The 72,089-nt window shown below is 36.4% G+C and overlaps 3 protein-coding genes and 2 pseudogenes across 3 annotated transcripts; 2 read left to right on the forward strand and 3 right to left on the reverse strand.

Annotated features, from left to right (window-relative positions):
• Nucleotides 1–15,843: 15,843 nt before the first annotated feature.
• LOC109676601 (olfactory receptor 5D18-like) lies at nucleotides 15,844–19,467 on the forward strand (annotated as a pseudogene).
• Nucleotides 19,468–21,031: 1,564 nt separating this feature from the next.
• LOC109676594 (olfactory receptor 5D18-like) lies at nucleotides 21,032–21,958 on the reverse strand. Its single transcript, XM_020152934.2, has one exon. The coding sequence runs from the start codon at nucleotides 21,956–21,958 to the stop codon at nucleotides 21,032–21,034; it is 927 nt and encodes a 308-aa protein (XP_020008523.1).
• Nucleotides 21,959–31,048: 9,090 nt separating this feature from the next.
• LOC109676600 (olfactory receptor 5D13-like) lies at nucleotides 31,049–32,002 on the reverse strand. Its single transcript, XM_020152938.2, is given in 1 exon segment — nucleotides 31,049–32,002. A coding segment is annotated over 1 exon segment (954 nt).
• An 11,465-nt stretch (nucleotides 32,003–43,467) lies between these two features.
• On the reverse strand, nucleotides 43,468–55,768 carry LOC109676598 (olfactory receptor 1165-like). Its single transcript, XM_074052445.1, has 3 exons — nucleotides 54,819–55,768; nucleotides 45,332–45,361; nucleotides 43,468–43,564 (listed from the first exon to the last, which is right to left on the reverse strand). Exons 1-3 carry the CDS (start codon nucleotides 55,766–55,768, stop codon nucleotides 43,468–43,470), a joined length of 1,077 nt encoding a protein of 358 aa, XP_073908546.1.
• Nucleotides 45,941–46,536, forward strand: LOC109676599 (lipopolysaccharide-induced tumor necrosis factor-alpha factor homolog pseudogene; annotated as a pseudogene).
• Nucleotides 55,769–72,089: the final 16,321 nt, after the last annotated feature.

A 72,089-nucleotide genomic window follows, 5' to 3' on the forward strand; every position in this document is an offset into this window, starting at 1 on the left:
CACTCTGGAAAAAAATTTGGAGGCTACTTAAAAAGCTGGACATCGATCTACCATTTGATCCAGCAAAACCACTCTTGGGGATATACCCAAAAGACTGTTACTCCAGAGGCACCTGCACATCCATGTTTATTGCGGCACTATTCACAATAGCCAAGTTATGGAAACAGCCAAGATGCCCCAGCACTGATGAATGGATTAAGAAAATGTGGTATCTATACACAATGGAATTTTATGCAGCCATGAAGAAGAATGAAATGTTATCATTCGCTGGTAAATGGATGGAATTGGAGAACATCATTCTGAGTGAGGTTAGCCTGGCTCAAAAAACCAAAAATCGTATGTTCTCCCTCATATGTGGACATTAGATCAAGGGCAAACACAACAAGGGGATTGGACTATGAGCACATGATAAAAGCGAGAGCACACAAGGAAGGGATGAAGATAGGTAAGACACCTAAAAAACTAGCTAGCATTTGTTGCCCTTAAAGCAGAGAAACTAAAGCAGATACCTTAAAGCAACTGAGTCCAATAGGAAAAGGGGACCAGGTACTAGAGGAAAGGTTAGATCAAAAAGAATTAACCTAGAAGGTAACACACATGCAGAGGAAATCAATGTGAGTCAATGCCCTGTATAGCTATCCTTCTCTCAACCAGCAAAAACCCTTGTTCCTTCCTATTATTGCTTATACTCTCTCTACAACAAAATTAGAAATAAGGGCAAAATAGTTTCTGCTGGGTATTGGGGGATGGGGAGAGGGAGGGGGCGGAGTGGGTGGTAAGGGAGGGGGTGGGGGCAGGGGGGAGAAATGAACCAAGCCTTGTATGCACATATGAATAATAAAAGAAAAATGAAAAAAAAAAGAGACCATTTGTTTTGTTGTTGCAGAAGCTTTTTAATTTTATGAAGTCCCATTTGTCCATCCTTTCTCTTAGTTGCAGACCTGCTGGGGTTCTATTGATGAAGTCCTTGCCTATACCTATTACTTCCAGAGCATTCCCTGCTCTTTCTTCTACTAACTTCACAGTTTTGTGTCTGATATTAAGGTCCTTGATCCATTTTGAGTTGATACTAGTACAGGGTGATAAACATGGTACTAGTTTCAGTTTTCTGCAGGCAGATAACCTCTTTTCCAAGCAACATTTGCTTAAGAGGCTGTCTTTTCTCCATTGTATGCTTTTGGTACCTTTGTCAAAAATAAGATGGGTAGAGCTGTGTGGAGTCATATCCAAGTCTCTTTATTATTCTACTGGTCTTCATACCTGGTTTTTTGCCAGTACTATGCTGTTTTTATTGCTATGGCTCTCTTGTATAGTTTGACATTGGGTATTGTGATGCATCCAGTTTTGCTCTTTTTGCTGAATATTCATGGTCTTTTATGTTTCCAAATGAATTTTATGGCAGATTTTTCAATCTCTGTGATGAATGTCATTGGAATTTTGATGGGTATTGCATTGAACATGTAGATTGCTCTTGGTACTGTAGTCATGTATACTATGTTGGTTCTGCCAATCCAGGAGCATGGGAGATCTATTCATTTTCTGAATTCTTCCTCCATCTCTTTCTTCAGTGGTTTGTAGTTCTCCATATAGAGGTCATTTATATCCTTCATTAAATTTACTCAGAGGTATTTGATTTTTTTTTTTGAAGTTTTGTAAATGAAATTGTTTTTGTATATTTTTTCTCAATTTGTTCATTTTTGTTGTATGGAAAAACTACTAATTTTTGTTAGTTTATTTTTTATCCTGCTATATTGCTGAAGCTGTTTATGTTGTCTAGAAGTTTTTGGGTGGAGTTTTTTTGGGTCTTTGAGGCATAGGATCATGTTGTCTGCAAATAAGGATATTTTGGCTGTTTCTTTACCTATTTGTATTCCTTTTATTTCTTTCTCTTACCTTATTGCTCTGGCTAGTAATTCCAGGACTATGTTGAATAGGAGTGGGAAGAGTGGACACCATTCTCTCATTTCTGAGTTTATGGAGAATGGTTTTAATTTTTATTCATTAAGTATGATGTTGGCTATAGGTTTGTCATATATAGACTTTTAAATGTTGAGGTACATTCCATCTATTCCTAGTTTTCTTAGAGCTTTTATCATGAAGTGGTGTTTTGTCTTATCAAAGGCTTTTTCTACATCTGCTGAGATGGTCATATAATTTTTGTCTTTGCTTATATTAATGTGCTGTATTACATTTAATGATTTGTATATGTGGAACCATCCCTACATCTCTGGGATGATGTTGTCTTGTTCATGGTGAATGATCTTTCTGATATGTTGTTGGAATTGATTTGACATTATTTTATTGAGCATTTTTCCATCAATAATCATTAATCATATTGATCTGGAATTCTGCTTTTTGGATATGTTCTTGTCTAGTTTTGGGAGGAGAGTAATACTGGCTGCGTAGAATGAGTTAAGCAGTGTTCCTTCAGGTTTCTGTTTGCTAAAAACATTTAGGAATTGTTTGTATTACTTCTTCTTTGAAGATCTGGTAGAATTCAGCTGAGAACCCATTAGGTCCTGGACTTTTCTTTTGGGGAGTGTCTTTATGACTGCTTCAATTTCATTATACATTATAGATCTGGTTAGTTGGTTAATATCTTCTTGGCTCAGTTTTGGAATATCATAAATATCTAGAAATTTGTTCATTTCTTCAAGATTTTCTAATTTATCAGAATATAGGTTTTCAAGGTAACCTCTGATGATTCCCTGGATTTCTGTGGTGTTTGTTGTTATATCCCCTTTTATGTTTCCAATTTTACTAATTTGGGTCTTTTCCCTCCTCATTCTAATCAGATTTGTCAGGAGCTTTTCAATCTTGCATATTTTTTTCAAAGAACCAGCTTTTTGTTTCATTGATTCTTTGTTTTGTTTTGTTTTTTTCTTTTGGTGTCTAGTTCATTAATTTTGGACCTCATTTTTTATTATTTCTCTCCTTCTGCTTGTTTTGGGTTCTGCTTGTTCTTGGTTTTCTAGGAGTTTAAGATGTAGCATTAGGTTGTTTATATGAGATCTTTCTGTCCTTTTAATATAAGCACTCATGATTATAAACTTTCCTCTTAGGACTGCCTTTGCTTTGTCCCATAGACTCTGGTTGGTTATGTTTTCATTTGCATTAGTTTCCAGGAGGCTTGATTCTCTCTCTCTTATTTCTACTATTACCTACTGACTATTGAGCAATGCATTATTCAGCCTCCAATTGTTTGCGTGTTTTCTGTTGTTGTTTTGTTATTGAGTTCTAGTTTCAGTGCATTGTGGTCAGATAGAATATAGTGGGTTATTTCTATTTTCTTATATTTGATGAGGTTTGCTTTGTGTCCTAAGATATGATCTATTTTAGAGAAAGTTCCATGGGCTGCTGAGAAGAATGTATATTGTGTTATTGTTGGATGAAATATTCTGTAGACATCAGTTAGGTCCATTTGATTTATGGTGTCATTTAGTTCTAGGAATTCTTTGTTGATGCTGTGTTTGGATGATCTACCTATTAGTGATTGAAGAGTATTAAGTCTCCCACTATCACTGTTTTAGAGTCAACATGTGCTTTTAATTCCTTTAGTGTATGTTTGATGAAGTTGGGTGCACTAACATTGGATGCATATAAGGGGACAATTGTCATTTCCTTTCAATGTATTGCCCACTTTATTAATATGAAGTTAGCTTCATTGTCTCATTTGACCAATGTACAGTTGAAGCCTATTTGTCTGATGTAAGTATTGCTATTTTGCCTATTTCTGGGGGTCATTGTCATAGTAAATCTTCTTCTAGCCTTTCACTCTAAGCCAGTGCTTATTTCTGTCAATAAGATGGGTCTCTTGTAAACAACAGATTGTCAGATCTTCCTTTTTAATCCAGTGTGCCAAATGGTGTCTTTTGATCGAGGAGTTGAGTCCATTGACATTTAGTGCTGATATTAATAGTTTTGTGGTGATTTGTGACATTTAGTTGTTTTTGCTGTTTAAGTATTTGATTGTGTGCAGTTGAATCAATGCTACTTTCTGATTAGTTTTCTTCTCCTGTAGTTTGATGCTTCCCATCCTCTCATGGTTTTGTTTGTGTTTATCTTCTGAGTGCAGAATTCTTTGTAGAGTCTTCTGTAATGGTGGTTTTGTGGTTATATACTGTTTTACTTTCATTTATCATGGAAGATTTTTATTGTTCTATCAATTTTGAGTAATGTGTTGCTGAGTAGAATATCTTAGGGTTGAAGTTATTTTCATTCAGTGCCTGAAATACCTCTCTCCATGCCTTTCTTGATTTTAAGGTTTCTGTTGAGAAACCTGCTGTTATTTTAATGGGTTTACACTTATATGTTATTTACTTTTTTTTTTCTTTTTTACAGTCTGTGACATTCTTTCTCTGATTTCTGTGCTTGTTTTAATGATAATATTCCACGGGGAGGGTCTATTTTGATCAAGTCTATTTGGTGTCCTAGAGGCTTCTTGTACCTGAATGGGCAAACTTTTGTGAGATTTGGGAAGTTTTCTGTAATTGTTTTATTGAATATATTACGTATACTTTTGGCTTGCACCTCTTGCCCTTCAAAGACCATGATTCTCAGGTTTGATCTTTTGATGGAGTTGTTGAGTTCTTGCATATTCCTTTCACAGCTCTTGAATTGTTTGACTAGATTTGTTCTTTTCTTTCTTTAATTTCTATTTTATCTTTGAGCTCTGAGAGTCTGTCTTCCACTTGTTCTAGTCTGCTTGAAGGGTCTTCCATTGTGTTTTTTTATTTGACTAAAGGAACTTTTTATTTCCAGGATTTCTACATGATTCTTCCTTTTGAGGTTTTCCATATCTTTGTTGAACTCCTCTTTTATAATTTGTTCAACTCCTCTTTAATTCATTTATCTCTGTTTTTATAATGTCCTTTCATATTGGTTGAGATCCTCTCTGAGTTCCTTTATTTGTTTCTGTATCACTTCATGTCCTTCGTTTTTGGTGTCTTGAAATTTCTTGAGTCCATCATGTACATTCTGGTTAAACATGTGTAATATCTTCTCCATGAATTTCTCAGAGATTTCTTCTTTGAGGGTTTTTTTGTGGGCATAATTTGGTTCCTTAGTTACATTTATCATTGGTTTGTTGAGATCAGAAACTGGGTATCCATTTTCTTCATTACTTAATGAATTCTGTATTGAATGATTTTTTTTTTTTGAGGAGTGTGGTTTCCATCCCTTTTCCTTTTTCTCATTGTTCTACTTGGTGCTGTGTAACACTATGTATGGTAGGATAGTGGGATTTGATTGCCTAATTTCTTCCCAGATTTTATTTTTGTGTTGTGACTGACTTTGTTATTAGCTAGATTAATGTCCTTTATCTGACCCTGGTCTGGAGGTGCAATTGAGCATAACAATTTCACAGGTTTAATGCCAGACCAGTTGCTAATGTATTATATAGAAAATCTCTTGATGAAATTATCTGTAAACTGTTGGTGTTGGGGGGATAATGGTTGTTAGGCTAGTTATAGAATTTGGGAAATTGGTAAATGTGACATTAAAAAGGGGGGGCAGGAAAAGGAGTGGATGGGTGAACTAAGAGGTGTTGTGACTGCTGGATTTTGTGGCTCTTGTGTATATTTGGGTGTATTTCTGTTGTTGAAGTAGAGGGAGTTTTTGTCAGGGATTGCAGGGGACTGTGGTTATACACCATTGGTACAGTAGGCTTGTCAGCAAGTGGTAAGTGTATAGTAAGGAGGATTTGTGTGGTTACAGGTTGGGGGAGAATGGAAGGGGGAGTTAAAGATGGGAAAGAGTGTATGTGAAGGGATAGAAAATGTATTTGGGAGAAAGAACAATGGATTGTAGTACAGGAGAAGGAGGGAGAGTGAAGAGGGTGAGAATAGAGATAAGAGAATAGTGATGACAGAGTTAATTTATACCAGAATAAAAAAAGAAAAAGAAACACAATTAAAAACACCAGGTTCAGGAACCACATAAAGTTCAATCTATTAATACAAGTTCTAGACTTATTCCTTGGGTGTCCAGTCCTGGTATTGTTTCTCAAGCAGAAGCTCTGATGTGGTCTCAACAGGTGACAGGCTTGTGAGTGGTATTTGGACCTTCTGTACACGAGATTATTTGAAATTGTGAGGTTAGGTAAGACTGTGAGATCATGTAGGGTGGTCAGAGCTGTTATTATCAGTGGGTAGCAGCTGTTTTGTTCTTCAGCTGCAGCTATGTTTTGTCAAGTCATCCTCCAGCAACAACTTGGGGCAATTCAGTTTTGAATGCTGCCTTCTGTCCCAAAGATCAACTTTTGTATCACCCTTTTGCCCTGCTTTGGGAGATTGGCCTGTTATGCCACCCCTACTCTCAGTCTTTGTGCTTTTTCTGATCTCTGCTGAGTGCTGTCTGCTCCTCTGGGAGGTTGCTTTCTTTTCTGCTCTCTCTCTTTCAGCCTTTATGCCTCTCCTGATCTCTTCTGGGTGCTGGCATCTCCTCTAGGTGGTTGGCTTGTTGCCCCATCCTGCTCTCAGCCTTTGATGCTTTATGGTGTGTCACTGAGAGTTCAGTGCTGAGAACTTGACTCCTTGCCCTACCCCTGAGAGTTCAGCAGTGAGATTGGTTCTTTGCCCCACCCCAGTTCTCCAGGGTAAATTCAGTGTTACATCCCCACTTCCAATGTTGGTGTTAGAGTACACTTTGCTGTTAATTGTTTTCAGTTTTGCTGCGGGATGGTTCAGTTTGCCCATGGTTGCACTGGGTTATTTTCCCCCTGGTGGGGGAGGGTGGGTGGGGAGCCACATTTGTTGTGTCATGCTTACCTATTTCTTCTGATGTTTCATGCAGGCAGCTTTGTAGCCAGCTGGTGGGGAGAAATGGAGCTATTGTTTTCAGTGCATTGTGGCATAAGGGGGCTTTCCATGAGATAGGGGTCCAGAAAGTTGCATGGTTTGATTCTGATAGATGGTCTGTTTTCTGCTTGTTTGGAGAAGAAAGAAAAAAAAAAAAAAGAGAGAAGGGGCTGGGGCTTTTTTTCCCTAAGGCCAGAGCAGACTTGCTTTGCTGGCTGTACCAGGCAGGATTTTCACAGCTGTTAGGTGCAATTAAAGGCCAATTTAAGAGTCAGTCTTTGGGGCTGGTGGAGTGGCTCATGTGTCAGAGCAGCTGCCTTGCAAGCATAAGGCCCTGAATTCAATCCTAGTAGTGAAAAAAAAAGGGACAGTCTTTGAATTTTATCTCCACCTAGTGTGATGAAAGTTATTATTCTGGCTAGGAGCAATCAGAATTACCCGAGTGTGGCTACAGCAACTCAAGAAGCTTTCTGGAGTTATGGAGCTTAGGTGTTCTGATTCCCTACCTGAGCCACCATTTTGCAGTATATTGCTTTTATATGTAATTATAATGTTATCACTTTAATTCTTCTAAATAATTGACACGGATAAAATTTACTGCTATTCATTTATACACATACAGATTTTACATACCATATGATATAAAAATTTATCATACGTTAAGAATGCATTGCACATAATGAATTCATATATATATATATATATATATATATATAGTGAATGAAAACAAAGCATGAGGCTAACAGATTGAAAACAAGATTCCTTTTCTGCATCCAAAAGCTCCTATAATTATTGAGCAGAATGGAAGGAAAATGGTGAATGCTACATATACATTCTATTGTTCATAAGTGTGTGTTTTTTTTGTTAAATTTATAAAATTAACAGTTCTGCAAAATCTAGCAGAGAAAATGAGTGAGAAGAAATGTTCAATATTTATTACTTATTCATAGAGGAACTCCGTGTCTTAAAATCCTTGTGGATTTAACACCAAGTAATAAATGTGCTTTCCTACCTATTTTAACACAAATCAGTGAATTTTCTTCCAAGGATTAGGATATGGGTATATCTAGGTGATCCTTACCTCCTCTGTTGCAATAGATCAATAAAACATAATGACTATTTTTTTCTAGTCTTCCTTTGACTGGATTTGTAACTTACACAAAATTTTCACTGTTGCTCACTGGAATTTTAGATACCATGGTGCACTTTATAAGTCACTTAGGATTCAAAGTGCAGTGTTCAAGTTAATTCATGGGTTTTGCATATTAATTTCTAAGAACATCTTACCATGAGAAAAGAACACTTTTGAAACAGTAAACTAGTTTCACTAGAGCTCTAGCTTTTCAAAGCTGTGACAAAAATAATTCAGAGAAACAATATAAAAGAAAATGATTGACTCATAGTTTCAGACATTTCAGTTTATTGTCAGCTATCATTACTGCATTTAGGAATGTGGTGAGGCAGAACCGCATGTAGTAGGAATATGTGGCAGAAGAGGCTACATAAGTCATGACTGCCAGAAAAGAGGAAGTAAAAGAGAATGAATGAAAGAAATGCACTCAGATTCCAATATCCCCTTCATGGGCACACTCACAATAACTTACTTCCTCAAGATAAATTCCACCTTCTAAAGGTTGCACCACTTCCCCATAGGGACACAGGCTGCTCACCAACTGTTTATCACATGGCCTTGGGGGCGCTTTAAATTGAAACCATAACAATTAGTAAAAGGGTAAATAATTTTGATGTGCAAGCATGTAGGTTTCCTTGCTGTCAGGTAGCTGTCATTGTGGACTGTCTCTTCCCTAAAAAATAGTATTGATGCATTTCACAATGAATTTAAACATAAAATATAAGAGAGCTAATACTACATATCAGAACTGTGTCTAAACACAGTTTACACTTCAGATTTTTCCTAAATAATGCTTTTCCAAATGTCTCTTTTTTTTATCCTAGGTAGATATTGGCATTTATAAGAATCCTATGAGTTAATAAGAAAGAGTACTACAATTTTGCTGAGTACAAATGTTACAGGAAAATTAGTCAAATATCATTTACCCTCTCAATTTGTTACCTGAGAGTACAGTAAAATTCAGTTATCTGAACTCCTGGGAAAGCACTATACTCATGAAAATTTGATTCGTGCTTCATAAAATTTCATATTTTATGAAAATGTCACTACAACAAGCATTTCTACCAAAATCAGGATGTATACTACTAAACATATCATTATCTTTTTCATACACCACATTCCAAATTCCTGAAACAAGTCACTAAATGGTAAAAGGTATATATAGTCACAAATAAAACACACAAATATATATGTATAAATAAATAAGTATAGTGCACCATGTTAGATGGTAGAAGAAGCAAATGAGTTAATGAAGGAGAAATGAAATAATGCACAAAACTGGAGCTAACATTGCTTGGGTGCAAAGCTGAGAAAGAATGGGACTGAGAATGAACTTTATTCAAGGCTATCTTTTGTGGAATATAGGTTGGCAACCTTGGGACTTAGACTGCTAAACTTCCTGCAAGGAGTCTGGCTGGACAGAAATACTCTCAGGCTGACAGTGACTGAATCTAAGTTCCAAAACTATTTCATAGCATTGTATGTCATCAATGTTGGAAAGCCAGACATGATGGTACTGGCAGGTAAGAAACTCTGCAGTTCCCTATGTAGGCAAGATTGTTCCCAGACCACAGCATGAAATGTTTCATCAATTTTAACAATTTTCATTTTTCCTTAACTGGCTAAGAAGATACCAAAAGTTGTATCTTCAAAAGCTACCAGAAATACATTGGTAAATTAGCTATTTACTGAGGTCCACCTGACTTTAACGAATCCTTCCCAAGAAAAAGCTAAGAAAAAAGTTAAATTATCCTGGCACTTCAACAGGAAGAGACTTAGGGTTATCTCCGTGATTCCTATTCTTGTTAGCCACTCTGTTATTTAAGCTCCCTGAATCAAAGTTTAATGGGAACAAGAATATGTGTATTTCGGGCAGAGTTATGACTATCATCTCTTATACAACATGCTCAACTGTTAGGAGTCTGCTGAAAATCAAGTGAGATAATTCATACATAACTTATATAAAACGTTTGATGCACTATAAATGTAAATGCAAATTCTATTTCTTAAAGCACAATGGGAAGCTCAATCTGTCTTTGACAGAAATTTAGGTTACCATCATGTAAGTGGGAAAGTTTGAGAGACTCACATGTGCAAAGAGTTTTTAACCACAAAAGCACAATAACTTGAGTCCCATATGCCAACCCAAAAATAAATTGTCTCTGCCACCCTCTACTACGTGTTTTCTAGCAAGCAGAAGTGACAATCCCTTTCTCCTTCAGACACATAACCCCAGAAACACCATAGTATAGCACTTAGCTGAGTCTGTACTGGCAAACCCTCCCATAACAGACTCTTTGAAAATATGGTTTGGTGATCAACTTTGGGAAATGCTATCAAGTGTATCATCTCTGATACTTGTACTGGTCAATTGTCAACTTTATTGGATTGAGAAATGCCTAAGAGGTTAGTAAAATACACCACTGTGGTTGTCTGTGATGACATTTCCAGAGATGATTAGATCATGGGGATTCTGACCAAATGAATGGATTCATAACTTGATGTATTGATAACATGATGGCGTTACTGGGTGATGATGGAAGGTAGGAGATGAGGTCTGGTTGGAGAAAGTAGGTCACTGGAGGTGAGTCCTTAGGATATATTTTTCCCTGACCCCTTCTTATATTTTTCTCCTCTCTGCTTCCTGCTTGTCAGGATGTTAATTTCTGCTTTGCCATGATGGACTGAAAAACTGAGCAAAAATAAACCTTCCTCCCTTAAAAAAAAATAAATAAATAAAGACATGAATATTTTTAAGTAAACCATTTTGCAAGGATATGAGCCATCTTTCATCCAATATTATAGACAGTAAGGTCCACATAAAAGAGCTCTTGGAAAACTTAATCTTGCCAACAATCATCTGAGCATGATGGTGGGTGTTTCCCCCATCAAGCTTTAAAATGATATCCAGAGAAAAGGAAACATTGTTCCCTGGGTGAGTTCTTCTCCCCCAGGATACTAGAGTTTATGTAACCTCTATTCACAAGGGACCAGATGTGTGAAACACTTCATGAAAGCACTTACATATCCACAGTCAATTGCTGTACTTCAGAAACAGTATTACCTGAACCAGGTTCCCTTCCTAAATGACATATTGATTTATTGCTTTCTTTCATCCCTATTTCTATTTTTTACTACTGAAATCTGCCGGTTTTTGGTTAAAAAAAGAGTTGGTGGGCTTTTTATTTACAACTTTAATTCTAAGCCATAGTTATATTTAAACAAATAATTTATATCATGTGCAATATCATACCTATACCTCTGTTCTGTGATAATGTAGGTAAAATGAAGTTGAAGCTAGAGAAAGGACAAAATAGTAGTGACATCTGAATATTAGTATGCTGTTCACTATACAGGTCCTTAAAACATTGGAATAAACTCATTTATATATTTGATCCTTAGAGACATTTTTAAAAATAATATTTCCTGATGTAAATATAGAATATTTACAAAATGCTAAAAAATAATTTAAGATGATGAATCTCAACGTGATTATCCTCGAAATTTTATTATATATCCTGTTTTCTGTGAAAGATATATACAGTTAAAATGAAAGTCTACATAAAATTTGACATCACTTATTAAAATAGTCAAAAAGATAGAGGAAAATTGCTAAGGAAATGTAAAACATGTATTAAAACAACAAAAAACTAGCACCTGAAAGTAAACTCATGATTTTTTCTTGAATGCTGCTTATTCACAGGGATTTCCCGTATTCTTATCTGGATTATTGACATGACATAACTGACTTTTTTCTAGTTTATGTTTTTTACTTCATTTTTTAGCATGTATTAATTATCCAAAGTAAGGGATTTGACTGGAGTATTTCCAAATGTGCATAAAATGTAATTTGATCATGTTCACACCTTAGCTCTCTTTCTCATCTGCTCCTATTCCTTTACCCTTCCACTGCCTCATTTTTACTTTCACGTTCTTTCATTGTTCCTTTTTGTTTGTTTTTTATTGTTGTGCTGAGTGGGAGTACATTGCAGAATTTTCAAAAGTTCTTCAATGTATCAAATATATCGTACTTGATATTACCTCCTCAATGGTTCTCCTATATTGCCCTCTATCCCTATTCCTGGAATAGTTTCAGCAGGTATCAATTTTCGATGTACATATGTACACAATATTTGCACCATATTCGCTCCCGTATCCTCTTTCCTGCACCCTACCTAGCCCATTGGTACACCACCATCCCCACGAGGATCTGTTCTGTGCTCCTGTTCTCTGAGAAAAAGGAAAAAAAATAACATTTTTGCTTATTTAAAATAGCTACAGAGTTTTCTTCTGACATTTCCATGTATATATGTATTATAACCTGTACTGCTTCATCTCCTCCATTTTTCTTCATTCTACCTTAGCTTCTTTTTTATGATGCTTTCAGCTGGTTTAAAAATTCTATATTCATTCATGTGTAGAGAACACATCAACCATATTCAATTTCAAAATTTCCTTCTTTTACCCTACCCCTCTCATAAGTGACCTCTACTTAGTGTGACCTATTTTTCCTAATATTGCTGTATTTGTATTAGGTCTATATTACACACATGAGAGAAAACATGAGGCTTTTGACCTTCTGAACCTGACTAACTTCTCTTTAGATGATGTTCTCCAGTTCCATTTATTTACCTGAAAATGACATTTCATTCTTCTTTGTAGCTGAATAAAATTCCATTGTGTATAAATTACACATTTTCTTAACCTATTCATCAATAATGGGGCATCTTGGCTGTTTCCATAGCTTAACTAATGTGGATAATGCTGCAAAAAACATGGGTGTGCAGGTGCCTTTCTCATAACCTGACTTAAATTCCTTCAGATTTATTCCTAAGTGTGGTAGTGCTAGATTATATGGCAGGTCTATTTTTAATTTTTTTTAAAGAAACCTCCATACTGTTTTCCATATTGGTTTTACTAATTTACATTCCTACCAGCAGCGTATGATAACCTCACTCCTGTTTGTTTTCCCTAGCTCCAACAATGAGAGAAAAGGTGCTATTTTTCTTGCTTATTTCACTTCACATGATAATCTCCACTTCCATCAATTTTCCATCAAATAACATAGTATCTTTCTTCTTCATGGCTGAGTAAAACTCGGCTTCTTAAGATTTCTTTAAATCATGAAAGAATATGAAATGTTATCAAAATCTTTTTATACATCTATTGAGATTATTATAATTTTCATTCTTTATCCTGTTGATGTGTGGTATTACATTTATTGATTTGTGTAATATAGTAAAGCGTCACTGCATCATAGGATAAAATTTGTTCATGGGTATGTAATCTCTTTCACATACTATTGAATCATATTTGCTATATCAATGATTTTGAAATTTTTGACACTTGTTTTGTGGCCTGATTTATGATCTGTCTTTATTGATTGCTTTGTGTGTAGATGAGAAAGATGTGCAGTTCTCAAATGTTAAATGAAATGTTCTACAAATTCCTGTTAAATCCATTTGTTCTGTGGCTTCATTTAGTCAGAGAGGGATGCTCTCATACACTGTTACAGTGAATGTAAATTAATATCACCATTAAATATAACAGCATAGAATTCTTCACAAAATTATAAATAAAACTTATCATTACAGTGCATGTCTTTAATCAGAGGGATTGTGTATGATCACAAGCTCAAGAACAGCCAGGACAGAACACTAAAGCCCTCTCTCATATTAAAATAAAAAACATAAAAGTACTAAGTGAGGAGCTGTCCCACTCCTGAAGATTTAAATATATATACAGACACACATATATGTATTTTATTATTCCCTGGGGCAGAGTGGAAAGACTGAGAATTAGAAATCCCAGAGTTTAAGAGCATGACTAATTTTGTATTTAGATTTGCAGGGTTAAGGCAGAGAAACATATTAAAGTGCAATATGGAATTAACTATATAGGCAAAAAATTTAATATTATCATTGTTGATGCTTAATATCATTGAGTGAATATGTTATAAATATTAATTTGTTTAGAAATTTGGGGGTTTTATTACTGATATAGGGCTGTCATAATCAGTTATCAAGTTAGTATTATGTTTTCTGAACTTAGAAAATTAGATCTTAAAGTCTATCTGAACATTGATTTAAAAGAAACATAAATTTTATAATCTTTTCATATATTTCATAGGTTTGTATTTTACATTTATATTTAGATCTATATGTATATGAACATAAATCTGTTTTTGGAAGAGACATCAGTACTATTCACCACATTTGTAATATGAAATCAAAATTCATGCTCATTGATAGATGAGTGGATAAAGAAAATGTGGTAATACATAATAATTATTATTTAGCCCCCAAAAATGAAATTCTAAAATTCTGTCATTAGCAACAACAAAGACAGCACAGTATATTAAGTGTCATAAGACAGGCACAGAAAGAAAAATCCAGCAGTTTCTCATCTATATGTGGAAGACAAAATTAATCCTGAGTAGTCTAGAATGGTTCTCAGAACCTGGGGATGTATAAGGAAACATTGTAGGGAGTACAGAAGTGTAGTTGGAAAGGATAAATAATAGCTGATATTCTCTATGAGAACTAGGTTGACAATAATTAATGAATATTTTTCACTATCTAATGGAAAAGATTTTGCATATTCCAAGCAAGAAAAAATAATAAATTTCTGAGGTAATATGTATACCAGTTACCCTAATCTGATCATTACATATCCTATAAGTGTGTTGAAATGTTAAAAAGTGTTCCATAGTAATACTGAGTTAATATGTTAATTAAAATGTATACCTTTGTAATTTTAAAAACATTACATCAGATAAAGGTGATTAATTTTAATTATTTGTTTTGATACCTCTAGAGAATGGGGCAGTAGATACTCTCCAGGGATCCTGTCCCAGGGTTGTAAATATAGACATAAGATTGCATGTGTCACTCACAACCAGGAGAGATCATAACTTTGCCATCAGCAGTTTTATTTTCATATATAAGAGAAAGAGTGGCACTAATTTCAATCCTGAAATCATCTCAGGAAGAAGGAACCCTACTTCATTAGAACTAGACTGCTACTGAGTATCATGAGAATGTTTATATGTCAGTCTTTGCTACAGTCAGTTATTGTTGAGTGGAAATTTCACTAGAAACATTTCACATTTGTTTTATCTTCATGTTGTGTTCTAGTATATCTCTGTGACATTTACACTGTCATTGGAATATTTCATAGAGGTCTGCAATCTCTAGTTTTCTCACTAATTGAAAATGTAATAATTAATAATGGAAATGTTAATATCTGAATATAGAGAGTCTGGAGTTAGAAATGGATACATTGTTAGGAGTCTGACAATCAGAGCTCTAGACATAGATGCGTACATTGGTCTGCATAACAGGTCATTGAAAACTTCAAGACTTCTCTGGCTACTAATTTTCATCTCTAAAATGAGGAAATAAACTATAATACCTATATAACCTCTCCTAATTTTATTATTACCTGTGGCAGGGTGGAAAGACTGATAATTAGTAATCCCAGAGGTAAAGAACATGCTATGTGAAAAAAAAAGAATTATTTTGAATTTAGATTTACTGGGTAAGACAAAGAAACAGAGTAAAGTGCAATATGAAATTAACTATATAGGCAAAAAAATAGTTTTTATCATTGTTGGTGCTTAGTCTTATTGAGTAAATATGTTATAAATATTAATTTGTTTAGAAATTTGGGGTTTTATTACTAATAGAGGGCTGTCATAATTATTGTGTTAATATTATGTTTTCTGAACTTATAAAATTAGACTTTACAGTCTATGTGAAAATCAATTCAAAATAAACATAGAGGTTGTAATTTAACTTTCATATATTTGCAAGTCCCACGCTTCTTTATTTTTCTGGCCATCTACAGAGTCACTGTGGTATGGAATGTTGGGATGATCCTCATAAATAATATTAATGGCAAACTGCACACCCCATGTACTTCTTCCTCAGCCACCTCTCATTTGTGGATTTCTTCTATTCCTGCACCGTTGCTCCTGAGATGCTGGAGAACATAGTTGCTGAAGACAGAGCTGTTTCATTTACAGAATGTGTGCTACAATACTATTTCTTTGCTACCTTTGTGGTAACTGAAGCCTTTTTGTTAATAGCAATGTCTTATGACTGTTTGGTGGCCATCTGCAACCCTCTGCTCTACACAGTTGTCCTGTCCTAGAAGCTCTGTGCCATGCTGATGCTGGGGTCCTCTGCATGAGGAAAGGTCTGATCCTTGATTTTTACATGCTGTGCTCTACAGTTATCTTTCATTGGTTTCAGCACCATTGATTGCTTTTCTTGTGAGTTCTCATCATTGCTTCCCCTCTGCTGCTCTGACACTTTTGTCAATCAGCTACTGATGCTCATTTTTTTCTGCATTTAATGTTGTCATCACACTGCTTGCCATTCTCCTATCTTATTTGCTCATTATTGCTACCATCCTGAAGATGTGTTCCTCCAGTGAGTGCTGCAAAGCCTTCTCCACCTGTGCTTCACAGCTGATGCCATCACCATCTTCCACAACACCACCTTGTTCCTGTACTGTGTGCCCAATTCCCAAAGCTCCAGACTCACAGTGAAAGTGGCCTCTGTGGTTTACACAGTAGTGATCCCAGGTAAAGAAACAGTCAAAGTATCCCTATTTTCAGCCAACATGATCCTATACCTCAAAGACCCAAAAAGCTCCACCTTAACACAACTAAACACTATAGACAGCTTCAGCAATATAGAATTATACAAAATCAACTTACAAAAATCAGTAGTCTTTCTATACACCAAAAACTAAGAAGTTGAGAAAAAATATAAGTAAACAATTCTTATTGTTTACTTATTCTTACAATAGCCTCAAAAAAAATCAAATACCTAGGAATAAACTTAACAAAGGATGTAAATGACCTCTACAAGGAGTACTATAAATCACTGAAGAAAGAGATCAAAGAAGATTACAGAAGGTAGAAAGATCTTCCATTTTCATGGATTGACAGAAACAACATAGTAAAAATAGCTATACTACCAAAAGCAATCTACATGTGCAATGCAATTCCCATGAAAATACCAATGAAATTCTCATAAAGATTGAAAAATCTATCCTAAAGTTCATTTGGAAGCACCAAAGACTATGAATAATCAAGGCAATACTGAGCACAAAGAGCAAAGGTGGAGGTATCACAATACCACAGAGCCATAACAATAAAAATAGCAGGGTACTAGCACAATAACAGATACAATGACCAGGGGACCAGAATAGAGGACCCAGATAAGAATCCACTCAGCTATGCCCACCTTATTTTCACTAAGCTGCCAAAAACATCTGATGGAAAAAACCAGAGCCTTTTTAACAAATATTGCTGGGAAAATTGGGTATCTGCTTGCAGAAAACTGAGCCTAGACCCATGCTTATCACTCCATACTAGTATCAAGTCATAGTGGATTAAGGACCTTAAGGTATCAGACCTGAAACTCTGAGGTTAGTACACAAAAGAGCTGGAAATACTCTGGAAGCAATAGGTATAGTCAAGGACTTCCTTAGTAGAACTCAGCAGCCCAGAAACTAAGAGGAAGGATGAAAAAATGGGACTACATGAAATTAAAAAGCTTCTGCACAACAAAAGAAATTGTCTGTAAATTGAAGATACTACCCACAGAGTGGAATAAAATCTTTCCTTCTATACATCAGACAAAGGACTTATAATCAGAATATACAAGGAGCTCAAAAAACTAAACCTCCCAAAAGTCAGTGAACCAATATAGAAGTGGGCAACTGAAATAAACAGAACTTTTTCAAAGGAGGAAATCCAAATAACCAAAAATACACACGAAAAATGCTCCCCATCCCTGGCCCTTAAGGAAATGCAAATCAAAACCACACTAAGATTCCACCTCACTCCTGTTAGGATAGTATCAAGAACACCACTAAGAACAAATGGTGAGAATGCTGGGAAAAAAGAATCTTCATACACTGCTTGTGGGAATGTAAGCTAGGACAACCACTTTAGAAAACAATATGGAGGCTTCTTAAAAAAATAAACATAGATTTGCCACGTGATCCAGCAATACCACTCCTAGAGATATAGCTAAAGAATGCCACTCAAGTTATTACAAAGACTCCTGTGCACCCATATTTATTGCAGTACTATTCACAATAGCCATGCAATGGAAACAGCCAAGATGACCCACTACTAATGAATAGATTAAGAAAATGTGGTATTTATATACAATGTAATTTTATTCAGTCACAAAGAAGAATGAAATTATGTCATTTGCAAGTAAATGGATGGAACTGGAGAACATCATCTTAAGCAAAGCTAGCCAGGCTCAGAAGACCAAAAATCGCACATTCTCCCTCATGTGTGGTTATATTCCTAAAACAAATAGAGTAATATTATTGGACATGGGTCACATACCAAGGGGAGAATGCGCATAGGAGGAATAGGGAAAGGGAAGGAAACCTAAGACTTGAATGTGGTTGATGTGCTCACTATAGAGGAGTGAATATAGTAATGTTAAATTGGCAGAGGCCACTATGAGAAGGGGACTAGGAAGTAGTGACGATGTCTGGTAGAAATGAATCAATATGGGTTGTAATATACATATGCATGAAAGCAATGCTAGGAATCTATCCATATAGCTACTTTATCTTAAAGTAGCAAAATGCTATGTCTTTCTTATTATCTTTTATATTTTCTCTTCAACAAAACCAGAGAACAAGAGGGTGGAACAGGTTCTGCATGGGGGGGGTGGCGGGAGGCAAACAATGCAAACACATGTTAGTAAATGTAAAAATGATAAAATAAAATAAAAATAAAAATAAAGTGTGAATTGGTCTTATAAAATTAGTCACACACTCAACAGCTCTTTTATGTAGGATGTAGGATCAGAAGCCAAATCAGAGATCCTCAAATACCAGAAAAAGGTGGGCCTTGCACTTTCTAGGGAAGTGCTCTACCACTTGAGACAAACACCTAGCCCTTTAACACAGAATTTTTGCCTTGGCTGACTCAGTCCAGGATATTCCTACCTCCACCTCTCACATAGCTGGGATGTAGGCATGCATCATCACTCTCAGCTTGTTGAGATAAAGTTTTGCCAGTTTTTAAACTGGCTGGTCTTGAATCATCATCTTTCTATGTCTACCATTCAAGTACTTGTAATTACTTTGTGGGGCACCATGCCTGACCCAATATTAAAACATTCATGCGAATATTTTCATAGTCACTATACATAAATTGAATCATATATTAACATAAAAACTTAAAATTTTTAATCATATTTCATTTTTTCATTTACAAAACATATTTGTAGATATTTATAAGTACAGTATATTTTGATTCATATGTATTTTGATGAAAGATAAACATAGATTAATTTTCATATCCATCATCGTAAACTTTTAGGATTTCCTTAGAAGAGAGTGCATTCAAAATTCTCTCTTCTAGCCATTTTCAGATATATAATACTTTACTTTCAATCATACTGAAACTGTTGTGCCACAGAATACAAAAACTTCTTCCTCCTACTTAACTGTGACTTGGAAGATCTGTGCAGTAACTTTCCCAGAAGTTGAGAAAGTCAATGACTGTAATGATTGCATACTAAACCACTTCAAGTGTACCTTGTATACACCACACAACAGATAGGCACATATACACAGAAAACATGCATCATTTTAGCTCAAGAAAATAGTAGTTATAATTTTGATTCAGTATTATATTCTGACCTCCTTGATTTTATTAATTCTGTTTTTTCTGTAATAAAACTTTTTTCTCAAAAATATACTTCCCAAAATTTTTTTCCATTCTCATTTTTCAAGGTAAGTTCAAATTATACCAAGTTTAGAAAAGCATTTCTCATTTACCTAATGGATTTCTCTTCTGTCAAACTCTCTGCAATACTTTTATTTCCTTCCATATAAAATGGTCACTTCCATTTTTTTTATTTATTAAGAGCTTACTTTATTCCAGGAGTAATATAAGGAAGAGGGATGGGAATAATATTACTTTACTTATGTAAATTATCTGTTATGATACATATGTTATCCTTTATGCTTCATAATCAGTCTATGAGTTATCTCATATTTCAAAATTATACATGTAATATTACAGATGAAAGATTGCTGGTATTTTCCAACAACAAAACACAGAGCCACATTTATTCATTTGATATCAAAATCTATCTCCATTCTATTGTTCAATATTTTTTATTGTTGTGCTGAGTGAGGGTACAATGTAGCACTTAAAAAGGTTCTTACAATATATCAAATACATCATACTTTAATTCACCCCCTCCACTGTTCTCTTTCATTTCCCATCCCCTGATGTCCAGAATAGTTTCAACAGTTATCATTTTTGCATTTATATACATGTGTATATAGATTATTTGCATTTTATTCTTCCTCCTACCCATTTCCCTGCCACCTTATCCCCAACTCTGGTGCCTTACTATCCCTTCTCCCAGGCAGAACCTGTTCCACCCTCCTGTTCTCCAATTTTATAGAATAAAAAACATAAAAAGATAAAAAGAGAAACATGGCATTTTTGTTAGTTTGAGATAAAGATAGCTGCACAGGGAGTTTCCTTGTGTTGTTTCCATGCATATCTGTAGTACAACCCAATTAATTCATCTCTTCAGTACTCCTCACTCCACACTTGTTTACTTTCCATGGTGGCCCTGGCCAGTTTAAAATTTCTAAATTCATTACTGTACAGTGTCCACATCAACCACTTTCAAGTTTTTAGTTTCCTTCCCTTGTCCTATCCCTTCCATGCAAGGCCTTCTCTTAGTATGACCTGTGTCCCATGATTTTGCTGCATTTGTTTTAGGTCTACAATCGACATATGAGGGAGAACATGCAGCTGTTGGTCTTCTAAGGCTGACTAACTTAACTTCAGATGATGTTCTCCAGTTTCATCCGTTTACCTGAGAATAACAAAATTTCATTCTTCTTTGTGGATGAGTAAAATCCCATTGTGTGTAAATGCCACATTTTCTTAATCCATTCATCAGTACCGGAACATCTTGGCTGTTTCTATAGCTTAGTTACTATTTAATTCTACTAATGTTAATAATATCTTTGAAATAAAATTTTATGGACAAAATTTATATAAAGTAAATAAACTAAAATATCATTCTTAATAAGAAATAACTTTAGTGTCCAATATTTTTCCAACTGTATCCTTGACATCCTTGTTTCTCAGACTATAGATCAGGGGATTCAACATAGGAATCACCACTGTGTAAAACACAGAGGCCACTTTCACAGTGTCCCGAGAGTTTTTAGAGTTGGGCACACAGTATAGGAATAAGATGGTTCCATGGAAGATGGTGATGGCCGTCAGGTGTGCAGCACAGGTGGAGAAGGCTTTGCGGCGCCCACTGGCCAAATGCATCTTGAGAATGGTTATAAAAATGACCACATAGAAGAGTAGGATGATAAGCAATGTGGTCACTTCATTAAACGTGGCAAGAATGGAAAGCAGCAAAAGGTTGATGTAAGTATCAGAGCACGAAAGGGAAAGCAATGAGGAGAATTCACAGAAAAAGTGATTGATAGTGCTGAAACCATGAAAAGATAATTTTAAGGCAGAGCATGTCAGTATCAGGGAGCATGAGACACCCCATGCGTATGACCCCAGCAGTTGCATGGCACAGAGCTCCTGGGACATGGAGACTGTGTAGAGTAGAGGGTTGCAAATGGCCATAAAGCGGTCATAGGCCATCACTGCTAATAAAAAGGATTCAGTTACCACAAATGTGCAAAAGAAAAAGTATTGTATCATGCATCCTGAAAGTGAACTACTTGTGTATTTTGCAAGTAGGTTCACCAACATCTTGGGAGCAACAATGGGGGAATAGCAGAAATCCACAAAGGAGAGATGGCTGAGGAAGAAGTACATGGGGGTATGCAGTTTGGGGTTAATTTTGATTATGACAATCATTCCAATATTCCCTACCACAGTGATAATGTAAATGGCCAGGAAAATCAAGAAGAGTGGGATTTCCAGATCTGGATAATCTGAAAAGCCCAATAGGGTGAACGTTCTATCTGAGAGTAGCATGGTTTCTGTTTGTCACAAACTGAAAGTCCTGAAAACAAAAGTAATGAGAGTAAAAAAAGGAAGCTTGGTTCATTCTCCTTACAGGCCTTTCAGAATCTAGGTCTGTATTGTACAAGAAAGACTACATGTCTAAATTTTTTAACAGGCATAACCATTTTTTTTCATTTATTCATACGTTCATATAATGTTTGGGTCATTTCTCCCACTACCCCCTGCACTCTGCATAACCATTTTTGAAAGCTTGTGAAGAAGAAAGAAAATATTGAATCAAATTATGATTTCTCAAATATAATATGAAAAAATAATAATGTGACACATTAAAATTGTCTTAAAATCGAATGGGGATTTGAAAGAGTAATACACTGGGTGAACTTGATCATTATATTCCTATAGTGGAAATATCAAAATTAAACAACTACTTTATACTTTTAATGTACACTGATATAAATTAAAAATTTACATATATATAATAGTCATGAAACACTAGAAATTGGTATCAAGATATTCATACATATTTTACATCAAAGATTTATATTAAAGTTTCACATTGAACATAGAAATTTCATAGAATATTGGCCTAACATAATATCATGACTACTAACCTCAGTCCTATAATCAGTAATAATGAGAAATTTCAAAACAAATTAATTATTAATTATATAATAATTAATTGTAGTTCATTATGTATAATTAAATAAAATCATACATTATATATTCACACTCTATCTTTTTTTTGAAAGGTCAAACTTCTTTTTTATTTTATTTATTTATTCACATATGCATAGATTGGGCTGTTTGCCCCCCTGCCCCCCATCCCTCTCCCCTCCCTTCCAGGCAGAACCTGTTCTGCCCTTATCTCTCATTTTGTTCAAGAGAAAACATAAGCAATAGTAAGAAAGACAAAGCATTTTTGCTAGTTGAGATAAGGATAGCTCTACAAAGAGATTTCTAGCAATGATTTCATGTAAAAATGTGTTACAACTCAAGTTGATTCATCTTTAATTGATCTTTACACTGGTTCCTGATCCCCTTCCCATACTGACCTCTGTTGCTTTAAAGTTTCTGTATTGGTTCCTCTGCAGTGGGGACATCAAGCACTTTCATGTTTTGGGTTTCTTATCTATCCCCATACCTCCCGCATGTGCTCTCCCCTTATCATGTCACCCAAGACAAACAACATTGCTGTATTTGCCCTAGATCTAAAGTCCGCATATGAGGGAGAACATATGATTTTTGGTCTTCTGAGCCTGGCTAACCTCACTCAGAATGATGTTCTCCAGTTCCATCCATTTACTTGCGAATGCTAAGATTTCATTCTTCTTCATGGCTGAGTAAAATTCCATTGTGTACAAATATCATATTTTCTTAATCCATTCATCAGTAGTGGGGCATCTTGGCTATTTCCATAACTTGGTTATTGTGAATAGCGCTGCAATAAACATGGGTGTGCAAGTGCTCTGGAGTAACCTGTGTTGCATTCCTTTGGGTATATCCCCAGGGCACACTATATCTTTTACTATTAACAATCCTGTATTATTTTTGTGGTGCTGGGGTGTGCCTTTATTTTTAATTCCATAAAACACTTAAATCCATTTGACTATCTGAACCAATAATAGTAATAAAAAAAAAAAACATTTTTTTTCAGAGTAAGTTCTATAAGTTTGAAATAAACATTAAAAATGTTAAAAATTAAAAAATTTTAAAAATTAACAATTTAAAATTTTCCTTATTGTCTGAGTAATAATAAAATAACAACAGATTATAAAAAGTATTCTCATTTACTTCATTATTCTAGAACAGAGAAACTTTGACTTCCTATTACATGCAAATAAAGGCCAACCTCCAATTCTGTGACTGAACTCTGACACCCTGACAACTAATGATATATTCTTTTCTCGACTACAAGACTCTGTTTCTTATTCTAGGTCTAGATATTAGCATTTTATGTTATTAATAGTTATATTTTCAATTAGTGAGCAAACTAGAGATTCTTATCCTAGGGTAAATAATCCAGTGAGAGAATATATTGTGCAAATACGTACGAGAAACCAGCATCTAGATGAAACACATATGAAAGGGACTTGAGGAATTTTCTCAATCAGGAATTAGTAACTGTAACAAGTACTCTGACAGAAACTTCCCTTCTTCCTCTCTCTCTCTCTCTCTCCTTCTCTCTCCTTTGTCTCACTTGTTTTGCTGTCTCTTATCTCTATCTTTACTAGTATCTCTATCTTTTATCTCTTTATACACCTAGTATATTGGTTCTGTCCCAATGCTACCTTTGAAAGAGGAGTAGCCATTTTAGGAAGTACTGCAGTATGAAGATGTTACTTTAAAAAAGAGGATCTAAAAACTTAAATTTTGCTCATTATTGCCCAATACCATTTACATGCTACCATGCCAGGAATTTCTTTTCCTATTTTTTCTGTAAAAAAGTACTTTTCTGATAGCCCATGATTATATATGTCATATGACAGGCAAGACTGAAAAATTGAGTGGCCCTGTTTTTTCCAGAACTCATGTTTTCCCATTAAAGGAACTTCAAAAATCCATCACAAAGTCAGACAAAACTGTCATGCTTTTTTTAGCATCACACTTCATGTATCTAAGGTTTTTCAGTTTTTATTTTTACTATGTTACATTTTGTAACATAGTAACTGCTATGTAACATTTTGTAACTGCTCCTAAATGCTAACATTAAATTTTTAGTGAATGTTTCTATGTCTTTTGAGTACAGGGTTAAAAAAAGAAAAAAAAGATAAGTGAGGTATTCTCCCAGAGAGCTTTTTTCTCTCAATGATATATATATATATATATATTTGCTATTAAGGGTCACATGTATGTCCTGTTTCTATAATCTTAATTAAAGCTGTCCCCCAGTTTTTACTAGTCTATTCAGTCTCTGTTTATTTTTCTTAAACATTTGTCAATTCTATTTTTATTTCTCCCCTGAAAGTATATAAAATTCAGATAATATAAAGCCCAAATCCTGAGAGATCTTCTGCTCCCTCACACTGGTATTTGCTTTTCATGGAACACTTAGCTGAGCCAAGCCCCAAGTACAAAGTTTAACTGAAAGAGTGCACTTCCTAATCCTTGCTCATTCACAATCCTTTACAAGAAACATCAGGTTCTAAATGGTGAGTTTTCTTCCTCTAAAGATGTTTTTCAGATTAAAGCTGATACCCATCTGTCTATGATTTTAAAACAAACCTGATGATGGCAAAGGCAGGATCTCTCCTGGTTGGGAGAAGAACATTTTATCTGTAACTACAACATTGGAGACACGGACCCTAGAGACTATCTAACTCCTGCTCCTCTGGAAGTCTCAGAGTAAGCAATTAAATTTAATCATCTCAATATGATTTAATTCTAAGATGCTAGAAAACCTGAGGATAAATTATATCAACATCGGGAACATTTTATGTAAAATAAAGTGTTTATTAATATTAACTTTCTCAACCCCTTAGACTTCCCCAATTATAAAAATATATGCAATTATAAAGATCACTAATATTGCATATTAATGGATTGACTCTCAATCAATTGCTTTGCCTGCATATCACACACTCTGACTGCACTGGTGGAGATTGAATATTCAGCTTTCAGGTCACCATAATTCACATAAACAGAAATTTTTAGATAAAACAAACATTCAAATGCATAAGTGATGTAGTCCCTACAAAGTCTCTTGCTGATTCCCCTAGCTACTATAATCCCATCTCAATCATGAAGCCCAGTGTAGTGGTGCATGCCTATGACACCAGATATTCAGGAGGCTATCAAAAGGAGGATTGAAGTCTGAGGCTGGTGCCAGGACTCATAATAAACATAAAACCCTACCTGAAAAAATAAATAACTAAAGCTCAAAATGGCTGGAGAAGTAGGTCAAATGTAGGAAAACATGAGGCCAAGTTCAAAACCTTAGCACCTCAAAATTTTTTTTAAAAAAAGGATTTTTCAAAATAAACTATAACATAGTAAAATTGAATATAAATGAAAACAAATGTCTCAATTCCTCCTTTAGAAAATCTTTTTTTTTGAGGGGAGTGGGTTGGGTAGTTTGAACTCAGACCTTGTGCTTGTTAGGCAGGTGCTCTACCCCTTGAACCACACCCTGAGTCCTTGTTGCTTTAGTTATTCTTCAGGTAGGGTGTTACATTTTTATCCGTGTCTAGCCTCCCCATAGCTAGAATTACAGATGCACATCAACAGTGTTGGCTTGTTAGAGGACATAAAATCTTGCTAACTTTTTGCCTGGACTGGCCTTGAACTTTCATCTTCCCAGTCTCTGCTCCTAAGTAGCTGGTATTACAGGAGTAAGCCACCATGTTTAACTCCTTTAGAAAAATCTTAAAAGTAGATTCATAATGTTTTATCATGCTCATTTATTGAGCAAACATTTTTTCATGCCAACTACATCCAAAGTTACTAATATGATAATAATATAAAAATGAATCTCTTTAAAGTATCCCTCTAAAAAGATACCTAATCTTTCTGTTGTAATAAGCAGCAATGTTGAACATAGACTTTTAGAATGGCCCGGCTCTGGGAGGAGGGGAGATAAAAGACAATGATGGAGGGGTGAATTCAAGCATGCTATATTTGATATATTGTAAGAACTTTTGTAAATGACACAATGTATCCCCAGCATAACAATAAAAAAGAAAGGTAGGACTCAGTAACCATAATTTTAAAAGTTATTACTTTATGAATATTGCTGTCTAATTCTGGAACACCATAAAGTAGATTAAATACATAGGAGCATACATAATTGCTCATTTATTTATTCATTTCACAAAAATTTGTAACAGGATTACCCTGAGCCTGGTATTACCTCAGGAGTTATGACACAGGAGCGAGAATATTCCTTTGTTGATCAAATTTGTGTTTAAAGGGGACAATACACAAAATTAAGGTTATAATGATTTTCTAGTAAAGCAAAGGAATTTTAATTTTAAGCAGAGAAGTCAGGTAAGGCCACAGTAAGGTGCACTTGTGAAGTAAGGAATGAGCTATGCAAGTGACTGGGAGAAGTGTGTTGAGTTTGTCACAAAGGGAGAAAAAACATTTATTTTACATAATTCCACAATATGTGGGGGGATATGTACTTTCTGAATCCCCTTATGACAATGTAACAAGAATTACAAAGAATGACATTAGTTATTGTACAAAGGAAAATAGAAGTGGGGGCTGGAGGACTGACTCAAACAGTAAGAGAGCCTGCCTAGCAAGCATGAGACCCAAATTTCCTACCCCAGTGCTGCCAAGAAACAAAACAACAAGGATAAAAAAGTTTGTCTACTCGTATCTATGTTTAATTCAAAGCTGTACTTATGCCCCTAACTTGATTCCTTTGTATGATAAGAAAATACAAAATGACATTTGTGGAGTGCATTTGAGGTACAGATAGATAATTTCAAATGTTCTGAAATAATCTGAAATTGTAAAACCAGGAGATTTATAAATGTTATTTACAATCTTTAAGTGTTTTTGAAGTCTTTCAAGGAAACAACAATAATAAAATACTTCTGCCAAATTTGCATACCTCATAACAAATAAATGCAAGAACTGCTCTGGGTTATTGTCATTTTTTATGTAAATGTGTTTTCTTAAATATTTATTGGCTAAATAATCATGTGTACAGCCTGAAAGACACATGTATGTGGAATGTGCATGGTCCTGAAGTATCAGGACACAGACAGGGATAGTGAGCTGCTGACTTCAAGTCCTAGAAAAGTGAGTTATTTAAAACAAAATAACATATGTAGGATATTCTATTTCTTGATTAGTTTTTTAAATTGATCATTTATGACCATTTGTAAATGCTGATTTGATTAAACACTTGTAACAATATTGCCAATGACAAAAAAATGTATTCTTTATATCATTCAATACCTAATCCATGATTAAATTTCTGCAGTTATTTCAAAGGTATCATTTTCCAGTTAGTTTGAATCAAGTGTCAAACAAAGCCAGGCATGGTGACTCATCTTTGCAACCCCAGCTTATTTTGGAGCCAGAAATTGGGAAGATTCTAAACTCCCTCCTTCCATGAATTGTTAGGTGACTCTGAAATGCAATTCATTAAAAAAAAAAAGAAAAGAAAGAAAACAAAGCAAAAGGACTCATGTCCCTAATTCTAGCTACTCAGACAGAAGATCAGGAGGATCAAGGTTCAAAGCCAGCCTGGGCAAATAGTTTATGAGATTTTATCTTGAAAAAACTCATCCCAGGGCTGGAGGAGTGGCTCAAATAGTAAAGTGCCTGTAACAAATATTCCATTTCCAAATAATGCCACTCTGAGGTTCTAAGTGGATGTGTGTGTTTTAGATAACACTGTTCAACTCGTAACACTTGTCTTACTTCACCTATGGTTCTCAGCTGTTTTGATTAGCACTGAAGTGAACACAGAGCAAAAGATGAAATAACTGGTTTATTATGATTAATTTAAAATTCTGACTGGGGGATTAACTAAAAAATTTGCTCTAACTACTAGAAACATTGAAATATCTTCAATTAGTAAATAGAATTCATTTATTTATATAAAGCCTCAACAGAATTGTTTTGGGTGATCAATTAACTTCCTGAAACTCTCCTTCACATCTTTGTTCTTGAGAGTATAGATCAGAAGCTTTAGCAAAAGGATGAAAATTGTATAAAATAAAGAACCTACTTTGACTATTTGGAGCTGTGAACACAGAAGAGGAACAAGACAATGCAGTAGAAAATGGTGATTGTTGTCAGGTGGGAGAAACCTGAAAACTTTTTAACACAAGTAGAAGGCATTTTATGACACTAGCAAAAATAAAAATATGAGCAGTGAGGATGATGACCAGGCTGTTCACATAACTGAATATGGTGATGAAAATCAAAGCACTTGACTATTGGGAGATCTGAGGAAGAACCACTGAAAATGACAGAATGCTCACAGGCCAAATTATTGATGTTGTTACACACATGAAGGATAATGCCAAGAGAAAATAAATGAATACAAAGGAATAGACTTCACCCAGGTGTAGTAACCAGCAAAGAATGATGCCCAAAGCTTTGTGGACATGATGAATATACAGAAAAGAGAGTTATAAATTGCCACAAGTAGCTCATAGTTCATCAATACATAGTTCTGCCATTGGAAATACACAAATCAAGAGAAGCTACATGGTACATCCTCTGAAAGAGGTAATATCTTTTCTACAATCAAGCTTTCCAGCAGATTGAGTGAACTGTCATGAAATAATAAAAGTCAATAAAAGACAAGTGGCTGAAAAAAAAGCACACAGTGGTATGGAATTTGGATTGACTCTGGTGATCATGATCAGACCCGGGTTGCCCAGCCCTGCAACTGTGTAGGGACATATAATACTAATCATCAATGGTTAGATAATTATCCTAAGAGTTTCTTATGGTAGGAAGATTGGCCACTAGATATTGTCAAAGAGTGAATCCTTCGACAATATAATAATCACTTATGTGATTATCATGTTTTGGATCATGCTCTTTTGCTCCCTCCCCTCCTCAGTCCAAACTCATTAATAAACATACTTCAATAAATTTTCACTATTTTCTGCTTTACTTTCATATCATTACTTAGTTCTTTCTGATTCTCTGTTTGTCCTCTCAGGTTTGTATCTGTAGAAGATTTATCAAGCTGCAACCCTTTCTCTGGTGGATAACAGGAGCAGAGACATAACCAGCTTCCCTGTAATGCCCTATGCCTATGATGTCATCCTAACTCCTCATCCTGTGCTACTTACGGAAGTCGATGGCTTCAAAACTTCAATTGCTCTCCCTTACTAAATTTATGAAATGCAAATATAAATCCTATTCCCAGGATTCAATTTTTTTAATTATATAAATATTCTCAGCTTTCCCTTTGTTTACTTGATCTCCTTTATCTTTACTTGAATAGTTTCTTTTTTCTCATTAATTGAAGCATTTGTACCATATAAGGAATTAGATGAAAATGGTTATCATCAAGGAATGGTCCTTTTTTATAGAGGAATACCTTCTGTATTCTTGGTCTACCCACAGGCATTATTATCAGGACATTAAAATGTTATGATATGCTGTTTATTGTCACTTATGAATACCACTCTTTCCTTTAGAATTTAGTAAACATATCACAAGTTATGATAAACTTCATAATCTCCCAGGAATATACTTCAAGTATCCATAAAATTTCAAGGGAGAAAAATAAGAGAGGCTATCAAACCTGGGGAAGTGTGGAAGTTTATTCTAATTTCTACGATGAAAATTAAAGGCTTATGTATGCTCCTATGACCTTGGGGACTTAGACTCTAGGTAATCCTCTTGCTAAAACTCAGAAATGAGATTAAATGCCTTCTTCTATGGCATTTTTCAAAAATGTAAATTCTCATACATTATGGAGCCAATGCTTCATCAAGCATATCAATTTATCTTAGAAATTTTACCTGTAGCAAATATACAAATGGACTTAGAAAAAATTGTGGTCAGAGTGAAGGTCAAGAGAAAAGATAAACAAGTGAAAAGAGAACTACCATTAGCATTCACTGTACTGTCTTTGGCTTTGTATCCTGTGTGTGTCTTGAGATGTATAAACAATACATTGTTTCATTTGTTTGTCAAATTTCTTTATTAGTAAAAAGTATTTTCGCCACTCAACACACACACAAAATAACGCATTGCTTGTTATATAAAGGACCATAAGCCAGATCATTGTTAAAGCCATCTCAGAAGGCTGGTTTTCCTGATTGCAATTTTAGGGAATCACCTGGAATCCATACATATTTGACAAGCTAGAAATTAGTGTTACTTTGGAAGCATACATATAAAATTATATTTTACATTACAAAGTACTTAAAATAAGTTACAATATGACAACAGATTGTTCAAGAGTATTTTTAAAAACTTTTTGATTTACTTATGATTTAAAGCAACTTCCCTAAAGTTGGATCCATGAAAAACCAATTATCATAAAATGGACTTCCATAGATGCATTAACTAATAGCCTTATGAATTAAATAATTTGATTCATAAGTTGAATTGTAAGAGCTTGGGAATTTGTACTATTTATTTCTCAGAAATAAAATGATATATCTAAGAGTATTACACTGAAATTGAATGACAAAGACACTTGGTGACTACTAATTTTCTGAATGTGTTCTTCACATCATTGTTCCTAAGGCTATAAATCAATGGGTTTAGCATAGGAATCACCGCTGTGTAAAACACAGAAGCCACTTTAACTATGAGCCATGAAGTTTTAGTATTAGGAACACAGTAAAGGAAAAGAATGGTTCCATGGAAGATGGTGATGGCAGTCAGGTGGGAGGAACAGGTGGAGAAGGCTTTCTGACGTCCATTTGCAGATGGTATCTTCATAACAGTGATGAAAATGAACATATGTGACGTAAGAATAAGCATAAGACTGCTCACTTCATTGAATACAGCAATAATAAAACACAGAATCTGGCTGATATAGGGGTCTGAACAGGAGACAGAAACAATTACAGAAAATTCACAGACAAAAATATTTATGATGCTGGATTCACAATAGGACAGGGAAAGAAGAAAATATGTGAGTGTCAGGGAACACACTATGCCCCAGGTGTAAGATCCAACCACCAAACCAGCACAAAGCTGCTGAGACATAACAGTGTTTTAGAGCAGAGGGTTGCAAACTGCTACAAAACGGTCAAAGGCCATTGCTGCTAACATGAAAGTTTCTGTCACTCCAAAAATGCAAGCACAAGAAAATTGCATGACACAACCAAAGAAAGAGATGGTTCTGTCTTCCACAATCAAGTTCTCTAACAATTTTTGTGTAACTACAGTAGAAAAACATAAATCTACACAGGACAAGTGTCTAAGGAAAAAGTACATGATGGTGTGGAGTTTTGGATTGATGTGGATGATAAATATCATCCCCAAATTTCCCACTACAGTGACAGTATAGATGGACAAGAAAACCAAAAAGAGTGGAACCTGGAGTTCTGGATGTTCTGAAAAACCCAAGAAAATAACAGTGGGTACACTGCTTTGATTTCCTTCAGATGACATTGTGATTCCTGATGGGTATAAAAGAAAGTTATTATGAAAAACAGAATGAAAATAAAGGAAAAACTGACAAAAATTTACCATATGTTTCCATGAAGAATGACATAGAACATCATTTCTCCAAGTGTAGTACCAACCAATAAGACCTGGGAATTTCTTATATTGCCCCACCCTCAACCTTCTTAATCAAAGATGTGGGATGAGACCCACAATTTGTGATTTTACTAAGCCTCTCTTGGATTTTGTCACATGCTAAAATGTGAAGCCACCATGAAAAAATATATAATTATCAATTTTATTTAAAATTCAGCTTTAGTAGTGAAATATAAATTTATGATACTTGGTAGTTATAAGAAGAGAAATAAGGAAGGCAGACCAGAAGCACAGAGTACCTTCTACTATATGGCTTGAACAATACACTAAGGATCGTAGAGATGGCTTGACATTGCCATTGGTGAAGCTAAAATATTATTAATTTTTATTGCATTTTTTCACCTTTCTATGCATAGTGCACAATTAATTGATCAAAGAATTTAAAAGTTTTAAAAACTCCTACAATATATATGCTCCATGTCTTCTACCTAATTTTAAAAACTTTGCATTAGGATCTCATTTATGGGATGTTCACACATCCTCCACTCATACCTCTATCAATGTACACTGTTTCTTGGAATATTTTATTGGTCTATTATAGAAATGTTCATGTTTCATTGTTTTATTAGTTTTAAAATTGCATTTTAATTATCTGCTTATTAATGTTATTTAGGTCATCTCACTTGAAATAGATACATGACAGATATAGATGATAGGTAGATAAATAGATAGGTAGATAGATATAGATAGATGATAGATAGTAGAGAATAGAAAAATCTTCTGATCAACAGCAATATTTCTGTACATAAAATATACTTTGTGATAATTATGTAATGAAAATGACACATTTTCTTAACCAAAAATATAACCCATGCTTTTTTGATGAGACAGAATTGGAAAAGTCATGAAAATGAAAGCTATAAGATCATGAAATATATGAGGATCTAATAGAAATACATTTTTTCCATTTTTTCAGTTTTACCTAGAAACAGGGCCAAGCTCTAAACCCAGCCCTGTGAGTCCCTGCCCTTTACATGAACTTCAAACAACTTCAGATGTAGAGCATCCATTATTAATGTATAATTTTCAACAGGAAGTAGACCTGGGTAGGCACACTTTATCCATTACTATTGACTTTGTTTCAATACATGAATTTGCCTTCAACATTTGAACTTACTGGTAAAGTCTGCTACCTGCCACACTCATTAGATCTGTCCTGCCAATGTGGCACATGTACTAGATCAGTAACAAAAAAGTATTCAGAAAAAAAGAGATAGTGTTACAGTCCTATGAATATTCAATTAATTTTATAAATAGCAGTGAATTAGAATTAGTTTTATACTCAAATTAAAAATTTGTCTAGGAAAGTTCAAAATCAACAAACAGCCCATAAGTTTTCTGTGCCTTTTTTTCATTGTTACTTGGTAGTTGCACTGATGCCAGTTTCTACATTACAAAAATTTTTATTTTGAAAAAAACTTCAGGCCCTGTTAGTGAAAATCAAAATGTCCCTGACTATAAAAAGAGACTTTCTGATTTTTAGAATAATCTCTATGAACAAGACCCCATGATTTACACCTGAACTAACAATGAAAGATAAATTAACTGACCTGAAACCAGAACCTCTTGATTAATTTACTGTGAATTTCTTCTTCACATTAATAAGCCTCAGTCATTTTTATTCATTATAATCAATTTTTTTTAAATAAAATAGGACTAAGGGTTGGAACAAAAGTGGAAGTGTGTTTCAATATTTATGCCAGTTAAATGGGATTTTTTTTTTCCCAGAACATAGGAAATCTCCTAAAGCACAAAGAAAAATCTGAAAGCTGTTTGAAATCCATTAAAGTCTGGGCCTTATTTATGTAACTGTCACTATGGAAATATAAACATCAGAGAATTATAATTAGAGTTTTCCTCAGTGGGCTCTACAATGTACAATTAGTTGAAACTCTCACTTGTGTTGTTTTTGAAGATGTGTTTTCTTCTGAAGCATTAGATATGGCTACATTACCACATTCGTTACATTAACTGTCTTTATATATTGAATTATTGAAATATTACGTCTTCCCTTACTGAAGAAAATATGAACATTACAGTTCAAAAAACAGGAAAAAAAACAATAAAAAAAATGGCTTGTTTTAGCAGCATTTCAAATTTGACATTTAAATTTTTAGTGGAGAATTGTGGCAACCACTACATTAAACAAAGAGAAAATCACCTGACAATTCAGATTGAGAAATATTCTTTAAGATACCTAGCCGGTATTCCCTAATACTGCCTAAGACATGGCAAACAAGAAAAGAGGGGCAAAAGTATCACACACCAAAGAAGGTTGGGCAAACATGACTACTAGATGTAATCTGTTACTCTGATTGGATCCTGAACAGAAAAAGGGTGCTAATGAGGAAGAGGAGTGGTGAAGGCAAACAAAATAACAACCAAAAAAAACCAAAGAGCATTCAAATGCAAATAAAGTCTTCACTGCTCACTGGACTGATAATAATATACTAATGTTTCTTAACTGTTTCTTTTTGAGAGAACAGTGAAGATGTGCCCATTGAAAAGATTTCTAACTAAAATATAGTGTTGACTATGTTGACTAAATGTTCAATGTTTTACAACAGATCTCTAGGGTTTATATATCTTGATTAATTGAAAATGTGTGTTCATTGATTAGTAACTGTCCATTGCCCACTTCCCTCAGTCCCTGGCAAATACCAGCCCACACATCATTTATGAAACTATTTTAGATGCATCATATTAGCACAATCATGCAATATTTGTTCTGTGAATATCTTATTTCACCTAGAATAATGTCTTTAACTTTCACTCCTATTATTTTTCATAGTAGGATTCACTTTTTATAGCTGTGACTAGTATTATGTTGCATGTACAGATCACATTTTCTGAATGTATTCATTTGTCTATGAACATTTAGGTAATTTCTACATCTTGGCAATTGTGACCAGCACTACAATGACCATGGGAGTACAAACATTTATCTGTGTTTCTTATTTCAGTTATTTTGTACATGTACTCTCTTTGTTCTGTCAAACTACAACCCAGAATTTGTCTTTATTTTAATTTTACTGAATAGAAGATAATCCTTTTAAGGATATAGAGTAAAATTTGAAACTTTTCAATCATGAAGTTTTTTTATTTCTTTTTTTAATTTTGATGCATACATCATTTGGGCCATCTCTCCCCCCTCCCCATCCCCTCTGACTCCCCCCACCCCCTTGCTTCCATGCAGAGCCTATTCTGCCCTCTTTTCCAATTTTGTTGAAGAGAAGACATAAGTGATAACAAGAAAGACATGGCATTTTTGCTAGTTGAGATAAGGATAGCTATACAGAGAGATTCCCAGCGTTGCTTCTATGCACATGTGTATTACAAACCCAAATTGGTTTGTCTATTCCAGACCTGTTCACTACTTCCTGGTCACCTTTCCATAACGACCTCTGTCAGTTTAAGATTACTATATTATCTCCTCCACAGTGGGAACACCAAACACTTTCAAGTTTTGGGTTTCCTACCTTTCCCTGTTCCTCCTATATACCTTCTCCCCTTAGCATGTGACCCATGTTCAATAATATTACTACATTTGTTTTAGGTCTAAAGTCCACACATGAGGTAGAACTTACAATTTTTGGCCTTCTGAGCCTGGCTAATTTCACTTAAGATGATGTTCTCCAGTTCCATCCATTTCCTTGCAAATGCCAAGATTTTATTCTTCTTTATGGCTGAGTAAAATTCCATTGTGTATAAATACCACATATTCTTAACCCATTCTTTGGTAGTGGGTCATCTTGGCTGTTTCCATAGCTTGACTATTGTGAATAGTGCTCAATAAACATGGATGTGCAGGTGCCTATGGAATAACCTGAGTCACATTCATTTGGGTATCTCCCTAGAAATGGTATTGTTGAATCACATAGCAGATCTATGTTTAGATTTTTAAGAAGCCACCATATTATTTTCCAAATTGGTTATACTAGCTTACATTCCCATCAGCAGTGTATGAGGGTTCGTTTTTCCCCGCATCCTCACCAACAATTATTGCTGGTGGTGTTTTTGATGATAGCTATTCTAACAAGAGTGAGGTGGAATCTTAGTGTGATTTTGATTTGCATTTCCTTTATGGCCAAGGATGGTGAGCATTTTTTCATGTGTTTTTTTGCCATTTGGAGTTCTTCCTTTGAAAAAGTTCTGTTTAGTTCAGTCGTCCACTTCTTTATTGATTCATTGATTTTGGGGGAGTTTAGTTTTCTGAGCTCCCTCTATATTCAAGTTATAAGTCCTTTATCTGATATATAACCAGCAAATATTTTCTGCCACTCTGTGGGTGGTCTCTTCAGTTTAGAGACCATTTCTTTTTTTCTGCAAAAGCTTTTTAATTTCATGTAGTCCCATTTGTCCATCCTTTCTCTTACTTGCTGTGCTTCTGGAGTTCTAGTAGGAATTTCTTGCCTATACCTGTTGCCTCCAGAGTATTCCCTGCTCTTTCCTGTACTAACTTCAGAGTTTTGGGTCTATGTTGTCTTTAATCCACTTTGAGTTGATACTAGTACAAGGTGATAGACATAGATCTAGTTTCAATTTCTGCTGGCAGATAACCACATTTCTCAGCAACATTTATTAAAGATGCTGTCTATTCTCCATCAGATGTTTTTGGCACCTTTGTCCATTATAAGGTGGGCATAGCTGTGTGGATTCATATCTAGGTCCTCTATTCTGTTCCACTGGTCTTCATGTCTGTTTTTGTGCCAGTACCATACTGTTTTTATTGTTGTGGCTCTATAATATCATTTGACGTTGGGTATTGTGATACTTCCAGCATTGCACTTTTTGGCTATTCATGTGTTTCCAAATGAACTTTAGGGTAGATTTTTCAATCTCTGTGATGAATGTCATTGGGATTTTGATGGATAGTGTGTTGAACACATAGACTGCTTTTGGTAGCCATTTTTACTATGTTGATTCTACCAATCTATGAGCATGGGAGATCTTTGCACCTTCTGTAGTCTTCCTCAGTCTCTTTCTTCAGAGGTTTGTAGTTTACTTTGTAGAGGTCATTCACATACATTTTTAAGTTTACTCCTAGGTATTTTTTTTGAAGCTATTGTAAATGGAATTGTTTTCATATATTCTTTCTCAGTTTGCTCATTGTTGGTGTATAGAAAAGCTAATGATTTTTGTAAGTTGGTTTTGTATTCTGCCACATTACTAAAGCTGTTTATGGTATCCAGGAGTTTGGGGGAAGAGTTTTTTGAGTCTTTGAGGTACACAATCATGTTGTCTGCAAATAGGGATACTCTGACAGTTTCTTTACCTATTTGTATTCCTTTTATTTCTCCTTCTTGCCTTATTGCTATGGCTAGGAATTCCAGGACTATATTGAATAGGAGTGGGGAAAGTGGGCACCCTTGTTTCTTTCCTGATTTTAGGGAAAATGTTTTTCTCCATTAAGTATGATGTTGGTTATAAGTTTGTCATATAGCCTTTATAATGTTGAGGTACATTTCTTCTATTCTTAGTTTTCTCAGAGCTTTTATCATTAAGTGGTGTTGAACTTTTTCATAGGCTTTTTCTGAATCTATTGAGATGATTGAGTGGTTTTTTTGTCTTTCCTTCTATTAATGTGCTTTATTACATGTACAGATTTTCATATGTGGAATGACCCCTATAACCCTGAGATGAAGCTGACTTGATCATTGTGAATGATTTTTCTGATATGTTGTTGGATTCAGTTTGCCATTATTTTATTGAGGATTTTTGCATCAATGGTCATTAAGGAGATTGGCCTATAGTTTTCTTTTTTGGAATGCCTTTGTCTTGTTTGGGGATGAGTATAATACTGGCTTCGTAGAATGAGTTATGCAGTATTCCTTTCTTTTATATTTCACAGAAAAGTTTAAGGAGAGCTGGTATTAGTTCTTCTTTAAGGTTCTGAGAGAACTCAGCAGAGAATGTGTCAGGTCCTAGACATTTCTTTTTTTGGGAGACTATTGCTGTTTTGATTTCATTTTGTGTTATAGATTCCAAATTTATTGGAATATAAGTTCTCAAAGTAGCCCCTGAAGACTTCCTGGGTTGCTTTGGTGTTTGTTGTTATATACCTTTTTTATTTCTGATATTGCTGATTTGGGTTTTTTTCCCCCCTCATTTTAGTCAAATTTGCCAGGAGTCTGTCAATCTTGTTTATTTTTTCAAAGAACCAGATTTTTGTTTCATTGATTCTTGTATAGTTTTTTGTTTGTTTGTTTCTATTTCATTAATTTCAGCCTTTATTTTTATTATTTCTCCCTTTCTGCTTGTTTTGGGTTTTGCTTGTTCTTGTTTTTCTAGGAGTTTGAGATGTAGCATTAGGCTGTTTATTTGAGATCTTTCTGTTCTATTAATATATACACTCATGGCTATAATCTTTCCTCTTAGGACTGACTTTGATGTATCCCATTGGTTATGGTAGGTCATGTTCTCATTTTCATTAACTTCCAGGAAACTTTTAATTTCCTCTTTTATTTCATCAGTGACCCATTGATCATTGAACAATGTGTTGTTCAGCCTCCAATTGATTGTATATTTTCTGCTGTTGTTTTTGTTGTTGAGTTCTGTTTTTAATGCATTGTGATCAGATAGCATTCAGGGGATTATTTCTATTTTCTTATATTTTCTGAATCTTGCTTTGTGCCCTAAGATATGATCAATTTTGGGGAAAGATCTGTGGGATGCTGAGAAGAATATACATATTGTGCAGATGTTGGGTGAAATATTCTGTAGACATAAGCTAGGTCCATTTGTTCTTGGTGTGATTTAGTTTTAGAATTTATTTATTTTTTTTTTTGGATGGTCTATCTATTGGTGATAGGGGGGTATTTAAGTCTCCCACTCAGAACCAAGATGGTGACTGGGACATAGCTGCAAACTGCATGAGCTCCGTGAACCAGGGACATTGCTGAGATGCTGAAGACACACTGGCTGAGGTAAATCACAAGGCAGAGCTGAAAGTACAGCACTCTAAACCCCTAGATCACGGAAGGCTTCTTCACGATGATCTACTAAAAGAACAGCCAGCCTGCCAAGTCCCCGCCCCACAGGCCTGTGGAGTGACTGCTCCACTCTGCTAGGTTCTCTGCCCCTCAAGCTGCACCAGGCCCCAGATCCACACCAGATCCACGCTCCACCAGGATCCCCATCCCTTGCTTCCCCACCCCTCAGGCCCTGCTACCCCAGCTCTACATGGGATGACCAGATCCACTCCCTGCCAGGTTCCCCGCCCCTCAGGCTGAGCTGGGCCCCAGCTCTACAGGCTTTCCAGATAACCTCTCCAACAGGCTCCTGCTCAGGCTGCCACAGGAGGGCTCCAAACCTGCCTAAGAGACACAGACAGACAGGACTGGATGCTAAAGGAGTAACATCGGAACAACTGAGATTGTAACTCTACTGTTCCAGAACTGGTGATTTTTTTTTTCCCTTTCTTTAAGAGTTTAGCTGTCTCATTTGCTGTTTGATCACCCACCATCTCTCCCATTTTTTCACTTTTTTTTCTCTTCTTTCTTTCTTTTACCTTTCCTTCTCTTTCTCTTTTTTTCTCCTTATCTCTTGGTTTTGTTAGTATTAATATTGTAAGCCAGCTAATACTAAATTACACATAGTCCAGTGACAGAAACAGTTCCTAGTGGAAATATGGGTAGTTGAAAAAGGAATGGAAACCATTCTCCCCCAAAAAATAACGTACTACAGTATTTAGAGCAAAATGAAGAAAACAGATACCCAGACCCAGACTCCAACAAAACAAAGATAACCTACACCAAGGAACCCAACAAAGCCCACAAGAACACCCTGAAAGAAGAAATCCTACAAGTATCCCACTTACTGTGTTGGAGTCCATATGTGATTTAAATTCATTTAAAGTGTGTTTGATGAAATTGGATGCATTGGCATTGGGTGCATATAGTTTGATAATTATTTCCTTTTGGTGTATCTCCCCTTTTATTAGTATGAAGTGTCTTTCTTTATATTGTTTAACCAATGTACATTTGAGTCTATGTTCTCTGATGCAATTATTGCTATGCCTGCCTGTTTTTAGGGGCCATTGGCTTGGTAAATCTTCTTCCAGACTTTCACCTTAAGCCAGTGTTTGTTTCTGACAATGAGATGGGTCCCTGTAAACAACATATGGTAGGATCTTCCTTTTTAATCCAATTTGGCAAGCAGTGTCTTTTGATTTGGGAGTTGAGTTCATTGACATTCAGTGTTAGTATTGACAGGTATGTGGTGATTTCTCCATTTAGTTGTTTTTGTTAAGGATTTGATTATGTGTAGCTGAATCAGTACTACTCTCTGATTCCTTGTCTTTCATTATCCTGTGGTTTGATACTGCCCATCCTCCTGTGGTTTTTGTTTGCTTTCATCTTCTATGTGCAGATTTCCTTGGAGGATCATTTGTAGTGGTGGCTTGGTGGTCATATATTGTTTTAGTTTCTGCTTATCATGGAAGACTTATATTGCTCCACCTATTTTGAAACATAGTTTTTCTGGATAGAGTATCCTAAGATTGAAGTTACTTTCATTTAGTGCCCCAGATACCTCAGTCCATGTTCTTCTTGCTTTTAAGGTTTCTGTTGAGAAATCTGCTGTGATTTTGATAGGCTTACCTTTATATGTTATATGTTTTTTCTCTCTTACAGTGTTCAATATTCTTTCTGTATTCTCTGTGCCTGTTTTTTAAATAATAACATGTCATGTATAGGCTCTATTTTGGTCAAGTCTCTTTGGTGTCCTGGAGGCATCCTGTACTTGAATGGGCATAACTTTCTCGATATTTGGGAAATTTTCTATTATTATTCTATTGAATATATTATGAATCCCATTTGCTTAGACCTCTTCTCCTTCTTTGATGCCTATGATTCTCAGATGTGGTCTTTTGATGGAGTCAGTGAATTCTTGTATAGTCCTTTCACAGGTCTTGAGTTGTTTGACTAACAGTTCTTCAGTTTTTTTCTTTAATTTCTATTTTATCTTTGAGTTCTGTGATTCTGTCTTCCACTTGTTCTAGTCAGCTAGAGTGTATTTCAACTGTTTTGTGTTTCTGTTTGATTCTTTCTTCTAAGTTTTTCCATATCATGGGTCACTTCTTTATAATTTTCTATTTTCATCTTTAATTCATTTACCTCTCTATTTATAGTATTCTCTGTTTCATTTTGGTGTTTATTTAGGGCTCCTATTAGTTCACTTATTTGTTACTGTGTCTTCTCATATTCTTTACTTTTGGTGTCTTGAAATTTCTTGAGTGCATCTTGTACATTTGATTAAGTGTGTCTCATATCTTCTCCATGAATTCTCAATGATTACTTGCAGGATTCCTTTTTTTAAGGTTGTTTTTGTGGGCATTGCTAAGTTCCTTATTGTTGTTTATCTTTGTTTTGTTGGGGTCAGGAACTAGGTATCCATTTTCTTCATTTCCCTCTGAATCTTGTATTAAATTTTTTTTTTGAGGAGAGTGATTTCCATCCCTTTATCTTCTTTCCATCACTCTACTTGGTGCTGTGCAACTATGTTCTTGATAGGCTAGTTCATAGTTTTAGTCACCTGTTTTCTTTCCCTTTATTTTTGTTTTGTGCTGTCTTGGTTTTTAGCTAAGTTGGTGTGCTATTTCTGTCCCTGGTCTGGGTGTAATTTAGCAATAACTAATTCACAGGTTCAATACATAACCAGTCATTTACAATTATATAGAAGACCCCATGGTGGTAATATCTATAAACTATGGGAGTTGGGGAGTTAATGTTTATTAGGCTAGCTATAGAAATTTGGGGAGTTGGATAGGGTGACCCTAAAAGGGGAGGTGGGAAGTGGGGTGGGTGAGTGGGGAAGCAATGTGAGGGCTGCTGATTTTTGTGGTATAGAAAGAAAAAAGATAATAGGAGTAGAAATAAAAATAGAAAACCTGCAATAATAAAACAAAGAAACAAAAAACAGGAGACAAACAAATAAACAAACAAAAGGTCAGGTTCAGGAACAATTGAATTTTAATCCTAGTTTATGTTCTGGGGTTACTCTTCCAGCATTCAGTCCTAGTATTGGCAGTGAAAATGTGGAATTTACACTTTATATTTGTGGACCAAAATCCTCCTACTGATACTTAACTCATAGTTGGACTGACAGGCATGTTCTACTATGCTAAGCTGTTTTGTTGAAATGGGAGGTTCTCCCTAGCTTTATTCTCTGGCTATACTTGAATTGCAATCCTCCTGAGACTCTTTTACTCACTCTCCACGGGAATTACAGACATGAGACACAGTACCTAGCTCATATTTTCTCTTGTACTTGTGAAAGAAGGCTGTCAGTTTCCTCCTGTGGGGTCTCTTACAACTCCTTTCTAAGGGACACAGAATAGATGGCTCATTGGAGGTTTTCAGTATCACATATGTTTTAAAAAATTATCTATTCTTTTTGAAGGAAGGATAAATTAACATTCTGTGCTTCCAAAAGTCACATACCAATAAATAAGGAGAACTGAATACCATTAGAAAAATAATGTTACCCTAAAATTTCTCCTACTTGGAATTTAGTGAGGATTGTCTTAAAGGCAGTTATAGGTAGGTTAGAAATTACCACCATTTGAATTTTGTGTTTACTCTAAAGATTGTTTTCAAATATGGTCAGAATTAACTCAAAAAGCATAATCTCTGTACCTATTAAGACCTGTTCATGTTCTTTGTAGAAAGGGTTAAATGAAATTGTAGAGTCATAGAACAAAACAAGGTCTTAAATCAATGGAATTACCAAATGCATTGTGGGAAGTATCAGTTAGGTTATAACAGAGCATCTCTAGGTTTCACATGTTAGCTTATACTGTTGATAGCTTTAGAGTCATTGGAAGTTAGTGGTTGCTCAGTTCAACAATAAATTATAAAAGATTTACCTAGTAGACACAAAGATCTTAGGTCAGTTGCAGAGATTGGTAATAAATGGCTATTAAAGTAACTGAAGATAACACAAGATAATTCTGACTCTTAATCTTCAACATTGAATCTCTCCCTAATCAAGAAGTTCCAGTCAATCAACCTGCATGAATTTTAACACAAGTGTGGCTCCTTCACAGACCTTCAGTTGACAAAACTGATACCAAATCTGAATCACCCCCATATTTAGCTCCACAGAGAGAAGAAAATACCTGGCCTCAGTAATTCAGAGTCATCTGGTTGCACAACCCTTTGTCACAAGTCCAACTTGCCATAGGCAGGTGTAGACCTTGGTCCTAACCCAGTGCTATGCTGATCATGATGGGCTGTGGGCTAAGGGTGTAGTACAATGTGTTGTCTTTGGTAGCCACTAGTTTGACATAGAAACCTGGGGTTTTTCATTCATGGTTAGCTTACCCAGAGCAGGGCAGAATCCTGCAGTGTCTGACTAAGGATGGTGACTGTGGATTTGGCCTTCAAGACCTCCCTAACCCCAGAGAGAGGCCTGTGGAGACAGAATAGTAAGACTTCAATAAATAACTGATTCCTCAATATGCAGACATCATTTCATGTGAATAAGTAATAATAGGTTTTAGGAAACCACAAGATTCCACAGTAGTCAAAATAAAGTGTCAGAAACACACAAGGAAGTAATCAATGTGAAAGAGCTCTCAGAGAATTTAAAACAGGTGTTTTATGGAAATTAAATGAAATTTAAAAAAAAACAGAAATATTTCAATATTCAGAGAAATTCAATATAAATAAAAACAATTAAAATATTAAACTTAAATTCTTGAACTAAAAAAGACACATGGTGAAATTAAAAACACAAAAAAGGCATCTCTAACAAAATAAATTACACAGAATAAAATTAACAAGCTTGGATACAGTGTATTTGAAAATAGTTTTTGGAGGAGAATAAAATGACAAGGAATGGAGGAAGCATACTGGTAATTTGGGACAATGTTAAAAAAACAAATACTTGGGTTTTTAGGGTTCAAGAATGTATTCAAAATACCAAAGGGGTAGAAAGTTTGTCCAAAGAAATAATAGCATAATAGCTCCTAAACCTACAGAAGAATGTAAATATTCATGTAGAGGAAGACCAAGGGTCACCAGTCAAATGTAACTAAACTAAGTCTGCAATAATAAATCTTATATTCAGGCTCCCTTAAATGAAAGATACAGAAAATATTTTCAATCTGCAAGGGAAATAAATAATACATAAGTTGTCTCTATTCTTTTTCTAAAATACTTTTTGTTATTGTGCTGGGAGTACATTGTGACATTTACAAAAGTTCTTACAATATATCACACATATCATAATGAATTCACCTCTTCTATCATTCTCCTTTATCCTCCTTCCCCTGATTCCTGGAATACTTTCAACAGGTATCATTTTTCCTTTTACATACTTGTATACACAGTATTTGCACTATATTCACCCTCATAAATCTGTTCCTCACATCATCCCATCTCCCCTGGTACCAATCCCCCAGGCAGGACCTATTTTCCTTCCTGTTCTCCATTTTGTAAAAGAGAAAAAATAACATTTTTGTTTGTTTAGGATAGTTAGCTATACAGGGAGTTTCCTTTTGACATTTCCATATATATTAAAACCTGACTTGTTTCATCTCCTATATTTTTCTTCTTTTTATCTTAGTCCCCTTCTTATGGTGATTTCAACAGGTTTAAGAATTCATTCTGGTATACAGAGTACATCAACTATGTTCGCCTTCTTAACTTCTTTCTTTTATACCACTCCTCTCGTATGTGACCTCCTCTTAGCATGACCTGCTTTTTGTAATACTGCTTATATTTGTATTAGGTACACCTTCTATATATGAGAAAAAACATGCAGCCTTTGGCCTCTGAACCTGGCTAACTTCACTTAAGATGCTATGAGCACATGATAAAAGCGAGAGCACACAAGGAAGGGGTGAGGATAGGTAAGACACCAAAAAATTAGCTAGCATTTGTTGCCTTTAATGCAGAGAAACTAAAGCAGATACCTTAAAAGCAACTGAGGCCAATAGGAAAAGGGGAACAGGTACTAGAGAAAAGGTTAGATCAAAAACAATTAACCTAGAAGGTAACACCCACGCACAGGAAATCAATGTGAGTTTACTCCCTGTATAGCTATCCTTATCTCAACCAGCAAAAACCCTTGTTCCTTACTCTTATTGCTTATACTCTCTCTACAACAAAATTAGAAATAAGGGCAAAATAGTTTCTGCTGGGTAGGGAGAAATGAACCAAGCCTTGTATGCACATATGAATAATAAAAGAAAAAGGAAAAAAAAAAAAAGATGATATTCCCCAATTCTGTCTTTACCTGCAAATGACAAAATTTCATTCTTCTTTGTGGCTGAGTAAAATTCCATTGCATATAAATACCTCATTTTATTAATCCATTTGTTGGAAGTGGGGCATCTTGGCTGTGATAGTCAATTTCTCACGAGAAACTTTACAAGCAAGAACAGAGTAGCATGAGATTTTGTCAGTATTGAGAGGGAAACAACAACAAATGCTGCCAATTGAGAACAGTGTACTGACCAAAACTGCTTATTAGAAATGAGGGAGATAAAAAGACTTTGCACACATGCATGAGCTGAAAGAATGTATCTCTACCAGACCTGTTGTACAAGAAATGTTAAAGGTTTTTTTTTGAAACTAAAAGAAAGACACTTTTTTGAATAAAAAGAAAACAAGAGAATTATACTTTACACAAATTCATAATGCAGTGATATAATAGGTGTGGTGCATATCCATTTGTAATTTCAGAATGCAAATTGAACATGATAAGTAAAATAATTACAATTATGTCAATATATTAAGTGATAGGAATGTAAGCCCTCCCAGCTTGACAGGCTAAGATAAAATGTCACTTCCTAGACCTTACCAGGCAGCTACAGGGCCTTGCTCTGTGCCCACCACCCCCTGTCCTATACAGAGAAGGTGGGTGTTAGCAGTTACTACCCAATGCCCCCTGCACCCATGCCAAGCCAGCCACTGGGCTGGAGACAGGTCCAGATGGGAAAGGTATGAATCCACCTGCGTATTATACCCAGCCTTGTGCCAGGGTCTGATTCAGATGTGCTGCCCTTCCTGCAACAAGATGATGGTGACCCAGCTGTCTTAAAATGCCAGCACCCTCAGCTGGATGTCCAGTTGGAAACTGTGCCTCCAGAGTGCATCGTGGGCTGCTGCTTCATCCCCTTCTACGTGGACGCCCTACAGGACACGGACCAATACTGTCCCAATTGTAAAGCCCTACTGGGCACCTACAAGGCTTATAGGAATCAGACACATGCTGAGGCTCCCACTGCAGGTGGTCACCCTACCATCACCCAGCCATCCCAGAAAGGCTCCACTCTGGTGACCTTGTCTCTCCAGGGGTTCCACCTTCATGTCTTCTTTTGGAGGGAAAATGTCACAACAGTAACACATCTCCAAAATCCAGAAATTGCTGCTTGAAGTCACTCATGGGACATGCAAAAACATTGACCCAGAGTGTTGTTTTAAGAGTTTCCCGTTGCCTACCTGTGACCCCAGAGTCATCCAGACTTCCAATTTGCATATCATAAGTGATTTCCATTGACTGGCTTCTTTTTCTGCTTTATTGGATCTTCCTGGTGGGCATCTCAAATCTGAGAAGACATTAATTTCTTAATATTTTTTAAGTGCATGGAAGGGATAATAACACTCACCATGCACATCTGTGAGATCATAATGTAAAATAAAATAAAAATAGTGCTGGGTTTTCTTATTATTTGGCCAAACCTTCTTGCTTGACACCATTATTTTACATGAAAAGATTTTTTAACCACACAATAATTGTATTAACAGTTCATATGACCTCCTTTGAAAGGAGGGATTTATAGAATCATCTTCTGTAAGGATATAATGGACATCACTTTCCTTCCAATTTGCCAGTGTGCTATGTTACCCAGATTGGCCTCGAACTCTTGGGCTTCAAGTTATCCTTTTGCCTCAGTCTCCTGAATAACAGGACTGCAGGCAGTGCCACAGTGACTGGCTTTTTTTTTTTTCTTGGACAGAAAATAAAATGTGTACTTTCATCCATGGCTTTAACATGGATTTGGTGTGTTTTTTAAAAACCTTTGCAGTTCTGGCGGCATGAGCAGAGAGATGAAGAAACCCCAGTTGAGCCTGATGGGGTGCCATGAGGCTGGTTCTTGTCTCAAAGGAATCTAAAGTCTGATTCTATTTTTCAGAGGTGAAGTTCATTATATGACATCAACATGATTTCTAGGACCCCAGGGGCAAGCCAGTGTTCTACAGTGGGTGTTAAGTCATCTTTGAAATGAAGAGAGAACCTAGTTTGCCTCTCAGGGGACTCCATTTCCATCCTAAATCAGCACAGTTAATTTCTGTGACTTATACTATGTAGAAATCAAATCCCTACCTTGAATGAAAGTCTGTGTATTGGATGAAAATTAAAGATGGTTATAGCCATTGATTCAACTATAACTTTCATGTTTCTAAAAGGCCAGTCATTATTTTGGAAGTGAATTATGAATACCACATAGTACTTTGGTGTTATCTGCTTTCAAGAAATAGTCTTTGGTTCACTCAGTAGAAAAAAAAATGTGAGGAGAAATAAAATGCAATTGGAAAGATTTCTTACTAATATATTTTCTCTTTCTCTTTTGTTCATCTGTTTGTGTTCTTATCTTTATGATCACATTAAGTTGCAATTATTCCAGAATAACTTACTACAATCAAATAACATTATAAGCCTCATGTTAATGCAAAGTAATAATTTACAATAGAAAACACAAAAATATGCATCAAAGAATCAAAGCATAATATGAACATAATTTGCTTAACCATCAATGAAAAATAAGAGACAGAATACAAAGAAGAGAGAAAGAATAAATGGAGAGAGAAACCACAATGAAACTAGAAAACAAATTAGATAATGACTTTAGTAAGACCTTATGTTTCAATGATAGCTGTGTATATAAGTGAATTAAATCTTCCAGTTAAAGGATGTGGAATGACTGAATGGACAAAAAAAGATCCAATGTGTGTTGCTTACAAAAAATATACTTCATCTCTAGGGACACAGATAGAATGAAAGTAATGGGGCAGAGTAAGAGATAGAATAAGATATCCCATGTGAATGGAAATCACAAGAATGTTGTAGGAAAGTCATTATGCTCTGATGAAGGGGTTATTTTGTGAAGAGGAAATAGCAAGTCTCAATATAGATGTACTCAATATTGGACCACCAACATATATAAAACTAGTATTAATAGGCCTAAAAGTGGAGGAAGACATTAATGCAATAATACCTGGTGATTTTAATAACCACTTTCAGCATGAAAATGCTAAACATTAGCAATTCATTAAAGAAATATCAGAGTTAATTTTAAATCTGGACAAAAATGGCCTTATCCAATAATAACAGAACTTTTCATCCAATAGAAGTCGAATACACATTTTTCTTACCAAAACAGGGAACATTATTCTAAGATAGATCATATCATAGACTATGAAACAAGAAAAGACAAATTTTCAAAAATTGAAATCATGTCAAGTACATTTTCTGGCCACAAAGAAGAAAGCTAGTTAGTTGATAGCAAGAAAACTCTTGAAAAATGTACAAACATACAGAGATTAAACAACTTCTTTTTGAATATCCAATTGATAGTAAAATGAAAAATACTTAAACAAGTGAAAATGGAGAGCTACCATACCAAAATCTATGGAATAAAGCAAAATCAGTATTAAGAGAGAAGTTTATAGCAATCAAAAAAGTAGAGATATCTAAAATAGACCATTTTGTGTTGAAAGAAACCAGCATAAAATAAGAGAAAATAAAACCCAAAATAAGTAGAAGAAAAAAAATAATGACAATCAGAGCAGAAATTTAAAAATGCTAATAATCAATTGAAAAAGAGCAAGTTATTCAAGTTATTTTTGACTTATTTGCATAGAATAGTTGTACAGGGGGATACACTGTTATATTTACACATGTGTTTACAGTACATTTTAGAATATACTGAATAACCCTTTCCATTATTCTCCCTCTTTCCATTCTTAGAACAATTTCAACAGGTTTCACTTCCTTATTTTCATCTAAGAACAACATACATCCACCATGTTTACCCTCTTTCACCCTTTCCTTATGCCCATTCGCCTTCCACTGGTACCCACGGCCAAAAAAGATCTATTGTACCCTCCTGCTCTTTATTTTTTTAAGTGTATAATGACAGTCCAAGGGGTTTCACCTTGGTATGTCAGGCCTGTATATATTGTGCTGAATAAGATTTTTTAAAGTAAACAAACCCCTATCTAGACTAAGAAGAGGGAGAAAACTCAAACAAAAAGCAAAGATGAAAAAAGAAACATTGCAACTGAACCATAGACATACTAAAGTTATGTGAATAGCTACAGGCTAGAAAATTGAATTATATAAGAGAAATTGAAATAAACACATACAACTTACCCAGAATGAATCATGAAGAACTGAACAGACCAATAACAGATAATGAGATTGAGTCAGTAATTAAAAAACCTCCATCAAAGAAAAGCCCAAGCTGGATGACTTCACTTTAAAATTCTACCAAATATTTAAAGAAGAACTAATACAAATTCTCCTTAATTGATTCCAAAAACTAAAATAGGAAGGAATTCTTCCAAGGAAATTCTATGAGGCCTATATTATGCTGATACCAAAAACACATAAGGATACAACAATAAAAAAATTACCAAAACCAAGTAAGACATAAGAAAAGGAAAACCAGTGGCCAATATTCTTGATGAACATTAGCACAAAACTCTTCAACTAATTATAATCAAGTTAAATCCAACAGAAAATTGATTATTCATTATGACCAACCAGGATTCATCCTAGTTGAAATGAAAGCAGAGTTCATTATATGCAAATCAATAAATATTATGCACCATATCAACAGAATGAATGTCAAAAATATATGACCATCTCAATTGATCCATAAAAGGCATTTGATAAAAGTCAACATTCGTTTCTGACAAAAACACAGAACAAATTGGGCAAATAAGGATCATACCTCAACATAATAAAGGACATTTATGAGACAATGCCTAATAGTATATTGAATGGGAAAAACCTGAAAGTCTTTTCTCTAAACCTGGAGTAAGACAAGGATACTCACTTTGACTACTTTCCTTCAGCATATTGTTGGAAGTCCTGGTAGGCAGGATAGAGGCTCCTGGAGGTAAAGATTTAGCATGCTCAGCTTGTGTCTCCTGGGGCTGCTTTTATAAATAATTATGAAGTACTGGCTTAAATAACACAAATGTCTTCTCTCACAGGTTGGATATGAGAGATCTGAGCTGGATCACTGCATTAATGTCAAGGTATGGGAAGGACTGGCCCTCCAGAAGGCTCTGGGGAGAATTGGGTCCATATATTTCCAACTATTAGAGGCTTTTGTGTTCCTACGCTCACATCCCTAACTTACTCCAACTTCGGCTTCCATAGTCACATCTCTATCTCTCTGACTGATCCTCTCCTTCTTTCTTATACGTACATCCTGTGATCACATTTGTTCCCCCAGATAATCTAGATAATCTCCCATTGCAGAATCCTTAACTATAGCACTTTTGTAGTTGAATAGCAAACACACAAACACACACACACACACACACACACACACACACACACACCACAAATGCCCAGTTGCCAGTGTACCCCTGAGCACCTGTGCCTGCTGCCTGTGGACATAAGAATCCCCAGGAGTCAGAAGGATCAGTCCCCATGTCTTCTCTAGGATCTTCCTGACAAGTGCACTGGGAGGGTGTTCTGCGGCACTACACACAGGCTTGGATCTTACCCCACCACTTGCTTCCTAGCAGACAAGGGACCTCTGAGCCCTACAAACTGGGAGCTCAGGGCCTCTTCCATGAGGCTGTGTGGGAAGTGCTCTATGTTTGCTCTCCAGACATGCTATGGATGATATCTTCTCTGAATTGTCACAAGGAGGGAGGTGTGAGTTGGAGGTTTGGGACCCTGCTTTCTGGTCTTGGGTGTTTTCCAGATGCCAGTTAACACTAAGGAACTTGTTTCCTGGCAGGGTTTCTTGGTCTGCTCACTCTCTCTGCCTCAAGCACCCTCAAACACAATGAGACCTGAAGATGTGAACACAGGGAAGACAGCCTTTAGTACCACATGGTGATGGACACAGAACTCGCACACATTACTCCTCCACATCAAAGGAAACAGGTAAGAGAATGCAGAGAAACCCGCAGAATGGGAGAAAATATTTGAAATGTATACATCCCATGAGATTTTGATATCCAGAACATATATGGAACTCCAAAACTCAATAGCAAAAAACAACTTGATAAAAAAGTGTAAATAGATCTAAACAGATATTTTTTTTAAAGAAGGGATACAACTGGGCAACATGTACTTGAAAAAATGTTCAGCATCACTAATAATCATTGGAATTCATATCAGAACAACAATGACAAGTCACTTCACACTGGTAAGAATAGCTGATATCAAAAAGACCAAAGTTAACAAGTGCTGCCAAAGATACAGAGAAAGGAACCACTTGCATATTGTTAGTAGGGATGTAAATTAGTACAGCCATTATGGAATACAGTACAAGAGTTCCTCAAAACACCAAAAATCAAATCACTATATGACCTAGCAATACCACTGATGAGTATATATCCAAAGGAACTGTAAGTATGTCAAAGAAATATCTGCCCTCCCTCCTATTTATGATAGCCAGTGCGATATATTTACAAGTAAAATACCAAAGCAAACTTCCACTAAACAATTAATAGACACACCATAAAGGACAGGAATGTAACACAGCTCATGATAAGGGGAGGATAACAACAGGAGGAGGTGGTAAAAGAAAAGGGTAAAGAGGGTGAATATGGTCGATATATTCTCTATGCATGTATGAGTATGGAACCTAAAACCTGTTGAAGCCATTTTAAGAAGGGAGAGGGGGAAGAGGGAGAATAATGATGGGGATGAATCAGACTGGAATATTTTGTATGCATATATGAAAATATCACCACAAAATCCCCTGTATAACTATTAAAAATGAATAAAAATATTTTTTAAAGGAGATGAAAACAATCTAAGTGTCCATCAATTAGTGAAAACACAAAGAAAATGTGGTACAAGGGTTAATATGCATCCATAAAAATAGTGAAATCTTGTAATTTATCATAACTTGGATGCAACAGATCATTATATTATGTGAAAAAAAGTCAGGGAAAGAAAGACAAGCATCACATAATTTCATGCATGGGTGTAATCTAAAAAAGTTGATTCCATAGAAGTTGAGAGTAGAATGATGGCTGACAGAGGATAGGAATGTGTGTGAGGATGGGGAATTTTGATAAGTAAGTAGTGAGTTAGAGTAAAATAGGGGCAAGATGTTCTGGCATAATTTGCAATTATGGTAAGACTGATAGCAATTATGTGTAGTACACTTCAAAAAGGTATAATAAAGGATTTAGAAATTTCTCACCACAATTGCTAAACATTGAAGAAATTAGTACATTTGACATGATTTACATTATACAAGTGTACAAGGAGCTCCACTGAAAATTACATGGTTGCACATTAATAACTGCAATTTTATGTGCTGTATCAGTAAAAATGAAAGATAAACACAGAAGTAAATGTACTCTCAATACATGCAAAAGCCTGAATATTTTATAAATTCATTTTGGCAATTTAAAAATATATGTGGAATAAGTACCACATGATTTTTATTCTGATAAAGCCTGAAAATGGAATATTAATTGGTATTTTGTGATAGATATTTTTAGACAGTGAATCTTTATAAAAAACAAGCACATCATTATTATAAAAGTTTTATTTTAGCTATTGCAGACAGTAGGAAGAAAGTGCTAGTTATTGGCTTTTGGGGTACTGGTAATTATATATGCTCTCTTTTGGAGTTAAATTTTTTTTGTTTAAAAAGTATTTTTCAAAAATTTTAAATTTAGATCATGACATCAAAGCATTAGGGAAATACTAATTTTTTTTTCAGATTGATTATAATTACACACACATACAATAGAAAATCATAACAAATCCTAACTTGGGGAGGGAAATAAATTTACACTATAATTAAAAACAATAATTGCTGTGAGGTGCTGAGTTCAAACCTCAGTACCACTAAAATGGACATTTTATGACTATTTACTTATAAAATGTTATAAAAAAAGGTTTATTTTCAATTAACTACTCAAGATCCACTTTAGTATATTTATGTCTCTGAGAGCAAATGCAAAATGAAATAATCTACTTTAGAGCTATAAATCAAAGACAAACTGACAGATATTTGAGAAGGACTGGGAAGAATATACATTATCTTATTTTTAAGCAATTAAGTAGATGTAGATTTCAGTTATTGATAAGAATCAGATAAGTTTGCCATGAGAATTCCTGATCAAAGGAGCAATTTAATAACTGTGGTATTTTGTCACTCAATAATAGATATGTATCATTAGAAGTGATTCTTTTCTTCATATTAGCACTATTTCAACACTGTTAAATGAACTGTAATATATTTTGTGAAGCTGGGGATTGAACTCAAGACTTTGTACATGCTAAGCAAGCACTCTGACATTGGGCCACATCCCAAGTCCAAATCTTCTATTTAAATACAAAAACTTACTTTGCTTTATTTGGGGAATATTGGCAGATTAGGAAGACTGGGAAATAGACCACTGTAACCACCACATTTGCTCACAAAAATTTTCTGGATTTCAACCCTGAGTTTTGCATTTAGCTGTGTGATTTCCTAATTCCTGACATGTTAACAGTTGAGACTGAATCAGTCAAGTGTGCCTCTATTGTTAGAATGCTCAATTGAAACTCTACTTTCAAAAAAGACCAATAGCCAAATCTTCCAAAAGAGTGATGTACATTTAAGCCTGGAAACTGAGTGATTTGGCCACAGAGCCCAGCCAGAAACACATGTGGCTCTGTCAAGTCACTGCCAACTCTGTTGCATATCGCTGTAATTTATGATTATTTGTTTTTCATCTGTAAATAACTGATGCTTGGATAAAATCTCTGTGTTATATTAATATCAATATCCTTTGTCATATTGTAGAACAAACTGGGCAACAAACCATTGATATCTATAAATATCTTTTTTACAAAGAAAAACAAATCTGAAATAATCTCAACCAAATTTTCAGTAAGTATAAATAACCAATGCACAACTACATTGTTATAAATAACAAAACTGGAAAGATGGGGATATAGTTTTAAATCATGTGACATTTTTGTAATATAGCAAAGAATAACTTTTTTATAACTGATTTATAAGGCCAGGTATAATTTAATACATATTGAAAAGCAGACATATGTCTTAATTATTTTTAATATCCTATAAATTTTTCAATGCTAAAGTAGTCTACGACAAATTGAATGTAAACATTTTTTAGATATTTAGTGTTTTTCCCTAAACATCTCTTCATGCACTAATTTATATTATGCAACTGTGTTATTAATTAGAAGTCATTTCAAAATCCACACACTAGTGTACTTCCTTCTGTGGAGGATATTAACCAAATTTTCTTCCACTTTTCCCTTTCTAAAACACAGGTGATTTTTAAAGCATACTGAAATTTAGTTATCACAAATTTCTATCACTCTATCATTGAGAGAAAATACGATAGAAATCAATCAATGACACGTAAGAAAGCATGTTTGTGAAGCTAACGAAGAAAGAGTGTGTCTTCTGGATTGTGCTTAACTATGTTGAGTGAAAATATAAATAAGTTTTATGTAGATTAACTTCCTGATGGTCTCTTTCACATCTTTATTTCTGAGACTATAAATAAGGGGATTTAACATAGGAATCACCATGCTGTGAAACACAGTAGCTACTTTGACCAGGAACAATGAGCTTTTAGATTTAAGCACACAGTAGAGGACAAGGACTATCCCATGGCAGATGCAGATGGCAGTCAGGTGAGAGGCACAGGTAGAAAAGGCTTTTTGGAGTCCACCCTTAGAAGGAATCTTGATGACAGTGACAACTATGAAGACATAGGAAGTCATAATGATCAGGAGGCAGCAAGCTTCATTAAACATAGAAATGACTAAACATGCCATCTGGCTGAAGGAAGTATCAGAGTAGGATACAGAGAGCAGGGCAAAGTACTCACAGCAGAAGTGGTTTGTAATGTTAGAGCCACAGTAGGACAGTTGCCAAAGAATATATGTGAGTGTTGAGGAAAAGATTCCAGCCCATATGTAAGTTAAGGCCACCAGAAAAGCACACAGCTTATGAGACACAGCAGTTGTATAGAGCAAGGGGTTACACACAGCCACAAAGCAGTCATAGGCCATCACTGCTAACATAAACATCTCTGTAATCACAGATGTGCATCCAAAGAAATATTGTGGCATGCAACCTTTGAAGGAGATAGTTTTGTCTTCCACAAGCAAAAGGTTTAATAGATTTGGTGCAATTACAGAAGTGTAACAAAAATCAACAAAGGATAAGTGGCTGAGGAAAAAGTACATAGGAGTGTGCAGTTTGCAATTAATCCTGATGATCAAAATCATATCTAGGTTTTCCAACACAGAAACTATATAGATGGTCAAGAACACCAGAAAAAGCAGCAGTTGGATGTCTGGATATTCTGAGAAGCCTAAAAGTGTGAAAGTGACTCCAGTATTCTGATTTCTCTCATTCTGCATTTGGCTCCAGTTGGAGGAAATCAGAGGTGAAAAATTGAGTACAGTAGAGAGGGAGTGGGTATGAAGCAACTTCTCAATGATGAAGAAAGCAGGTGTCAAGTTTCATATATTTATTAATGCTTCCTTGTTTGACACATTTGCTCCTCAACTCAGTCATGGCCCACTTTCTAACTATTTGAATGTGGAGTATTCTTTGACCCATCAGTGACTCACTCTCCTCATCTATTAAAAAAAAAAATGAAGAGGTTACCTCATAGAATTCTTTTATAAATTATATACATATATATGCATACAGGAAGCTATAATTGAACAGATTTTATAACCTGAACTTTAAAAGTTAAGAAAATATTAATTATTACCTAGAGTCACCTTAAAATCAAATTTTTAAAGGAAATATAAGAACTAAAAGGAAAACAGGGAACACCTGTTACTTAAGGAAATAGAGCGTATGATAGCAGAGATGGTTAACAGAGTCTGACAGTAGACATATTAATAGTATGTTTCCACTTGATTATTTCAGTTAGGAGAAAGTGGCAGTACTACATTTCTTACATTAAAGTGACACTGAATAGTCATCCCAATTCTGTATGAGCCTCTTAGTGTTGGAATGTCAAGGAGTATCCTAGAGACAATGCTGCATGCAATATTCTGTTTAAGCAGCTCAAATATCGAAGTATCCAGTCAAATACTATTGATAGTACTGGATGATGCTCTTATCATGTGACCATCTGCAAAGTCTACAAAATGTCATTTCATTTCTTCTTCAGGAAATACATCTGGACTGTCTTAAAATCTGAAGCTAATATCAGTTTGGGGATGTGTGTGTTTTAATATGTAAAATATTATATTTATTTAAAATTATGATAATGTAGATACAATATAAGCACTTTAAGAATAACTTACATAACTAAAAGAAACTTTTCCTTATGTTAGAATAATAGTACACGAGGTGCAATATAAAATAAAATAACACAGGCACAGCATGAGAAACGGTGAACTTTCAAAATGAGTTTGGACTGGCACAAGCACATACGATCCCGTCATATTTACACATTGAAAAATGCTACAATTTGTAGCATCACCTGAAATAAGCAGTATTTTATTTTTCACAACTAAAGTTATTGGTGTTTCTTTCTACTAGAGTAAGTGAAATGCATGCTGAATCTTATGTTTTTGTGCTTCATATTGAGTCATCAACAGCATTATTCTCCCTTCTTGTTTCTTAAATTAAAGCCCACATAATCTGAGTTCCATCTGGTCCTGATTAAATTCAGTCACTTTGGGTAGAAAAAGATCCATGACTATACATGTATTCCAGCCAATATTTCAAAATAAGGATATATTTTATTGCTCTCATCAATCTACATATCTCCATATTTCTTAGAAGTTTCTCACAATGCAAATCTCTAAACATAAATTACTAAATATTTCAGCTATCTCTAAACTTTTATTATCTGTTGTATATCCTATACTATTGGATCTAGAATGTGATAACAGATCTAAATATATTCTTCTTCATACAAACAAATATGACATTTAAGTTGTGTTTAGTTGACTGATATTCCTTAGCCCTTTTGCTGGTAAACTACATCTTTAGTACTATGAATTGCATTAGTGACAAAATAAAATCTTACCTTGATAACATTTTAACATTTATTCCTATTGCATTTGAAGCACTGTTTGAATCTTCATTTATTTTAGCTCTTCCCTTTCTCTCTGCATGAACACATTCTTAAATTGGCTCGTTCACAACACAGTACAATCAGACAAGCCTTGCTTCATACACTGATAATTATTTTGTCAATAGCCACATATTGTTAATAGGTCATTTGTAGCATCTCTTTGAGATTATGTCTGACAATGTATAGGATCCTATCAACCTCAGTTGAAATTCTGCCTCAGCCAAGTGAGACTTTGGCAAGGAGTTGAAATGCTATATTTCATGCCCTTATCTATAGAAGTATACTAATTTTGCAAGCATTAATTATTAATAGCATTCCTTCAAATGCCACTATTATGATAATATCATTATGTATATGTGGTATTCTAAATCAGGCACTCTTACTGCTAGAACCACTCTACCATCCCTTTTATTGTGATGGATTTTTTTCAGGATAGGGTGTCTCGAACTATTTGCCAGGTGCTGGCATTGGATATTGATCCTGCTGCCTGAGGAGCTAGGATTACAGGCATGAGCCACCAGAGCTTGGGCCTCAGATAATAATCTTAAAGGATATAAGACTATATTCTACATTGTGGTGAATGCCCACAAAAACATGTTTTTTTTAAAATTCTCCTATTTCTAACATTATATTAAATTAACTTATTTAGAGTATAAAAATATGAACACAAAATATCCTACAACTACTAACAGTTATAAGTTTAGAAATTCATTGTATTGCCTATAGGAAATAGTAAGTGAAAAAATTTGGCAGGGTCAAAGTAAAAACAGCCTTATTTCAGGATTCTATTGTAATTTTTCTTTCTGTTTTAGATACAATTTTCTTCCACTATCTCAACCTTTTCTATATTATCTTTACTTTTTTCTTCCTTTCTTTGATATTTCCATCTGCTTTTCTGGCTCCAAACTGCCTATTCATTTCAGTTTCAGGATGTCAGGAAGTCAATTGAGGACAAAATTAAAGAACAATTCTAAATGACCCTGTCTTTTTTCCTACTCACAAACCTCAGACTCTAGGTAAATAATGATAGATCTCCAGTTGACTTACCTACTCAACCCTGATTCATTAACTTCCTTTAAAAACTTTTCAGTATGGAATCCAATTCTCACACATTTTCAAAGTGACTTTTTAAAAATAAAATACCTGAATTTAAATACTTTTGTCTCAGTTTCTTCAGATTCTAATGTTCGCATCCATCCACACGGTGCAGCTAATTCTGCAATTTCCTCCTGCAGCACATTCAATTCAAGTCCCCAAAATGTTCTCTTAGCACTTATTGGTTTCATCAATGTATCTCTTGCAAAAATAACAAAGTATTTCCCTTCAAATTGCAAGCACTGTCACCTTGTAATCTCAAATTTTAGGTACATTCTTCCATAAATCCTTGATTAATCCAGGTTATGATTCTCCAATTTGCTTACTCCTACATGGCTTTTCAATAAAAGTTATTATGCAAAACAGAGTTTTATACTATAAAGTATTGTTCTTGTGAATTAAAGTATTATTGCTGTGTATTTTTCATTCTTACTTAAAATAAGAGTGAACAATTAATGTTATCTTTGTAGTCACCAAGGTGAAGACATCCTTAAATTCTACAAATGAGGTCCAAAGATACAATCGTATTAAGGTGTGTAATAACCTAGGAAGGAGAGATCCATACCTTGTTTTTTCTTTTTCTCAGTTGAATGATTTCCATATCACTGCCATTGGGTTCACAGAGGTTTTTCTCCAACAAAAAAGCATTATGTTCCTGATTTCAGAGTTGCCCACATCAGAATTAGAATAAAATATTTAGATCAATAGCTCACTAGAAGCCAGGCACACTATATAGATTTATTTATTGAAGGCATTCATTAGTAAAATCTTTATAACTACTTCTTAAAAATATAAGACTATATACAAACTCATCACATTTGTAATTAGATAATATGAGTTTTATTCAAGTATAGGCCACTAAAGGTGCCAAGAAAGTTATTTTCTTCTAATTATAAAAGATAATCATGAGGAGTATAGTAAGTTTCTCATGGGGGAATCAGAAACAGAGACAAAATTTAGGCATTGTGTTGTGTATCTTACATGTAATTGCATTACCTTGGGATGCAAACCCTAGAGAATCTTGACTGGTGTTTGCCATGAGCTACAGACAAGAAAATTTGTAGAAAAATTCTTCTTTCTAATTCCAGATATAATTAATTTTAAGTCTGTAAGCCAAGTGGAAAGTAGAATATGTCTTCTGGTCCTTGAAAAAATATGATCAACTTTTAAACACAATTTGAAAACAGGAACTTCTAAAATTTACCAAAAGTAACTTATATCCAAATGGGGTATTTTATATCTGTTTTTGTGGGGCATTGTAACTTACATATTTAGCATCATGCCACATGTGAATCTGATATTTTGTTTACCATTTGTCCCTAATATTTCCCTTAACTGTTAAAGATGATATACATTTTCAAAGGTGCAATTAATTGTTGAATATATGATTTATTGTTCTTTGTTGTTATTGTTGTTGAGGAAATACTAGCAGTAATTCTAAAAGGAGATACTCATAAAGTTTTATATATACTGTTGGTGGAAATGTATTAGTTCAGCTGCTATGGGAATCACTACAAGAACAACTACCATATGATCCTACTATTCCACTCTTTATATCCAAAGGAATGCAAAGTGCCATACAATACAGATATCTGTACACATATGTTTATTGCAGCCCTATTCAAAATCGCCAAGTTATGGAATAAACCTACATTACTAATAAACAATGAATGTATAAAGAAAATGTGGAATGGAGTATCATTCAGCAAAAAGCAATGAAATAATGTTGTTTGGAGAAAAAAAATGGATGGAACTGGAGATCACCACGTTGAGCTAGTCAGGTTTAGAAAGACAAATATAGCATGTAATCAATTTTATGTGCAATCTGCATCTAAAAAAAAATGTGTCATGATTGAAAAAGGTGGATTGCTTTTTGGGAGTGCCACTGGGACAGCCAAGGGTAATGGGGGTGAATATGAGTAAAGAACATTACATATATGTCTGTGTGTGTGTGTATGTGTGTGTGTATGCATTTTATGGAAATAGCACAATAAAACCCACTAGAAACTTTTAAACAGCAGTGAGAAAGATGAGAAAGAGTAATAAAGGGGATGAATTTGATCAAAATTCAATATATGCATTTATGTAAATACCACAATGTATAGCTAACTGAAATAATTAAAAAGACATATGTTAATGTTGGTATATTTGGGTAAACTCTCTTAAGTCATATTTTTGTGAAATAAAGTTTTACTTTACTTCTAAAATAATATTTAGGCTAGGTCCAAATATTAAGATTTGAAGTTATATCCTCTCAATCCACCAAAGATATCTTTCATGATCTGTGTTCTGTTTCTGCTAATAGGAAATCTACTGCCCATCAAGTCACCAGCTCTTTCAATAATAACTTGCATTAATTTATTTTAGTTCTTTTAATGTCATTTCAATTTTCTCTTGTTTTATTTTCTGTAGTTTAGCTATATGCAATGATACATTGGTGTCTTCTTTTAGTTTAGAAACATTTTCATGAATTCTCTTTAAGTGTTATTTCTCTCTGTCTGCCATTACACTATCTCCCATTAAATATGTTAGCCAAAGAATGGAACCATCTTGATATCTTGCTTTATATACATGTTCCATTTTTGGACACACTTTATATTTTATTTTCATCTCAGATAAGTCTTAAGTACTGTTTTTGTCTTTAACTCTGTTTTGTCAGTTATTAAATTTTTCATGTACTTCTTAATTTCTAAAGCTATATTTTAATATAATTTCTATTTTATTTCTCTTTTTAAAGAAAACCATATTGTAGGCGGGTGAATATAGTACAAATACTGTGTACACTTGGATGTAAATGGAAAGTTGACACCGGTTGAAACTATTCCAGGAATATTGGAAGAGGAAGGATAAAGGATATTGGTGTAGGTGGTGAATACAAGTATGATACATTTGACATATTGTAAGAATTTTTGTGAATGCCACAATGTACCCCCTCCCAGCACAATAAAAAAGAAGAAATTGTCTTGAAAAAAATAAAAGCATATTGCAAATTACTCAGTTCCCAGACCCAGTTTTTTCCAGTAATTATTTTATGTTATTAGTCATACAATTAATGATTGATTTAGACCATGATTCTAAAAATTGTAATCATTAAGGCTATTGTACTGTATTTTTCTTGATTTTTTTACATTGTTTGCTTTTAACGTATTTTGTGAAGATTTACTATTCAAAGTTCTGAATTCAAAACTTCTTGTGTTAAAAAAAAATGAAGCCTGGTATAATTTAAGCAGATTATCTGTAGATTTTAGGAAATAAATAATTAGACTTTTAAGCCACTGAGTATGGGATGGTTTTGAACAGTTTTTGTGGCAATAGCCTAGAGTAGCCCTCATATACACATGTGTGGACACTTTTTATGACAAAGTTGACATTTTAAAATAACACAGACAGAAATATTTTTTTGGTGAACAGTACCTGAAAATGGGGTAGTCATATGGATAAAGAAGAAAACTGTAATGAATTCTGGGGCACATTGCAGCTCTAGTGTATTGGAAATGGCTGAGTTTGGCTCAATTTCCCAAACATGATGAACATCTGAAAATGACAAGTCTTTAAAGTCTTTGTTTCTAGAATAGTTGCTCTCAAACATATTACAAGGTCTGATTTATCTTGACCATGTAACACAGCACACAGAAACCTTTAATTTCCTTAAACTTTAATGACCCATCTGTTCCATATGACATTCTAAATTCTAAAGAGACACATCATTTAAGCCTCCTCCTCTATTTTGCCTAGCTGAATTGACTTTCACAAATGCACTCAATGCATTTGAAATGATATTCCAATGCAGATGCTGGCTTCAGGAGGCCCAGGTCCTCATTCCTTATCTACTTTCAAAGAAGAGAAGTAGGAGGAGGAAGCATGGAAAGATTTTCCCCAGCACTATAATTTCCTTATCATTACATCCACACTTTGCATCCCACAAAAGATCTTCATGTCCCTGATCTCCAAACACATGTTTCCTTTACTTTCCTCAGGGCTGACCTTGAATAAAACTATGTACTTCCACTAATTTCTGTCTCTCAGTTTTTTGGGAGAGTGTGTAGAGCAGTATGCACTTTAGATTCTGGTAACAATAGTACATCACAAGTGTTTTCATAAATGACTTGTTTATGTAGCTCGTTTAATAGTCCCAAATATATTCTTTTCACTTGAATTCATACTTAGCACATGACATTTTTGTATTTAACTTATTTAAAAATGACTCAGATATTTTACCTCTACCATACACATTTACAAATATCACATTTTACATTTTCCCAAATTTTCAACAGTCCTATCTCGATTGCCCATAATATTCAAAATAGCAGAAAAGTATAACTAATACTTTAAGTTTCATCTGTGTCAAATGAAAAACATTAAAATTTGTTGTAGTTGATACATAGAAAGCAGTACATATTGGATCTTAAAACTCTAAAATATCCTGATTGAAAAGAGGCAAAATATATGTTAATAGTTCTGAATACACTTCTATTATATCTTACATCTAATTTAAATTTCCCAATTTTTCTGTGACCTATTTATTATGTCAAAGTTGTTATTGGAATTTAGTACTGGTGTATGCCTTGGTTCTTGCGTTGAGTAAGAGAATTCAGACAAGAACATGAAAAACTGGAAAAAGTAGTAGTAAACTTTATTAGGAATTTATTATAATAGGCTAAAAGTGGGAAGAAATAGGGTAAAGAGGAGAAACATTTCCTGCTCCCCATGCAGGAATGACTCAAAATGGTGGTCCTTATCTATAGTCTTATACTTTCCTAGCTGAGCGAATATACATGGTCATTAAATTATTGGATCTGGTGCTAAAGATGGGTATAAAACAGGGAGGTGTCATACAAGCCTACTCAAATCACAGGGCCAGTAGGTATGTTTTAGGACTTTCCTTTACTATACATGCTTGTCATACTTTATGCTGCTCTACCAAGGAGGTTTTCATCTTGTTAACATCTAAAAGAGGAAGACAGATGCATACAGTTCTATAAGTCTCCTTGTTAGCATCTAAAAGGAAAATGGGAGGGGATGCTTAGCTGTTCTGGCTTTTCAGTTACTACTTTGTAACATAAATGTCTAATTCTGGCTCTTTTAATGTTTATTAAAATAATATAATTTCCCCTATCTCCTCATCTATCCTGTTTCATCCATCACTTGCGACCAACTGCTACCAAAGTTTTAGTCATAAGACAAATTAACATAGCAGTAAAAATTTATCGGCTCTATACAGGCAGTTAAGATCCAAATTATACTTATGATAAAAATACAGGTTGAGGCCACTTGGTTATGTTGGGGTCCGAGGTCAACCACCCCTCAGAGGAACAAAAGACACTCACAATAATGTAAGCCACAAAGTGAGGTTTATTTCCAGCCAGCTGGGGTCTGGGTATCTGCCTGACTCAGCGGGTTTCAATGAGGACCCTGAATGCAAAGTTCAGGCTGCTTTTATATTTTTTAAACATTAGTCATGGTCACACAGCAATTTTTATGGCCCCTGGGGACACATATTTCTGATATCACCCACATCCTCATGGTGGGGCAAGATTACTTGAAGATTATTTACCAGGAGCTTGATAAACACCAAGTGTCTTAACTCATTGACTTACATAGTGTTCTAGCAAGATTAACCAGAAACAGTCCCTGTTTCCAGAAACCATCCCACCTCCCTTAGTTCCAGCAAGTGGTGGCTTGGGTCATGTTAGCCATGGCCAGTTTCAGGCTGAGTGGGCTGCAAGCCTCAAAGGTACCCTAACATTCCCCCCTTTAGTTGTTCATAATGAGGAATCATGCTCATCTAGGCGATGAGCGTAAACATCCTCAGGGCTAGGTAACTTTTCATATTGCTGTCTCAGGACCATTAGTTGGACTGTACTAATTCGATCTTTCACGAAGGTCACTAGCTTATTCAAAATACAAGGACCAAAGATTAAGATAAGCAGTAGTATGACCAAAGGGCCCACCAGGGTAGAGACCAAGGTAGTGAACCAGGGGGACCTATTGAACCAAGCTTTGAAGCAATTTTCTTGGGCTTCCCTTTTCTGTTTCCTTTTTGCCAGTCCGTCCCTCACTTTAGCCATAGAATCCCTAACTACCCCTGAATGGTCAGCATAAAAACAACATTCCTCCCCTAGGGCTGCACATAGTGCCCCCTGCTGCAGGAACAATAAGTCTAGGCCCCATTGGTGAGTATCCAGGTTTGCTTATAGGGCTGGTGAGGGTTGGTTTCTGCGAGGCTCCTGCTCTGGGCATTGAGCAAGATCAGAGCAACCAGCCAACCCATCTGTGGCTGCTCTTGAAGACTCTGCATGTTCCCGGGGTCGCAAAAGCTTCAACTTCAATGGGTTATCTGGGTGCTGCTGTGCGGTCCACTTTCTAAAGTCTTTCTGTTCTTGCTGACTGGCTTGACGCATGTGGGAGTGATGGACCCAAGACCTGACACCGTCAACCGTAAGAGCTGTGTGGGTAACCAGAATGACCAGGTAAGGACCTTTCCATCTTTCTTCCAGAGTGCAGGCTCTGTGCCTCTTTACCCATACCCAATTCCCTGGGACGATGCCATATTCTGGGTTTGATGTGTCCTCTGTCTCATACAAGGCATGCACTATGGGCCAGATTTCACGTTGGACCTCCTGTAGGGCTTTTAAGCTGGCCAAGTAATTTGGGGCCCTACTGGGGTCTTGGTCCGGTAGGGTTTGGACAACAATGGGGGGGCGGAGCCCCATATAGAATTTCAAAAGGTGTCAATCCATGTACATATGGTAAGTTTCAAACCCGGAAGATGGCATAGGGTAGGAGGGCCACCCAGTCTCCGCCAGTCCCGATGGCTAATTTAGATAAGGTCTCCTTCAGGGTCTGATTCACTTTTTCTACCTGCCCTGAGCTCTGGGGGTTATATTCACAATGCAGTTTCCAAAAAGTCCCCACTGCCCAGGCCAGCCCTTGTAGGACATTACTGATGAAAGCCGGACCGTTATCAGAGCCTAGAGTTTTGGGGATGCCATATCTGGGTATGATTTCCTCCAGCAAAACCTTAGCTACAACCTGGGCAGTCTCTCATTTTGTAGGAAAGGCTTCCACCCAGCCTGAGAAGGTGTCTATCAGAACCAACAAATACTTATACCCATACCTTCCCGGCTTCACTTCAGTAAAATCCACTTCCCAGCTCTGTCCCGGTGCCCTCCCCCGTACCCATGTACCTGTATGTAGGAGTCCCTTTTTGCTGGGTTTCATAGCCTGGCACCCGGCACATTGGTCCATAATCTTTTGAACCTGGGCTGTTTGGTACGGGAACCAGAGGCGGCCTGACTCGAGGAGGGCGAGTAGTTTTTTCTTGCCTAAATGGTTGGCTCGATGTAAATTGGAGAGGAGAAACAGTCCTAACTTTTCAGGAAGTATCAGCCTCCCTTCGATATCACGATACCAGCCTTGCTGGTTGGGCTCCGGGCATCAGTGATCTTGGATCCACTGTTTGTCTTCCGGGGTGTACTCAGGTTGTGGTGGCAAGCATGGAAGCTCGGGCATGGGTAAGGTCAGTGCTAGGGTCATGGGGGACAAAGCAGCATTTTGGGCTGCTTTGTCCACATGCCGGTACCCTGTGGTTTCCGGAGTCTGGGTAGATTGGTGACCAGGAACATGTACTACCGCAACAGCTTGGGGCTTCTGCACCACAGTCAATAGTCTCTGGATCTCCGGGAGGTTACATAGCTCCTTTCCTTCCACTGTAATGAAACCCTTTTCCCAGTAGATGGCGCCATGTAAGTGGACAGTGCCGAAAGCATAATGGCAGCTCACTGTTGGGTAGGGCTGAGTCCTGGAGATCGGGGCGCACTTGGGTGATTTCAGCTATGATCTCCTGACAGTCATGTAGAGGGGCTTCCAGGTCCAGATTTGGCAGCAAGGTGGCTGGGTCAGAGAGAATGGTTAGGAGAAGAGGATGCAGGGAGCATCCAGGAAGAGCCCTTGGTAATGAGTCAGTCGGGCATTGGTCATCCATCTACCTGGAGGGTGCTTTAGGACCCCCTTTACTGCATGGGGGGTTACCACCTTCAGATGTTGCCCAAAAGTGAGCTTATCTGCACTCTTTACCATTAGAGCAACTGCCACTATGATCCGCAGGCATGGGGGCCAGCCCACTGCAACCGGGTCTAACCTTTTGGATAGATAAGCAACTGGATGCTTCCAAGGCCCTAGGCACTGCATTAGTATCCCTTTCACTATCCCCCTCCTTTCATCTACAAAGAGGGTGAAGGGCTTTAGAGGGTCTGGCAGCGCCAGGGCTGGGGCTCTAGGGAGGGCAGTCTTGAGCTCCTCAAAGGCCTTTTGTTGATCTGGCCCCCAGGCCCAAGGGGCCTTGTCCTTAGTTGCCTCATATAAGGCTTTTGCCAGTTCAGCATACCCCAATATCCACAGCCAGCAGTAGCCCACCATCCCCGGGAACTCACGGACTTCTCGAGCCAAGGTGGGGACAGGGAATCTGAGAATAGTTTCTTTCATAGCATTCATTAACCATCTGGTTCCCTCTTTTAGTTCATACCCCAGGTAGGTGACTGTTTGTACACAAATTTGAGCCTTCTTCGTACTGGCTCAATAGCCCAACTTTCCCAGCTCCTGGAGGAGGTCTCCAGTGGCTTGCCGGCACTCAGCTTCAGATGCAGCTGCCAGAAGCAAGTCATCTACATACTGCAAAAGTGTGACGGAACTGTGGCTCCGGCGATATGAGTCCAGACCCTGATTAAGAGCCTCATTGAACAGAGTAGGGGAGTTTTTGAAACCTTGTGGAAGTCTAGTCCATGTTAGCTGTCCAGGGTTTCCTGTATTTTTATCTTGCCACTCGAAGACAAAAATGTGTTGACTGTTGGGTGCCAGGGCTGTCCTAAAAAAAGCATCTTTCAAGTCCAAAGTAGTATACCAAACATGGGAGGGGGGCAAATGGCTCAGCAAGGTACAGGGGTTGGGGACTGTGGGGTGGATGTCCTTGACCCTCTTGTTTACTTCCCTTAAATCATGGACTGACATATAGTCTTTTCCCCCGGGTTTCTTAACGGGGAGGAGTGGAGTGTTCCAAGCAGAACGGCAGGGCTGTAATATTATAGTCATTTCCCCAAGTCCTTCCTGCTTATATAGTTTCTTCCTGATATCTGGGGCAGCCTGATTTATGAAGGACATTATCATGGCTGACTGATTCACCTCTGCTAGTGGGTCAAGGGGGGTATACTGTCTGTATGCATCATAAAGCCACTCAAGGAACGTGGCTGGGCTTTCATTTTCCCCTTGCATTATTACTTTTACCTTAGCCAAATTGGTAGGGTGGTGAGCTGCCGCACGGAGGCCTGCCATAAGAGTCTGGCGGTAGACCCAGAGATGCTCCCTACCTTCTGAAGTCCCATAGTCCCAGTCAGGTCTGTTTAAAGGAAAACGATCATCAATCAGGTTTGGCAGGGTGGTCGGTCACCCATTGTCGCTGGGGACATTCTTTCTGGCTTCAGTGAGAATCCACTCCTGTTCCTCCGTGGTGAATAGGGTCTGAAGGAGCTGCTGACAGTCATCCCATGTGGGACTGTGAGTATGCAAAATGGACTCGAACAGATCATTCAGGCCTCTAGGGTCCTCAGAAAAAGAAGGATTCTGGGCTTTCCAGTTGTACAGGTCACTACTTGAAAAAGGCCAATACTGATAGGTGCATTCCCCATCAGGACCAGCACCACCCAGGGCCTGCACCAGGAGGATGGAGGGCCCGGTGGAAGTGGAGGAGGGCTCCTCCTCTGGGGTTTCTTCTCGCTGCCTACGGGGCCTGAGTCCCCTTGCCGGTCTGGAGACCATGGCAGGGGGTGCAGACAGGGAGGCTGATGAGTGGGGAGGCTCAGAGGAGCCAGCTGCCTCTGGCTGGAATGGTGCAGCAGCGGCATATGGCGGGGGATTTACTTCACAATCTAAGTCTATCAAGGATGGATGGGGAGTTGGGTCTTCCTGAAGAATAGGCTTCTTAGGGGAATTAACGGGAGTGGGGGTGTTCCCCGACACGGCCAGTATTGCGGCCGGTCTGTAGGTGCTCCATGGATAAATGGCCGCAGCCAGGAAGGGGGGTCTTCTACTAAAGTCTGCCACATAAGGATGTAGGGATATTGATCAGGGTGGCCATGAAGACTGGGTCTATTAACGATATCTCGGACCTTCTTAATCATGTCCAAGCAGAAGGTACCTTGAGGAGGCCAGCCTACATTAAAGGTTGGCCATTCCGCTGAGCAAAGGGTGTAAAACTTACCTTTCTTAATTTTCACGCCATAATTGTGTTCCTTAGCACAGAGTTCTGAAAAATGACTCAGAAGAAGGGTCTTAGGAGTTACCTGAGCCTGTCCCATGATGATCAGGAGAGATGGACAGAGGAGACAGCAAAGAACAAAAGAGACAATTCCAGCAGACAAACAAATTCGCGCAGGACTCTCTAACATACATAAGTACTGGCCGGTCAACCAGACCACTCTCACAGGCGCAATTCCATTCACACCAGACTCTGGATCCTTACCCAAAGACCGCCCAAACGGCGTCCACTGAGGATGCCAGCGTGGCTCCTGACCGTCGGGGATGTCTCCCACGACTTCCAATAGTGAAGCCTTCAGGGCTGTAACCCCTTCCTTCCACTCAATGAGAATTCTCAACCAAATTCAGACGGGGACTCTGAGTCCCTCCAAATGGAGGTGGCCAATCCTCCTTCCGCGGTCTTCCCCAATTAAACCTCGGTATCGGAGGCCATTTGTTCCTCTCAGGGAGGGGCTCAGATCTCAGTGGGACCTCCAGATGTTGGGGTCCAGAGTTGACCACCCCTCTGAGGAACAAAAAGACACTCACGATAATGTAAGCCACAAAGCAAGGTTTATTTCCAGCCAGCTGGGGTCTGGATATCCGCCCGACGCAGTGGGTTTCAACACGGACCCCAAATACAAAATTCAGGCTGCTTTTATATTTTTTAGACATTAGTCACGGTTACACAGCAATTTTTATGGTCTCTGGGGTCACATAATTCTGATATCTCCCACATCCTGGTGGTGGGGCCAGATTACTTGAAGATTATTTATCAGGAATTTGGTAAACACCAGGTGTCTCAACTCATTGACTCACATACTGTTTTAGCAAGATTAACCAGAAACAGTACCTGTTCCCAGAAACCATCCCACCTCCCTTAGTTCCAGTAAGTGGTGGCTTGGGTCATGTTAGCCATGGCCGGTTTCAGGCTGAGTGGGCTGCAAGCCTCAAAGGTACCCTAACGTTTATACCCTGACAGGGTCTAGTTCCTTCCAGTATTTCAATAGGCAAGCCAGTGGGAATCTTTTAGTCACCAAGGGTGGAAAACTGGAAAGAGCAGGTCCCATCTACAAGGCCAAAGAAGTCACATTCAGAATATCCCCTTTATTGGTGTCCCAGTGGGGGCTGACTGGATGACAGTGGGCATCCCTGTCATGTTGTGACTGCCTTCTGCCACCCATGGCTAGGACCAAAGGAAATAAAACTGTGACTTGGATTCCAGCACTGTATTGAAGCCACCAACTGATGAGGTACTTTGTCTCCTTACCCTATATCCCAAGCATTTGAGAAGCTTCCACCAAAGGAGCAAGCCAATTCAAATAGGACCCTATGAGTAAATGGACTGAAAACCACCACAAAGGCTCTGTACATGAAGGGAGAGGGTTCATAACATGTCTTCTTTTCTCTGGGGAGGTGTAATCCAGGAGGGCCTCAAAAGGGAATACTTAAAAGGGTGGAAGGGGTACCTGCTTCCTCCCAGGAACATTCTCCCAGACAAGCCCAGAGCAAAGGCTGGGCCACTGTGACAATACCAAAATCCCCAGGCTCTTCCCTAATCATCACACAATTATGACCCCTGGGCCAAAGATTGTAGTAAAGTAAAGGGCAATGGAAGTCAAAGAGGTCATTAAAAGACAGAGAGCATATTCCCCATGGGAATGTGGGGTCACAATAAAGACAGGATTGGGGAGGGAGTGGAGGACTGAGATGACTTAAGAAGCAGTGACAGGAAGAGTCTGTTCCCAAAGATCTGGGAAGAAATTCACCACCTCTCATGAGAACAGAAGGGGTGACATAACATCCTAGGTGAGGGAGGAGGAACAGAGCCTAGAGACACGACACAAACTTGGAAAATTAACAATTATGTGTGCTTTCAGGTCGCTCCAACTAGATGGTACTGGAACACTGTCAGCCACACAAAATCTCTACTCTTGGATTGCTACCTCTGGCAGAAGGGGGTATTGATAGGTGGGAGAAGAAGATTGTCAGGTGGGAAATCAAACAGGCCTCCTCCAAGGTAGCATAAGACCAACCCCTTGCTTGGTCTTGACTCACAGGAAGGGAGCAGAGAGTCCCCCCAGAGCGGGAATCAATGTGAGGCCAAAGTTGGTTAGGAGTTGTTGATCTGTTACTGTTACAGGTAAGTCCCTCAGGAAGACAGAAACAGAGAGAGAGGCATGGGGAGTGGCACAGGGAAGTCTACTTTTGGTTAGTCCTCAGCAGGAGATTTCCCCCAGCCAGAGTATACAGCAGGGTGCCGTGCCAGAGGCTCAAGCTCACATCTTAAAATCCTACTGGTTTCACACTCAGTCATACTAATCTTTGTACAGGGGAGGTGTCCTTTTGTGCAATCACCAGAAATATTGCAGTCTGGGGTCAAGAGTTCTTCCCTTCACAGGCCAAAGAATTTGCTTGTGAGGCAATGAATTGACTCATGGGATGACAAGGTCAGCACACAAAGTAGGATTTATTAGCGAGAAAGGAAAAGCTGCTCCTAGAAACAGACAGGGAACCCAGAAAATCAGTAGCTCCCTGTCATTTGCAAAGTGTTTTTTTTTTTTTTTTTTAAATTTAGCCCTTTTTGTTGGGGATGAGTGTTAGGAGTGAGGGGGGAGTGGTCTTTTAACATATATCTGCAGCAACATGTACATGAATGCCTCCTGTTTATCTGCCTTGTGGCATTTTGAGGCATCCCCAGGAGGCCATGACTTGTGAAGCCTCCTGTCCCTTTACAGGATATGGGGCTCACAGTGTTCTCATGGGTGATGGGAGCACTGGCTTGTTTTGTCTTCTGATTCCCCAGACCGAACAACAGCAAAGAGCCATTGACACTGGCTCAAAGGGGGAAACTGTTGGGAACCAAAAGCTACAGTCTGACAAGGTCGCCGTGGCTTAGCAGCATTTTGACAAGATCGGAATCTGCAGGTGCACCATGCCTCTACCAAGGTGGGAGGGAACGCTAAATGGCTTCCCTTTACTAAAAAGAAGTTTATACTTAGTCAAGGATACTGGCAGTAAGAATGCAGGGTGGAAAACACAGAAAGGTTGTAACTAGGTCAGAGTGTTTTTGATGTTTAAGTCTCTTTCTCTTTTGTATGAAACTGGCTGAGATCAATAAAATTTTGCCTGTTGGTCATCAGCCTGCTGGCCCTCTTGCTATGTGTCTTTTCTTGTCTTGTTCATTCCTGCCCTGACTTCTGTGATCCCGGCAGGAAACAAAAGTTAGTTCCAAGGAAGCAGGGATTATACCCGTT

This window comes from Castor canadensis, chromosome 1, assembly GCF_047511655.1.
Source record: "Castor canadensis chromosome 1, mCasCan1.hap1v2, whole genome shotgun sequence".
NCBI lineage: Eukaryota > Metazoa > Chordata > Mammalia > Rodentia > Castoridae > Castor > Castor canadensis.

Excerpts from the sequence above, each read along its gene's own strand:
- LOC109676594 (XM_020152934.2), bottom strand. The coding sequence starts at position 21,958 with ATGCTACTCTCAGATAGAACGTTCACCCTATTGGGCTTTTCAGATTAT.
- LOC109676598 (XM_074052445.1), bottom strand. The coding sequence starts at position 55,768 with ATGCAGAATGAGAGAAATCAGAATACTGGAGTCACTTTCACACTTTTA. Across the intron at positions 45,362-54,818 it reads ATTTATATTTTCACTCAACA|TTTTTTTCCTTTTTCTTTTA; the intron begins TAGTTAAGCACA and ends ATCATCTTTTTT. Across the intron at positions 43,565-45,331 it reads TTTTCTTTTATTATTCATAT|GCCTCTCTCTGGGGTTAGGG; the intron begins GTGCATACAAGG and ends CTGTCTCCACAG.